The sequence below is a fragment of the Oncorhynchus nerka genome, linkage group LG14 (assembly GCF_034236695.1).
Source record: "Oncorhynchus nerka isolate Pitt River linkage group LG14, Oner_Uvic_2.0, whole genome shotgun sequence".
Lineage (NCBI taxonomy): Eukaryota > Metazoa > Chordata > Actinopteri > Salmoniformes > Salmonidae > Oncorhynchus > Oncorhynchus nerka.
This window is the reverse complement of record NC_088409.1, coordinates 27,411,820-27,482,426: the sequence shown is the minus strand read 5'-3', so window position 1 is coordinate 27,482,426 and position 70,607 is coordinate 27,411,820. Positions and strand designations below refer to the sequence as shown.

The window sequence follows — 70,607 nt, the reverse complement described above, 5'->3', positions numbered from 1 at the left end:
TGGGATTAGAAGGCAGGATCTGGGGGTTGTGACTGTGGGATTAGAAGGCAGGATCTGGGGGTTGTGACTGTGGGATTAGAAGGTAGGATCTGTGGGTTGTGACTGTGGGATTAGAAGGCAGGATCTGGGGGCTGTGACTGTGGGATTAGAAGGCAGGATCTGGGGGTTGTGACTGTGGGATTAGAAGTCAGGATCTGGGGTTGTGACTGTGGGATTAGAAGGTAGGATCTGGGGGTTGTGACTGTGGGATTAGAAGGCAGGATCTGGGGGTTGTGACTGTGGGATTAGAAGGCAGGATCTGGGGTTGTGACTGTGGAATTGGAAGGCAGGATCTGGGGTTGTGACTGTGGGATTGGAAGGTAGGATCTGGGGTTGTGACTGTGGGATTAGAAGGCAGGATCTGGGGGTTGTGACTGTGGGATTGGAAGGTAGGATCTGGGGGTTGTGACTGTGGAATTGGAAGGCAGGATCTGGGGGTTGTGACTGTGGGATTGGAAGGTAGGATCTGGGGGTTGTGACTGTGGGATTAGAAGGCAGGATCTGGGGCTGTGACTGTGGGATTAGAAGGCAGGATCTGGGGGTTGTGACTGTGGGATTAGAAGGTAGGATCTGGGGGTTGTGACTGTGGGATTAGAAGGCAGGATCTGGGGGCTGTGACTGTGGGATTAGAAGGCAGGATCTGGGGGTTGTGACTGTGGGATTAGAAGGCAGGATCTGGGGGTTGTGACTGTGGGATTAGAAGGTAGGATCTGGGGGTTGTGACTGTGGGATTAGAAGGCAGGATCTGGGGGTTGTGACTGTGGGATTAGAAGGCAGGATCTGGGGGTTGTGACTGTGGAATTGGAAGGCAGGATCTGGGGGTTGTGACTGTGGGATTGGAAGGTAGGATCTGGGGGTTGTGACTGTGGGATTAGAAGGCAGGATCTGGGGGCTGTGACTGTGGGATTAGAAGGCAGGATCTGGGGTTGTGACTGTGGGATTAGAAGGTAGGATCTGGGGTTGTGACTGTGGGATTAGAAGGCAGGATCTGGGGGCTGTGACTGTGGGATTAGAAGGCAGGATCTGGGGGTTGTGACTGTGGGATTAGAAGGCAGGATCTGGGGGTTGTGACTGTGGGATTAGAAGGTAGGATCTGGGGTTGTGACTGTGGGATTAGAAGGCAGGATCTGGGGGTTGTGACTGTGGGATTAGAAGGCAGGATCTGGGGGTTGTGACTGTGGAATTGGAAGGCAGGATCTGGGGGTTGTGACTGTGGGATTGGAAGGCAGGATCTTGGTTGTGACTGTGGGATTGGAAGGCAGGATCTGGGGGTTGTGTGTAAAGAGAAGCATCACTCCAATCCACTTCCTCATATATTCACTATACAATTCACTACACTGTGTGCTAGCAAGTGTGTGTGTGTGTGTGTGTGTGTGTGTGTGTGTGTGTGTGTGTGTGTGTGTGTGTGTGTGTGTGTGTGTGTGTGTGTGTGTGTGTGTGTGTGTGTGTCCTGTGTGTGTGTGTGTGTGTGTGTGTGTGTGTGTGTGTGTGTGTGTGTGTGTGTGTGTGTGTGTGTGTGTGTCCAGGCTAGATAACACACATTTGCTGCTGCTGCTGGGGGTAGCTGTGTGTAGCAGTGGGAAGGGGAGCGGGGTCAGAATCCAGGGTCAGGTGTTAATTCACTGCATCTAGCAGCAGCAGCAGGAGGGAGCACATCCAGACCAGACCGCTGCTGGAACATACATGGACAAACCAAGTTATATTCAATGATCATCCCTGTGGGTGGATCTGTCTGTCTCTCTCTCACCTCTCCCCTTCAACTCCCCATCTCGCTTCTTCCTCCCTCTCTCCTCATCTCCTTCACCCTGTCCCTCGGTCTCCTACCCTTTCCTCCTTCTCCTGTCCATCTCTCCTTCTCTGTTGTCCCTTCTCTCCTCCCACACCTCAGTTTAAACGCAGAGGTCACTCTGTCTTCCAGGGTCGTGTCTGTCTGGGATGATCCTGAACTCTGACCCCAGTATAGATCATATTCTAACCACACACAGACCACAGACACACTCACAAAAAGGGCATGTGTGTCCTCACAAGAGTCCGTTTCACTGTGGTCATTGTTGATCAATTTATCACTTCTTTCCTGTCACTTATTTAAAACCTATTGGTAGATAAAGCTCGTTTGGCAAGAAAGTCAACGCTTTTGCCAATGCGAAAATTTCGGATGATTACAAGGATTTATCAAGCCAATCGATCGAGCAATGATCGTGATTTAGTCACGAATTAGATAGGAATCGGATACTATTCAATAGCAACCTACGCTGGAGGGTTCATGACATTTCTATGTGGTGTGGAGTGGAAAAAAACTATCGGTATCTTGAACAACCGCAGCATCAAATTATCACAAAAACAAAAGCACCACGTTCAATAACATTAACATATATTACAATAGGCTAATAGTCTACATTCCCCAAAAATGTGCTTCATATTTCCACTGTTATTCATTCATCCACTTTACCTATTTAATATTTCCCGAAAAATATTTCCAACTAAAAACAACGATAGCCTACTGACTAGGGTATGTAGCAGCTTTTATAAAGGCATTGTCTACAACTTTTAATATATATATATATGCCTCTTTAAATAGGCCTACTGCAGATATTTTATATTGCTAAATTACTTTATTGTAGTATATATATATATATATATAATATATATATAAATATATATATATATGTTAAATTCAATCCAACAAAACTAATTGATTTAACCCATGTTTGAATGCATTTTTAAGTCGAACAAAGAGAAGAAGTATGGTGGGGAAAAAAACGTATAGCAATATGGCACATATCCCGAGGTCTAACGGTCAACACTGGTCCCTTCTTGTCGCAGAAAGGCTACGACGTGCAATTGCAATTTTTCCGCTTTAATTGAGGGACTGACCAAGCGGCCTTTGACCCGCGGGTCATTACTGCATTGTGCTCCGGGCGGCGGAGAGACCCAACACCATTTGCTGGGAGAATCGTGCACAGAAAATTGATTCATTTTAGTACGGCCTGTGGTGCTGATAATGATCGGAACTATACGAAAAATCTATATACAATGTATCCTCGTTTTATACGTTATCTTAGCCTATAACTTGTAAAGTTGAGACACTGAAAATAGTTGGTGCAATAAACCTATGAGGATTTGTGAAGTACACCTGCCAACTGAGCTCTAATCTATAAGGTCCCAAGAAACGATTTCGGACTTGGTTTCAGATATTAGGCTTCATTGCATAGCCCAATCCTTTTAGGCTACTCACCAACCATATCCACCGTTTTAGATCATTTGAGGGTTTCGTTTTTAATCATCAAAAATAGCTTACTATACTATTGAAAGACTGTTGTAAAACATGTGTAACCTCTAACACAACAGGCTACGTTTACCCTATACTTGGATAGGTAGCCGAAGTATTCTCTGACAGACAGTAAGCCTAGAGAACATATTTACAAAAGAACAGGCCAGGAAAATAGATTAACAACAGTTTGTTTCACATCGGTTTGATTGAATATTGCATGTCGTATTGTAAGTATAACGACGTAGACTTGTAGGCTACACAGCTTTTCCTTATTGGAATTATAATATCGTAGTTTATTTAATTCAGATCATTAGTTCAAGTTCAAAGACATTTGGTCCGATAGCATCTATTGTAAACGATGTATCAACACATTTTAGTTAATGTTTGTGGTATATGAGGTTTGTGTTTAAAACTCATAATCTCAGAGATTTTTTTAGTTCTATTGTCTAGAGAATGAAGACTCTGACATTCCTTCCGATTTTATTTTTTTTAATTTGCAAGTTTCATTGCAATGTGGTTAAACTTTGTCCCGTTATGCATGGTGTATATCTTGAAATTCGAGCAACAATAAATTAGTACAACCTGTGTAATTTTCTCCATTAATATTGCACTGGGCAATATAAAATGAAAGCATTTAAAATATATATGTAGATTTGAATATTATGGATAAAAAATTGTCCATTCATCCTCTAAAAATGTTTTATTTTAAATATCTCTCCTGTGTCATTATGCTAAACTAATGCAGATTCCTTCCGACATGTTATAAGCTTTTTCACGTTATAGGCTTTTTGCAGCATCTGAGCTTCATGCAATAATTGACGTCATGCAGGATAAACTTAATAATTATAGGGAAGCCTATGTGAACAAACTGCTTTTTTAAGAGAAGTCCAATGTCTTTGAACGCGTGCGAAAGACCGCGGGGGGTCACATGGTGCAAAACACCTTGCAGATAGTGTCAAAGTTACAAATCGCAAATGAATAAGCAGAATGAAACGTAATGTAGCCCAGTGCACAAGAATAAATACATATAAATTAATAAAACGAATATAGGCCTACATAGCTAATGCTAAGGAATATATATATATATATATATTCATCTAACAGCAATAACATCGTTAAAGCCTTGTTTCATGTTTTTTAAATGTTACAGATATCGGCATAAAAACACTGAAACTCAGAACAGCCCTACTGTGGTTGGAATCAGGGAATTGAATCACATTGCCTAAGCATTTGAAGACATGCTATGTGGAACATTTAGTGTTCCAGCGAAAAGGATGGCTTTTTCAAACGCAATATCGTTCCATATTCACTGATACATGGGCATTTTACATGTCTGCATTAGGAAAGACAGCCTGTTATAAAAGCATGACGAGGAAATCCTAACGGTCTCTGGTTTAGGGTTAGGTCGTCATTTTAGAGAGGCCTACTTTGTTCCTATGACTGTCCTAAAACCACAATAATATGAACATTCTGAAAATTACCTCTGGAATTTCTGGGGGTTCTTGAAACTATATTACATTCAATGACTTTCCTTGTCTTATCTCTCATTTGCGAGCATTACATTCTGCATTCAAATATTATTATTATTATTATTATTATTATTATAGGGTAGTGTAATTGTAAGACTTTCCTTTCGTTTTTTGTATTACCAACTGAATTTTGAATGCAAATATGCATATGTAGTTACATAACCATATTCAGCAAACCGTGTTTATTGTATTCCAGTGCACATATTCAAGTGCTTTAACACACACACGCACACACACACACACACACACACACACACACACACACACACACACACACACACACACCATCGTTTTTCACTTGACGTTTAAACTTTATATATATCATAGTCTTACTAGCTAAAGAGAGATTTATAGCCTAATCAAACAACCAACACTCATATTATCATCGTTAGTCAATTGACTGGATTAAGGACAGAGCTGAGTGGGCTTTCCCTTTACCGAATTTAAAAGAGATTCGGGAATAACGCTAACCAGACTTGCTTTATATGCTTATTGAATACATACCCTATGTATCTGCAGGCTAACTAAATCGTTTTAAAACTCATCACCATCACGACTTTGAGATGTAAAAAATGAGAGAGATATATAGTGTAGGCCTACTTTATGTGGAATGTATTAAATCACATTGGAATATTCTAGGTGCACACAATTCTTTCTCCATTGTTACCAAATAACTAATACGCACGGAACTACACACGAACATTCAATATTTTTTACACCACATTATTATATAATATTGTAGGCCTATGTAGGCAGATAAAGAGATGTCAGCCCATAATATTAAAATAGCCTACACTGGACTGTAGACATGTGTATTGTGTGGACTTTACCGAAATATATCCCATATCAGCAATACCGTTAATAACATTATATTCCAGCTAACAAACTATCACCCAATATCTGATTAAATGTGTGTTTGCGTGGTTGACAATTAGGCCTATCCTAATGCTTCTCTCTGTCTCAGCTCAAACCCTATCTGAAACATCTATATCTGACCACTGACCAGTGTCTGTTGCTCATTAACCAGTGGACTACGGTTTGGGGGGGGGGGGGGGGGGGCTTCCTGGGGCATCTGGGGAATATTTTGTGTATCATGTCTTCCTGTGTCTTTTTCTCTCGTACCTGTCTGTCTGTCCCTCCAAGTTCTTGGTCCCTCTATTTACACCCAACGTTGTCCGTGAATCAACCACTGCACGTGGAGCCACATAATGGCCTCTAAATGGCAATAGGTTCTCCGAATGTTAGCGGCCCAACACCAGTAATATATGGACACTTGCACATGCACGCACACACATAGCAACTGGGCAGCAGAGGTGTAGTGTGTGTTGTAGACACACACTGCTGCCCAGTTGCTGTTATGTGTGAGAAGACTGTGTTTCAAATAGCAACGATTCCCAGGATGATGCCATTCTTAATATGACATTACATAAAAACACAAAACACAACTAGCCTACGTGACAATCACAATTTCAACACAGTGATCAACGCTGTATTTCATGAATAGATTTTGGTTAAAAGAGATAAGATCACACTGCCTTTGTTCAATGACATCACATGGAACGCTCAGTTTGCTAGAGTCAGGAGCGAGATGGAAGAGCAGAGCCGGGCGGACAGAGGATGAACCTCGGCCAGCCCTGCAGGCTGAGTGTGTCTGCCCGTCCCCAGCTCTCCTCCTCTGCGGGTGCTCTGTCTCAGTGCTCGGCCTTATAAAGGCTAAATTCCCTCCTCTTAATTGATTTTCTCATAATTAACTCACTCTGTCCATCGATTTCCCTTCTGCGGCCTATCTGCCCTACAACCGCACTGCCACTCTTACTGGCCGTGTAGGGGCCGTGTTATTGTGGTAGGTAGCCTATTATATGCGGCGATCGGGAAGCTGCCGAACAAATATCGACCACATTGATTAAAAATCCCACCCAATAACACTAAATACACATAGTCTTTATACTGTCACAGTCAAAGGCAAATAATAGCCTATTCGTGTCCATTGAGTGGGTGAACATATAGGCTTTTCTCTCATGGCAGACATTTGAAGACTATACACAATTAAACAACAAAAGGCTCATAGCGGTATCAAGGGATTCCACTGAATTCGGGTTGTAGCCTATTTCTAAAACGACTTTCAATAACCACTCACGGTTATGTAAACGTTCCGGCTGGACATCTGAATCAAATTACTCCTCGCAAACCCGTCATGAAAGCAAAGATAAAAATACTCTTGCTATGTTAATATACATTATAATCCCAACACACAGCATATCATATCAATAAACGATAAGAGGAAACATTCTGTGCGTAACGTTCGCATTCAACGATTGCAAGCGCAGACAGACGCATGATGCACGTGCATATATAATGTAGAGCGAACTCATATTCCAAATCAAATATTCGCGCGATTCACAAGCAGAAATACAGCATGCAGAGCAGGTGAATGACAGCGCGATTCGCCCACCGAGATAAGGAGAGCGGGGGTATGAGAGGGACAGAGGGAAAGGGTTGCCCACATTCATTCATTTATGTTCTAATCAATCAAATAAAAAATCCCTGCCCGCGCAAGAAATCATAAAGGCCGTTATTTCTCTGTCCATCGCCTTCTCTCTCTCTCCCTCTCTATGACACAGGCAAGTTTGCCACAAAATTGGACCAAAGTCTTTCTGGTTGTGAATTGAAACAGAAAAGCAATATACTTGAGAAGGTGGAGGGTTTAGAGAGGATGGGAAGAGGCAGAGGGGAAACATGGGAGGAAGCAGAATGCAAAGATAAGTTATCACTATGCAAAGTTGAGCCCTTATATGAAATCTTTATCTTTTTTGGAGGTGAAAATTTACCAGTGCTTCCATCGGTGAACGTCTCGATCCCCGCCATGCGAGCTGCCTGTCTGAACACGAGAGGGATGGAGTGCAAAGATGGGGAGAGGTGTGTGTATGGGGGGCCAGGGAAAAAGGGAGGAAGGAAGGGCATAAGGGGAACATAATCTGGGGTGGGGGCTGTGAATTAGAAATTGGGGGAAGGTTAAAGGTAAAGGGGGTTTGGCAGTGTTTTGGGGTGCGGGGGTTGGGAGCACGCGCGCCCGCCCCGTATGGTAGGTAACACCCTAACCTCCCATGTCTCCCTTGCTGTCCTCATTGTGTCCCCCTCTTTCTCATCTGCCCTCATCTCTCGCTCTTTCTCAATCTATCCCCACAACTCGCGTTCCCCTTCCCATCTCTCACTCTCGACGTCTCTCAGTGGTTTCCATGGCGACGTGGTGTTTGTGGTGCTGCTGAGGAGAAAGAGGCGCGTGCATGTGAGACCGGGAGAGCAAGAGGGATAGTGTGTGTGTATGTGACAGAGAAAGATGCAGAGATTGTCGTTTAAGAGAGTGTGAGGACAGATTTCCAAATTTCTAAGAAATCTCATTCAAAATGAACATTTCATAATATTGTAATAACACACAGTAAAATCATCAGTGTTGGCTGTATTCTGTACTCTACAGAATAGTATGATTTCATACAGTATAAAGACGGCATATAGAATAATAGGTATATGAAAAAGGTTTCCTGACATGCTTGTGAGAGGTGACACATTTGTTGTCACAGATAATTTTGAAAGGCCAGTGACGCTTAAAAGCTGGTTAATTAATAGACAATAATCTATTAATAGCATATCAATCAATTAATATTAAATTGTCAATATTCATGGACCATCCATTCCTAAAACGCAATGACCTGGAACAGAAGTTATATCCACAGCTCCTATACCGGACATATAGGCCTAACTCTGGATATTCAGTGGGGCTTTTTCTATATGCAGCTCTCCTCAAATGGACTATTCATCTCATGCTGCCATCTGCAGGCAAGAAACAACATTATTTAACAGAAAAAAAAGAATGAATGAGCACCTTGTTTTCGGTGGATTTACTTATTTTTGTGCAACAAATTCCTTGATAATAATGGTAGACATCTGTGTGCATGAACATAGACACAGCAGAATTGACCTCCCAACTGGATGGGAGACAGTCTAGCCTGCTTCAGGTGGACATACAGTAATCCCTTCCCCAGAGAGCTCCAGCTCTATTATCTTTAGACCGTCGAAGACCTATTCCCCAACAATTGTGAGCCCGGTGTGAAAAAGCACATTAGGAACACCTGCTGTTTGCATGACATTACAGACCAAGTGAATCCAGGTGAAAGCTATGATCCTTTACTGATGTCACCTGTTAAATCCAGAAGGATTTTGAAGCTTTGAGACAATTGAGACATGGATTGTGTATGTGTGCCATTCAGAGGGTGAATAGGCAAGACAACAGATTTAAGTGCCATTGAACGGGGTATGGTAGTAGGTGCCAGGCGCACCGGTTTTTGTCAAGAACTGCAACGCTGCTGGGTTTTTGCCACTCAACAGTTTCTCGTGTGTATCAAGAATGGTCCACCACCCAAAGGACATCCAGCCAACTTGACACAAGTTTGGCAAGCATTTGAGTCAACATGGTTCAGCATCCCTGTGGAATGCTTTCAACACCTTGTAGAGTCCATGCCCTGGCAAATGGAGGCTGTTCTGAGGGCAAAAGAGGTGCAACTCAATAATAGGAAGGTGTTCCTAATGTTCTGTACACTCAGTGTAAATCATACAGTATAAAAACACACAACAGATAGAAATGTTATAATGAAAACAAATACTGCTTTTTATTCATTGCTCTGTTTTGCTCGACATGCAAGAGAAGAAACAGCACCCTCCACTCCAACAGCGTCCAGGCTTCTCCTTCTTCTTCTCATCCCCCTCTTCCTCTCTCACTGCATTCTCTCGCTGTTCCATAACCAGCTGGCAGCACGACGACTGGGGCGCCATGGTCATCAGGCTCTGAAGCTCCTCCGCCTCCTCTCCTTCCACCTCTGTCACCATGACAACCACCTCACTGACCCCGGTGACATGGATGTGGATCTGGCTGGCATCCCTGGTGCTCATTGGCAGAGGGCTGCTGGGCTGGGAGAGCAGAGTGGTGGTGTCAGTGGGTTCCATGGGGTCGGAGAGATGCGCGGCGGCGGTGGTGGGAGCATCAAACTTCACCACCTGGGGCCAGGGGTGGGATGGGCTAAACCCTGGCTCAAAGATGGAGTCACTGCAGAGCTGTGGCAGAGCATGCTGGGATAGTAGTGGTGTTGTCGGGGCTGAGTTGGGGTCCAGACTGAGGTTGTTCATAGAGCCCCTGTTGGCTCCATCATCACCCTGGGTGGATCCACAGGCTGGTGAGTAACCAGGAGGGGGTGTGCTGGTAGGCAGCAGCAGGTCAGTGCTACTTATACCACAGCCTGGTCCGAACACTTCAGGGAACATCTGTGGCTGGAAGAGCTCCTGAAGGGAAGGAGCAGTCTCAGAGGCCAGGTCCACAGGGAAGACAGTTGGCGGTTGGCTTGGAGATTCAGGCCCAGGGGTGGTGGTCTCCAGGAGCATGGTGTTGGTCACAGCAGGCTGGGGCTCCTCCATGGTTGAACATGTTTCCCCAGAGTTCTCCAGGCCTAGATCCCCTAACTCTTTGAAAAAATCATTTTTTAGAGAGACGGGGTCTTCATTGAGGAAGTCACTGCTCAGAGCTGGACCATCGAAGCAGCCTTTCAGTTGACCGCCCAGTTCTCTGCAGAAGTCAGAGTTGGTGCGCATGAGCCTGGGTGTCCCTGGTTCCTGGCTTGGTGTTGAGATGGACAGGCCTCCCAACATCTCTCTGCTCATCAAGGGATTCCTCTGGCAGTCTGGCTGGCCATCAAATAATACCACCTCTGAGAAAGGCAGTGAAGGCCCAATCAGATTTTTCTCTGGGGGTTGGTCCCCCTTGCTGTTCTCCATGTCTGCTGATCAAACTATGAAGACATTTGAAAATTCCTAGGCTTTATTAAAGGTGGGCGTGGTCAGAACGCAACATTATTACCCATAACATTGTTACATCATAGTTGTGATCCACAATAAAACAAGGTAGTCATCATAGTTGTGAACCGCGAAACACGAATCAATGTGTTTCACGGTTCTAAGACTTTTACCGTCATGGCGGGAATGGAGAGAACAGGAAAATAATGAATGATGTTTTCACCGCTGCAGAACACACACAACATAGCCTACCTGTTACCCAAATTGCCAGAATATATGTTAATATGGTAGCCTAGGCTATTTTCGTAGCTTCACACTATAATAGCATATAGTTGCACAACTAAATACTACTTTGGAACAGGCCCATAGAAAGGTGGTTTTAGGCCAAATGCGGCGCTTTGGGTCTCTATTTATATGTAACCAAATTTACACCACATATTTTTTGTACAGTAAATTTACACACAAAATGGATGGATCTTCCTACCTTTTCAAATTCACTAGTCACTCGCACAATGACCACAGGCCCACCTGGAAGAGATGGGTAGATTATATTTCAACCTTGGTTGTTTATATTTGAACAGTGCATAATATAGATTTCAGTACCTTGAGTTGAGAATGCTGCAATATTATTTTAGTCTTTCTAACTTTAGATAGTAGCCTATGTTGAACATTAGAAACACCGTGGAACTAATTGACCAACATCAGTGAGACCGCGCGGATTAATTGTATCGTTGTTGGACACCTGATATTATCCCTGCTGGCACCATTCGAAAACCTAGACCCCAACCATTGTGAGCGCGGGCTGAAAAAACCCACGTCCTTTCTGGAGATGAAACGCGAGGACCAGAGTGGACAGACCAAGCATAATATCCAGAATAAGACCAGGAGGTGAGTTATGAAATATACATATACATGTATGTTTAGCTTATCCCTTTTTATACATTGTAAACCTGTTAGCTCCAATTTGCATGCGCCTCGGCTCGGACCAAACATGCCCAGAACTGATTAAACAAAAGAGCAACGCTTCCATTTCAGTTCAAGTTTGGGTATGAAATTAGAATTTATAAAATGGCAAGTTTGTAGGAAATTGCAGCCAACATTCATGTTTTAAGCACATCTGCTTTTTAAGAAGACGTTTGGACACAGGCGCTCTGGATCCTTTGACGATGCCGACGATATCTCATCAAACAGTGGATGCCTTGGCACTAAAGAGTTTCTGTTTTAATTAAATGAGTTATGATTAAAGACCTTTACCTTTAGGTACAGTTGAAGTCGGAAGTTTGCATACACTTAGGTTGGAGTCATTAAAACTCGTTGTTCAACCGTTCCACAAATGTCTTGTTAACAAACTATAGTTTTGGCAAGTCGGTTGGGACATCTACTTTGTGCAAGTAATTTTTCCAACAATTCTTTACGGACAGATTATTTCACTTATAATTCACTGTATTTCAATTCCAGTGGGTCAGAAGTTTACATACACTAAGTTGACTGGGTCAGAAGTTTACATACACTAAGTTGACTGTGCCTTTAAACAGCTTGGAAAAATACAGAAAATGATGTTCTGGCTTTAGAAGCTTCTGATAGGCTAATTGACATCATTTGAGTCAATTGGAGGTGTACCTGTGGATGTATTTCAAGGCCTACCTTCAAACTCAGTGCCTCTTTGCTTGACATCATGGGAAATTCAAAAGAAATCAGTCATGACCTCATAAAAAAAATTGTAGACCTCCACAAGTCTGGTTCATCCTTGGGAGCAATTTCCAAACGCCTGAAAGTACCACATTCATCTGTACAAACAATAGTACACAAGTATAAACACCATGGGACCATGCAGCCGTCATACCGCTCAGGAAGGAGACGCATTCTGTCTCCTAGAGATGTACGTACTTTGGTGCAAAAAGTGCAAATCAATCCCAGAGCAACAGCAGAGGACCTTGTGAAGATGCTGGAGGAAACAGCTACAAAATAGCTATATCTATATCCACAGTAAAACGAGTCCTATATCGACATAACCTGAAAGGCCACTCAGCAAGGAAGAAGTCACTGCTCCATAAAAAAGATAGACAACGGTTTGCAACTGCACATGGGGACAAAGATCGTACTTTTTGGAGAAATGTGCTCTGGTCTGATGAAGCAAAAATATAACTTTTTGGCCATAATGACCATCGTTATGTTTGGAGAATAAATGGGGAGAATTGCAAGCCGAAGAACACCATCCCAACCGTGAAGCATGGGGGTGGCCGCATCATGTGTGGGGGTGCTTTGCTGCAGGAGGGACTGGTGCACTTCACAAAATAGATGGCATCATGAAGAAGGGAAAACTATGTGGATATATTGAAGCAACATCTCAAGACATCAGTCAGGAAGTTAAAGCTTGGTCGCAAATGGGTCTTCCAAATGACCCCAAGCATACTTCCAAAGTTGAGGCAAAATGGCTTAAGGACAACAAAGGTTTTAGAGTGGCCATCACAAAGCCCTGACCTCAATCCTATAAGAAATTTGTGGGCAGAACTGAAAAAGTGTGCGCAAGCAAGGAGGCCTACAAACTTGACTCAGTTACACCAGCTCTGTCAGGCGGAATGGGCCAAAATTCACCCAACATATTGTGGGACACTTGTGGAAGGCTACCCAAAACATTTGACCTCAGTTAAACAATTTAAAGGCAATGCTACCAAATACTAATTGAGTGTATGTAAACTTGTGACCCACTGGGAATGTGATGAAAGAAATAAAAGCTTAAATAAATATTTCTCTCTACTATCATTCTGACATTTCACATTCTTAAAATAAAGTGGTGATCCTATCTGACCTAAGACAGGGAATTTTTACTAGGATTAAATGTCAGGAATTGTGAAAAACAGAGTTTAAATGTATTTGGCTAAGGTGTATGTCAACTTCCGACTTCAACTGTATACTCTACACATGCATCTAAATCTATTTACTTTGTTTTAGTCCAAAAGTCACCAGACGACTGAAAAGGTGTCTTTGGATTTTCCCACCTCTTGACCTGTGAGTAAGTTTGAATAGGCTACACGTGCCTGTACTGTACTGTTTTCTATATAAAAGGTAGACTCGGCGAAATGACCTTGCCACAAGCAGCACCACAGATATTGAGATGAGCCAGATGCAAGACTTTCCTCCCCATAGACATTAAAACCACTAGAGAGCGATAGCACCGATGTCATCCTCGTATCCCTATGGAAAAATCCCAATGGCTCATGAAGCTGGAAATATTTGAATTTGAAACGCCCCATATTGCTGAATGGGTCATGGCTAGATGGTATCTGGCTTTTGTCAAATTAGCATCACAAGTTGAATCTTTTTGGATTTTAGATAACTAACCCGTTTCCTAACCTTACCTTAACCTAATTATCCTAACCTGCTGTTAATTATCCTAACCTGCTGTGTAAGTTCTCCTAACCTGCTATGAAGTCAAATCTGATGTTAATTTGTCAAAAGCTGGATCCCTTCTAGTCATGACCTGTCTAATGGGGCTGAATGGCACCAACATTTCTAAGGATAATCGAGAAAGTGGCCAAAAGTAGCAAAGGATAATGTTCGATGAAGTCGTTCTCATCCTGTCTTAGAGACACATGCAAAGAGCTTGCATGAGGGCGCACACCTCTTCGTAGCCTGCCGGCCTGTGATTGGTCTGTGTCAGTACATTGGTCTGGTCTGTGTTGGGTTCCCGAGTGGTGCAGTGGTCAAGGCACTGCATGTCAGTGCTAGGGGTGTCGCTACAGACACCCTGGTTCGAATCGATGCTGTATCACAACCAGCCGTGCTTGGGGGAGTCCCATAGGGTGGCGCACAGTTGGCCAGTGAAGGCCGTCATTGTAAATAAGAATTTGTTCTTACCTGACTTGCCTAGTTAAATTAAGGGTAAAACATTTTTTTTAGATGTTGTCCTGTGAGGACTAGTAGTCAAAATGGATCAGTATTTCATTTAATATATTGATTTGTAGCAAACTTTAAAATAATTCACTGTGGGATCGAACTTGGTCATAATAAACCAATTTTAGCGGCCAAGCCAGCTGTAAAAAAAATTGTTTGGCCATTCCGGTTATCATACTTTATATAGCCTTTCTAAGGCAGACCAGGGGTTTTGGCACCGCTAGGTTGCTATGCAGTAGCTGACCAGCAGAGCACTTGGCTTCACGCTCTCAAACAGTCACACACAGTATCTGTACAGGTTTGCTTCACACTGTTACAGCATGGTAGCCAGGGGACCAAAACAGCAGAAGAAGTTGAGCCTTGCACTTCAATGCTTAGTTGTTGTGGAAATTGACCTACTATGCTGTTTACTTTCTGCATCTACGTCATATCGCTGAGTCTACCTTTAACTCAGTTTTTGTAATACATTTCCTCTCTCAGGGAGGAGGATGCAGCTCCGGTCCCTGTGTCTGACGCCACCAGAGAACCACCAGAGACCAGGATGTCAAAGAAGAAGAAGACTTTCCCCAGACTACCTGTCACACAGGATGCAGAGAAGTTTCATGATGGCCCAACTAACACCAGTAGGCAAGTCTCAAACATTCTAAATGCTCAGTACTCATTTTTGTTGTAAAAAATCAAATTAACACACCTGACATGCATCTAAACCGATTTCCATTGTTTTAGCCCCAAAACCATCCCAAAGAGAATGCGCCTTTTCCCAACCCTGTGAGTAACAGAGTTACACGATTCAATTAAATGAACAATTCATGATTTGTGAGTGTGACTGCGCATTTGACCACCTCCTTCAGGATGTCTGAGCCAGACCCAGTCCCTCTGTCTGAGCCAGACCCAGTCCCTCTCTCTGAGCCAGACCCAGTACCTCTCTCTGAGCCAGACCCAGTCCATCTCTCTGAGCCAGACCTAGTCCCTCTCTCTGAGCCAGACCCAGTCCCTCTCTCTGAGCCAGACCCAGTCCCTCTCTCTGAGTCAGATCCAGTCCCTTTCTCTGAGCCAGACCCAGTCCCTTTCTCTGAGCCAGACCCAGTCCCTCTCTCTGAGCCAGATCCAGTTCCTTTCTCTGAGCCAGACCCAGCCCCTCTCTCTGAGCCAGACCCAGTCCCTCTTTCTGAACCAGACCCAGTCCCTCTCTCTGAGCCAGACCCAGTCCCTCTCTCTGAGCCAGACCCAGTCCCTCTCTATGAGCCAGACCCAGTCCCTTTCTCTGAGCCAGACCCAGTCTCTCTCTCTGAGCCAGACCCAGTGCTTCTCTCTGAGCCAGATCCAGTCCCTCTCTCTGAGCCAGATCCAGTCCCTCTCTCTGAGCCAGACCAAGTTCTTCTCTCTGAACCAGACCCAGTCCCTTTCTCTGAGCCAGACCCAGTCCCTCTCTCTGAGCCAGATCCAGTCCCTCTCTCTGAGCCAGACACAGTCACTCTCTCTGAGCCAGACCCAGTCCCTCTCTCTGAGCCAGACCCAGTCCCTCTCTCTGAGCCAGACCCAGTTCCTCTCTCTGAGCCAGACCCATTCACTTTCTCTGAGCCAGACCCAGTCCCTCTCTGAGCCAGAAGGCAGGAATCTTCAACCCACCTGCCACAAAGCGACTGAAGAGGACCAGGTCAGGTTACACTTTAGTCATAGTTATTTCATACTATATTCACACCATTAGTTAGTTGTATCCCAATTTCTAATTCCACATTGTCAATATTGTTTTCTATTCTAAGATTTTATTTTGTGTCAATTCTACCTCAGAAAGTTGGAGCCAGCCCCAGGCCTTCTCTCTGAGCCACCAGAGAGCATGAAGTCAAAGGAAATGGAGATCCCAGGTCCACCTGCCCAAAGAGACTTAAGAGGACCAGGTCACTCTCCAGTTCTCATATTATAGTCACACTATTATGTAGTGTTATTATGTGTTATTATGTTATTATGTAGTTGGAACCAGCCCCTTTCTCTGAACTTCCAGACACCAGGAAGTCAAAGAAGAAGAAAATAATCCTTGGCCCACCTGCCACTCAGCAGGTGAAGAGATCCAGATTTCCTCCCGGCCCCTGGACCACTAACCCAGTGAAGACTAGACGTTGGCCACCTTCAGCCACACCCCCTACCTGTGAGATAGGTGTAACTACATCTACCTTGAGATCGAAGGTAGCGACAAGCCCTACCTTGAAGTCAGGTGTAGTCACATCCCCATCTAGCGGTGAAGCCTTATCCACATCTCCTGAGAGGAAGAAGATGAGGAAGAAGAACAGGAAGAGGGCTAGGTGCTGTCATGACGTTGGCCACTTTGGGTATAGCAAGCCCATCCCCCTCTCCCTGCCTCCCCCTTTCCTCCTTCAACTAGGTTGCTGTGGTCAGAGAGACAACGTAAATTCCTGAGAATCTCCTCATGGACACACAGTATAGAGAGAGTAGATTTTCATTGAGAACAAAGGAAATCATTCCACCTCACAGAACTTGAGGTACAAACCAATTTCATGTTCCGGAGAAAGTATAAAAGATTGGTGAAGAATCCAGCTACGAACTGGTCCGTTTGTCACAACTTGGGGTAGCTCATGGGAGACGGTGTGGCCACATTACCATAACGCTGTTTATATAATAGCCTCAGATATGAGGTTTACATCTAATTGTTGTATAAGATGAATGAGTGAGGATGATACTGTTTATATAATAGCCTCAGATATGAGGTTTACATCTAATTGTTGTATAAGATGAATGAGTGAGGATGATACTGTTTATATAATAGCCTCAGATATGAGGTTTACATCTAATTGTTGTATAAGATGAATGAGTGAGGATGATACTGTTTATATAATAGCCTCAGATATGAGGTTTACATCTAATTGTTGTATAAGATGAATGAGTGAGTATGATACTGTTTATATAATAGCCTCAGATATGAGGTTTACATCTAATTGTTGTATAAGATGAATGAGTGAGGATGATACTGTTTATATAATAGCCTCAGATATGAGGTTTACATCTAATTGTTGTATAAGATGAATGAGTGAGGATGATACTGTTTATATAATAGCCTCAGATATGAGGTTTACATCTAATTGTTGTATAAGATGAATGAGTGAGGATGATACTGTTTATATAATAGCCTCAGATATGAGGTTTACATCTAATTGTTGTAAAAGATGAATGAGTGAGGATGATACTGTTTATATAATAGCCTCAGATATGAGGTTTACATCTAATTGTTGTTTAAGATGAATGAGTGAGGATGATACTGTTTGTATAATAGCCTCAGATATGAGGTTTACATCTAATTGTTGTATAAGATGAATGAGTGAGTATGATACTGTTTGTATAATAGCCTCAGATATGAGGTTTACATCTAATTGTTGTTTAAGATGAATGAGTGAGGATGATACTGTTTGTATAATAGCCTCAGATATGAGGTTTACATCTAATTGTTGTATAAGATGAATGAGTGAGGATGATACTGTTTATATAATAGCCTCAGATATGAGGTTTACATCTAATTGTTGTATAAGATGAATGAGTGAGGATGATACTGTTTATATAATAGCCTCAGATATGAGGTTTACATCTAATTGTTGTAAAAGATGAATAAGTGAGGATGATACTGTTTGAATAATGGTGTAATATGATTTGACTGTTTAATGAAGAAAAATACAATTCTCTTTTGATTTGAACTAAATCAGAGGACCGCCCCTGAGCCCAGTTAGGGTCAGGCCTCCTGGGACAGCCCCTTTTCTGCCATTCTGAATAAAACCCAACTTTGAGAAATTATCAGCAGACCGAGCTTACCTCAATTACGAGATGGCTAAAGGTTGCAGACCATGTTTTTCTCCATTAGGAGGACAAAGGTTGTAGACCATTGCTGAATCTTTTAACCATACCACGTGGTTAAACTCTTAGACTATCGATACCAACAGAATAAGAACAAGTCTTTGATATTAATTACTAGTCTGCAGCTAGGAATTCGGTATCATTGAACGCGAAGAACGTCAACCGCCAAAACACCCATTCTATACCGAATGTCACAATCCCCTCTAACCACAACCGAGAGAGCGAGGGAGAGAAACGGACAATTCTACAAAAGAAATGAACTTTTCACCAGCGATCAAGATGACACACTGAGCGTAAATATATATATTGATTGCAATTGTTCCCGAATGAGTGAGCGTTCATGTGCAAAGGATTAGCATTTCAATTGTTATAATTATTACTCTGTAGTGACTTAGTGGACCCCCACTTCCCCTTTTGTCTAACAAGCCGCCATGCTGGTTTAGCCCACTAGGGCACATTATCATTTCATCTAACCACATTTACCTTGTTTGTTTATGCATTTCTGTGAATTACTTAGTTAGTAATAAATAAATGATTTAAGACAATTGATGTATGGATGACTCATAGTGAAGACTGGGTTTGTGCAGATTACGACGTTTGGAATGAGACTAACCGTGAGGTAAAGTAAATCATTAATTAATTCGAAGACTAATTGATCAGATAAAATATCTGAAAAGTTATTTTAGGAAATGATAACTTTGTAATCTGAATAGTTTTCCTTGGTGCCCCGACTTCCTAGTAATTACGGTTACATGATTAATCAGTAATCGCATAATAACTAATTACAGAGAATCTTTGATAAAAACTATGTCTTCAGTTAATGATAGTAAAGACACGACAGTGCAGTGGTGCGGCCCCCCTGAGAGGAAGATGAAGAAGAGGGCGAGGTGCTGCCCTGTCCCGTTGAACAACCCCTTGTCTGTCTGTCGGTTGCAGAGGGCCACCCAGGGCAGGAAGCCCTGTGTGTGGTGTAAACGGGAGAAAGAGTGAATGCACACCATCTGGCAGTGTGAGGCCTGTCCGGTGGCCCTCTGTCTCATACCGGGCAGAAACTGCTTCAGGGCCTGGCACAAGACTCACAAGTGGAACGAGGAAGTCATCTTCAGTCTGTTTTCTTAAATGTTGTCAAATATGTGGGTCTGGAGCCTCAGCATGAGATGTTAGTGGTTTGTGGTCAAAAAGGCCCACTTTCAGTTCCTGGTTCATATTGTGTTAGTAGAATTCAGGCATACATACATTAAATAAGAAATATTTCCTTTGTGTGTGTTTTTGCAAAAAAAGGAAGTTTGAAAAGTTTGCTACATTTTCTTAAAAGCACTCTTCCTCATGTTGTTTAAGTTGACATATTAAATACATTGTTAAAAAACAAATATGCCTCTTTCAAATGTGTGAACTTTGTACATTACTTTACAGTTCTTGTTCTTACAACTAACCGTGGTCCAAACAGTATCTTTCAATGCTACTTACAAAGACAAGGGAACCCAAAAAACAACCATGCACAGTGCCTTCAGAAAGTATTCATACCCCTCGACTTACCCCTCCACATTTTGTTGTTACAGCCTGAATTCAAAATGGATTAAATCATTTTCTCACCCATCTACACACAATACCACATAATGACGAAATGTGTTGTACTCCGTGATGTGTTGGATTTTCCCCAAACATAACACTGTTATAACACTTATAACATAACACTGTTATAACACTTATAACATAACACTGTATTCATGACAAAGTTCATTTCGTTGCCACTTTTACTTTAGTGCCTTATTTCAAACAGGATGCATGTTTTGGAATATTTGTATTCTGTAATTAATGTTAGTATTGTGGAGTAACTACAATGTACATCCTCAGTTCTCCTATCCCAGACATTAAACTCAGTAACTGTTATAAAGTCACCATTGGCCTCATGGTAAAATCTGAGTAGTTTCCTTCCTCTCTGGCACCTGAGTTAGGAAGCATCTTTGTAGTGACTGGGTGTATTGATACACCGTCCAAAGTGTAATTAATAACTTCATCATGCTCAAAGGGATATTCAATGTCTGCATTTATTTTAATTTTTTACCCATCTACCCATTGGAAAACCTCCCTGGTCTTTGTGGTTGAATCTCTGCTCGACTGAGGGACCTTACAGATAAATGTGTGTGTGTGATGTAGAGATGAGGTAGTCATTCAAAAGTCATGTTAAACACTAGTATTGCATTATTCTTTTTTGTTTTACTCCTTAACTTATTTAGGTCTGCCATAATAAAGGGGTTAAATACTTGTGGACAAGACATTTCAGCTTTTCATTTTTAATACATTTGTATAAACCATTATTCCACTTTGACATTATGGGGTATTGTGTGTAGGCCAGTGATGGGGTATTGTGGGGTATTGTGTGTAGGCCAGTGGTGGGGTATTGTGTGTAGGCCATTTAAAATTCAGGCTGTAACAACAAAATATGGAAAAAGTCAAGGGGTGTGAATATGTTCTGAAGGCATGGTTACATCATAGACACAAGAAACCTTTGATAAATCATTTATTTTTATTTGAAATAATTCCAACTTTCCACTGATATATTAAACTAATATACAGCACTTTTGCAGTGCCTAAATAAAAATATCCAGATACTTAAACAAAAGTTCACCCTAAGTTAATGAACTAGAACACACAGTATTTTTGTTATTTTCTCTTATGGACAATACAAAGCTACACTAACAAATCCATATATCAAAACACAGAAAAAGCAAACACTACTAAGGTTTTCCTGAGTGCCTCCCTAGTCCTGCATCCCTGGTCCCATAGGGCTGTGTGAACCAGACACAGTGCTGTAGTAGCAGACCAGGCAGCCTGGTTGTATCAGGGGACACATCCTCCAGAGGATGAGGTGGCTGTCCAGGAGCTGAAAGGCGGGATGGAGGTGGGGATCCTTCTCCCTCTTCCTCTCTTTCCCCTTCTCCTACCTCTCCCCCTTACTCTTTCTCCTCCCTTGGTGGTGGTGGAGAGACAGAGGGGGTTATTGATCCCACTCAGAGGAGTTCAGGCATTAGTTCCACCAGGGTGACTAGACTAGAGACAGACAGCACTCTGTGAGCCACTAGTGGGGCCTACAAGTCAGGGCTGAGTGGAACTAGGATGTATCCTTCTGATATTGATCTCCTCTACATCAGTTTTATTGACTGAAGCACTGTCCTGTGCTTCAGTTCCAATGGGAAAGGCAGTGGCCTTGCCTTGCTGGAAACCGGGGTGAGCACAAGCCTAGTCGTGTGTTTCCCAGCTGCTGTTCAACAACTTGTGGTGATGAGTTCTCCATGGTTGGCTGAGGATGAGAGGTAATCCCTCCTATCATCTACTGGCATCTGAGATGAGATGGCCACTGACCACAGCTATCAGGCCCTGGGTTAGCATGATGGGACTACCAGTGGCTTGTGATCATGGTGTGTGTGTGTGGACTGGAGTTCTCGAAGGACCAGCTATTTGTCCACTACACTGTCCTCAGGTAGTCTTCCCTTCGCTATCTATTTCTAAATCTCTCCCAAAAGTTCAAAACATAATCTTTAGTAATTTCCCCATCATCTCTCCCTCGGTGTCTGAGAGCTGCAGTCTCGCTCATCTTTTCAAAATCATACATTTCAATGGAAACACAAACTAATATTAAGATGGGTGAAGTTCGCCTTGCAGGGCATCTCACACGCTCCTCAAACATAACCAGAGATGCTCAGCATTAGCGCACAGTCTAGTTGGTATCTGGGCTGTCACTGTTAGCAAGAAATGTCTCTTGGCTTCAATGAGTCTTACAGGCAGCGCTGATGGTTCATCGTGTGGATGATTTTAAGAGTGTTTATGTTAGATACAGTGGTAGTGTGTGTGTGTGTGTGTGTAACAAAGGCAGTCTCTTCCTCAGTGCCGTGAGGGCATCTAGGCTCAGTACAACTTGTGTTATCAATTCCAAACAGAACAGTGTGTCAAGTCTTTTAGTCCAGTTTGCCTTTGCTCCAAGTTTGGCTGTTTTCCCTGGGGACTATTCATTCCCCTGACCTAGGAGTGGCTGTATCCTCTATTCTCAGCATGAGAGACTTAAAAAGGAGAGAAAAAAGAAAAATGTTCCTCTTCATATTTTATTCTCCTTTTCATTCCTCTATCCTTGGGCTCATGACCTGCAGAGGGAACATAGTGGAGGACGGTGGTTAGAATTACAACTATTATTCACTGTCTCTGGGGATTCTAGAACTGTTGTGTGAACTGACGTGAGCCGGAAATGATTAACACAACCTCGCACAGCTGCCTGTCTGTCTGTCAGAGCCGAACGTCCATAACCAGCTTTCTCAGGTTGGGTCTAGGGAGTATGACAACGTGAGACCAGGTAGTGTATATGGCTCTGATGCCTGTGGGCAAAGTTTGCCATCTAGTGGTTATTGGTGGCATTACATAGCCATTCCAATTCATGACCACCAGTCAAGTCCACATCTATGACCCCCACCCCCTGTAGCGGTCAGCATGGCCCCAATACATACCACAGAGTAGATAAGTACTTTAATCAAACAGCTTACTAACACAGTATAACAGAACCAGAATGGAGAGAGCAGTGAGGCTCACCTGTCTCGTCCCCAGCAGCCGGCCTGTTGTTCCTGTGCGTCCAGCAGCAGTCTGCGACCCTCCTCGTAGTCATCCTGGTCCACACTGATCAGCAGCCGGACCCCCTCACTCCCCGCCGCCCTCCGCAGAGAGTCTGTGATGAACACCCCCTTCAGGGCCTCTAGCAGCGCTCCACTCAGATAGTCCCCCCAGAAGGCCTCCAGGTTGTCCAGCTCAGAGAACTTGATGTCGCAGATGATGGAGCCCAGGTCGCGGGCGCGCAGCACGGAGGTGGCACGACTGAACAGCTCAAACTGACGCTCCAGGGGCTGCTGCTTGTCCGAGGAGACGCTGCCGCGCAGAGCCGACTCATGCTCCCAGTATTCTGCTCGCACACGCAGACGAATGTCTGCAGGGAGGGGGGAGGGTGAGGAGAGGAGATGAAGGGAGGTAGGGGAAGAGTGAAGGGAGGAAAGGGGACAGAGAGAAAGAGAGAGCGCAGAGGAATGGGTAGAAGAGGGAGGGTGGTGGAGGGGAAGATGTAGGGGAGGAGAGAAGAGTGGTAGATGTAGAGTAGGAAACGGAGGTGGCAAAGGGTGAAACAATCAAAAAGGGACAGAGGAAAATGGTGGAAGCAGGAGATTGAGTGGGTGAGATATGTACACATGAGAGTGAAAATCAAAGAGGAGGGTGGGATCATTTAGTCAGAACAAAGGGAAGAGAGGTGGAGGGACAAAAACACAAAAGAAAATGATAAGAAAACTTTTCAAATAAAGCCGTAATCACAGAATATTATCCCCAAAAACTGTCAAGAACAGGCTATGGGAGGGTTGATAGACAAGTGCCAAAGTAAAGAATATTTAAGGGGAGCCTACTACATTCAACAGGACTGTATCTGACATTAAACTAGTGATTAGAGTAGGATACCACATAGAAATACTTACTGGTGTAGGACACTGCTGTATCATTAACTACAGTTGATAACAAAAGTCTGTCTTTAAGAGTGATACAGGTGAGGCAGAACTGAAGACAGCTGTGGAGCACAGAGGTGAATGTAATACCAACCAGGCCATCTACCATCACTAACCTGACAGTGGGAACAAATATGACCTGTTCGGGTCCAGAAGAGCATCACTGAAGATTTACTGTATGACTAAACAGATCTATTTTTCACAACACCCACTAAAAAAAGCTGTTGTTGTAGTACTAGAGTGAAATCAGAGGATGGATAACAAGCATATTCATCAGGGAAGAACACCACCACACCACTCTGTACAGTTCTAATAGTCCACTCCCCATCATTATTCACCCAGGAGATTTCAGCCAGGCACTGTAATCTACACAAAACCTCTACACACTGAAAGCTAGAGCTAGAACTATGTAATCCATTTCTCTGAGTAATTACAAAGCTTGTTACACTGTACTTACAGGAATAATTAGTTATAGGTGGCACAAAACAGGCATAAATAAAATGCTACTTGTTGTGAGGGTTGTAGGACTTTGTTAGGTCACTCTTTAACACTGTAAACAGCCCTTGGGATGGATAGCAACCTTTCAGTGACATGTTTTTGTTCTGTTTCAGCAACAGGATAATTAGCGGTCATGCAGCAACAGCACAGTGAGAAGGGTCAGGAGATACATACTGTACTGAGCAAAGGCAAGCAGACCTCTGTCTCATCCTCCTCTACTGCCATTATTCACCAAGCGCCCAGCAGAACCAGCGTCCTTCCGACTTTGCTGCAACAAAAAATCCAAACCTTCCCAGTCCCACACTACCCCACCCTACCAGAGATGTGCATAGATTGGCAAACTTTGTTTGAGATACATTAGTTTCACGGCAACATGTTAGCACCAAACTAAAAAATAGATATTCAAATTAGAATATTCTTGTCAAAGAATGTTTGTTGCCAACATGGAGGATAGTTTGTCAAACTGTATATCTGGATTTACCCCACCCACCTTGCCCTCCCCAACTTCATGTAACAGAAAATGGAGGAACGATAAAGAGAAGAACTGGATTTAAAGAGAGAGAGAAGGAATATGGAACGGAAAGGGCAGAAAGGAAAGGGGGGACCAGAGGTCCAAAAACTCACATTGAAAATTAGACCACAGTCTTATCTCTCAAAACACCTGTGGATGTGAATAAGAGGGAAAGCTATGTGTAGTACCATACACAGGGAACCGGGTACCTACACATACCTTGGTCTCTGAAGACACCGAGACAAGTTTGGGTAAAGGAGAAACTGACAAATAGTTGCTTCCTCTAACGAGGACACAAGAAATAGAACCAGACAATTTAAACTGGAATGTTGTACCAAATGAACCAGGGACATGACTGTGCCTTAGAATATGTGATTCATTTGAGTTCTTTGTCTCCATCCACATTATTGTTCAGGCCCATGGGGGACAGCCTCTGGAGGGGGCAGCTTTGGAAAATGCCAACATTAGAAATGCAAATGTTGAATTGATTATGAATTTCTTAACATTTATAAGAGAGAAAACCAAACACTGGATCCTTCTTTCTTTGCTTCATAAGGTTGTAATGAGGAGGCAATACAAACACATACCACTTGGACCATCGGGGAGGTTAGATGGCAGGTAGCCTAGTGGTTAGAGAGTTGGACTAGTAACCCAAAGGTTGCAAGATTGAATCCCCGAGCTGACAAGGTAAAAATCTGTCGTTCTGTCCCTGAACAACAGGCCGTCATTGAAAATAAGAATCTGTTCTTAACTGACTTGCCTAGTTAAATAAAGGTAAAATAAAAAATACATCCTCAGGTTAGACAGATCTCCTACATTTACTGCCAACATTAAAAACATGCTCTGATGTACAACACAGTGTACCAAACATGTATCTTAAGATCAACTGCAAGTAGATTTGTAGATATCTAAAATATGTGTTATATCACATCAGGCCAAATATGATAATCATGATCATATTTCATGAAGGTCAACTGTTAGTTTGCACACAAAGAAATCGGATACAGAAGGTGTTTAGAATTTTTTTTTTTTCTTCCAGAAGGCAAAGTTATGGTACAAGGAACATTTCTGTCTCTATTGATACAGCAGCTCTTAGGACATTTGTCAATGAGGTTGATAGAGAACAGTAGGACGCATACAGTCCCGAAAATAAGACTAAATCCACACAGCCCCATAATCTGACATGTTGTGAAAAATAGTTGAAGGGTTGCCTTCCCTCATCACTACTCCAATGTCTCACCAACATCTCCACATTGTTACTCTGGGGAGATGTTTCTGCATGTCAAATCATGGACCATTTCAGGAAATACAGATACCTCTCGTCTAAATTGTCAATTTGGGGGCATTTCGTATCATAAAATACATGGTTTGTCCCTAAGGCAGTGTTTCCAAACTCGATCCAGGGGACCCTAAGGGGTGCACGTTTCGGTTTTTGACCAAGCACTATACAGCTGACACAAATAATCAAAGCTTGATGATTAGTTGATTATTTGAATCAGCTGTGTAGCACTAGGGCAGAAACCTACATGTGCACCCAGGGGGGGCCCCAGGACCCAGTTTGGGAAACCCTGCTCTAGGGGATACATTTATCTCTCCCTGCCAGCAGGGTGTCAAATCAGCTAAAACAGGATGTGCAGCTGACAAGGCACAGTACTGCTCTGAGAGGAAACTGAAAGTCAGCTTCAAGCTAATAACATCTGAAAGTTACCAGGACTGCATAATACCCCTGTCAATTGTCGATATGGTAAAACATGTCAGATAAATAAACTGAGTAAAACTGTAACAATTGTGCACTTTTGCAATGTACAAGTCTAGCGACATGGGTCATATACTGTGTGGGGACTGTGACATCAACACCTGCTACACAATGTCCCCATACTTCTAAATGACTGCTCCTTCCTACCTACTTGTGAAAAATGGACTTGCTGAGAGCACCAGGAAAGGAAGGCCCTTAAAACAATGGGAACATAGTGATTTTGTTAAGGTTACAGAGTCCTTTACACTTCATCAGAGACAGATAGATCCATTTAGACAGAACATTAGGAGGCACAACTTTCATTTTCTCCCTTTAAAACAAGGAGTTGGTTAGGTTCTCCATTCACCCCACAGAAAAGTACCCATTTACGAGGAGTCACTTGGTGCGAAGAGCTTCAACTCTTTATCGATCCGTTTTTCTGCTGAACGACAGACCAAGAGAGGGAGGGAGAGAGGGAGGGGTAGAGAGAGACAGGTAGAGAGACCTCTCTCTATTCCCCTTTGACCAAAGCTCTTTCTTTTTTTGGTTTGTGTGGTTTGAGCGTTTAGTGTTCGTTCTCTCCCTCTCAGTGTGTGTGAGAGGATGTTTTTTCCTGACACACGAGTCGGTCTGTTTTGAACTGCGAACATAGAGAAAGGAGAGAAAGAGAGAGAAAGAGACAAGCACAGTTGGATTGGATATCTGTCAATTTGGTTGTTTCTCAAGATCAAGCAGGCAAGCTTAACACTGGTTCAAAGGCAATCACTTGGAGTTTGAATTGTTTTTGATGCCTCCAAGTCCACTGTATAACATTACGGCTTACGTGGACTGTTTTACGTCGCTTCTAAATCGTAAGTTACAGTTTGGCATAAGAAATTGTAACCACAAATAACTGAAATACTAACTGAAACGCTTGAACTGAGAAAAGGAACTGATGTGAAAACAAACTGACTGGTAAGATAGAGGTAGTAATGGGTTTGGTCTGAATGCTGTGAGGCAGCATTGGACTGGACTGCCCCATCTATCTCTGCTCCCCACACTGGGAGCTCATTCAGGGGTCAGAGATGAGATACAGCATGCGGTTACACAGCCCTTAACACAACACTGTTGGGTCATTTTCCTCAGAACTGCTCGAGCAAAGGTTCCAGAGAAGCTGTCGGCGGCCATTTTATGTTCATATAAAGATAGAATTCGAGTTCAGACTGACAAGAGGACTGAGATCAATGGATCTCTGAGACCAGTTTGACATTTTTAAATTGAGATTCCAGAATGGTTTTGGTCTCTTTTTGTTTTAGTAAACCAGAATCAGTTGAGTTGTTTGAATTCTGAGAAAGGTATTTGTGATCACTGACCAGAGGTATCTACTGAAGTTGATGCCACAAGAACCACTGGGACATAAAAGGCTCCATTTTGATGGCTGCTTTAGAAGAGTAGTTTACCCCAAAACTAAAGTAAATCAGATGTTTTCAGTATGCATGTAGTGGGATATACACCAGACTAGACAGTGTGGAATATGCACTCAGTTATCACTTTTGAGGAAAACATCTGTCAAACTTTGGCTTTGAAGTGAACTACCCCTTTAAGAAAAATGTTCAGGTCAGTTTGAGCTTTGAGTCATTTGGAGAGTCAGAGCATGGTATTCAGAAGAGGGGTCAGGTTCAAGGTTGCATTACGGTGATTAAGAAACTTCTGGAATATTCTACGCATATTTCCGAGGACACTTTGGTCAGTTCTGTGAAACACTGAGGCCAACACCCCTCTTTAGAGTAATAGACACAAAAAAAAAATCATGGAACATTCCAGAACACTTTGTGGAGAGCACACTTTTTTCTGAATGGGGTAAGGAGGAACAGGATAGCTAGAATAATACACAGGCATTGAACACAGAGCATAGTGGCAGCCCCCCCTCGTTCTGAGGGGGAGGGCCTCTTTACCTTGGGCATCGGGCCAGACTGACGAGAGAGAGAGCGACTGAGGTGAGCACACACTGCAGATCGTACGGACAGAGTGAAAGGCCAGACCAGACTTTTTTTTTTTGTCCAGCCTTTCTCTCCGCTCTCTAGGTCCTCTCTCTAGGTTACTCGATCTGAGTCACAATCCTGAGTCAACCTGGTGGGGATCAAATGCGGAGTCAAGACAGCAACATGTTCAGAGGCAAAGCAACAACACTGTGTATGGTACATGGCTGGGACTGTGAGGGCAAGGCTACTGCAGAGGGCAAGGGGCTGGTATCCCTCGTAGATTGTTTAGGGTTGGATCACAGGGCACTTAGTGCAGTTGATTTAGAGAAGGCTGTTCTGATCGACGGGGACAAAATGGCACATTTGAAAGGGTTGCAGTGTTATGTTTGAGCGCTACGAAGTCAGTGTAAAATCATAAACATATTTGTCTCCCTGAAGAAGAGACTTCAAGGATTGTGAAAAGTTGTTGAAATCAGATCATGTTGATAAATAAGCAGTATCACTCATCAGTATGTGTCAGGCTGTGGGAGTGGCTGTGTCTGGGATAGCCACAGTATGAGGGGTTAGTTGGCTGTCAGGTCGGCTAGGTACAGCAACAGAACTGGAAGGGCTAAGGGCCTATTGACCTGGGCCCGGTTTCCTGATAGCGATTGAACTTAGGCTTACGAGTGTTTTAACGATGCATCTTTCCTATAACGGCCAAAGATGTAACATGTGTTTGCCAAAACACCATGTAGAGAGAACGGTCGCTAAGCGCGTCGTTGTGGCTTGTGTCAATACTGACAGGATCGAAAGAAAAGCAACGCTGCTCTCGGATCAGCTCCTTCTCCATTCAAATCTTACCTTAACATCCAAATTATTCCACAATACTGAAGACGGATCAGCTGCTAGAAGCTTATCACCTATGGCTTCCAATATTTAGGAGGCTGATTCTAATCCTTACCCTGTAATAATGCACTAAATCACGATATGGCACATTATTGCACACATTAGGCTGCACCGCATGAAATAAATACAGACAAATTACAGACTGTAGCCTACAAGTACAGTAGCAAAATAGAACTCAATGATTCAAATAGCCATTTAGCCTACTGTATATATATTTTAATGTACACATCTGTTTTAATTTCAAGCATATTTTTATACGCTGCTTGTTTGTATCAATTGCAAAGACATTGCCAACTTGTATTTGTTGTCTGAAGTGATCAGTGGTCACAGAGGCGGAGTTGCCATGTGATTCTATGTTTAGCGGAGCTCTTCTGTGTGTAAAGTGACGCGGGAGGGCAAAAGAAAAAGCATCTAAAGACCCACTTAGCTGTTCTATGAGTGGTCTGAGACAGGCGTTAGATTACAAGTGTAACGTTAATAACGAAGGTTTTGGGAAACAGCTCTGAGATTTAATAATGCCCCGACGAAGGTTCTAACAAACTTAGCTTTAAGATGCTTTTGGGAAACCGGACCCTGGTCTAGGAAGATGTCAGCAAGTGTGAGGCTATCAATTCAACTTATATGTTCAGTACACATTCAGAAATTCAGCGGGACTTTCTCTAAACTTTATGTTAGGGATCGGAGAAGACAGACAGTACTACCAACATAAGATACAGGAGACCTACCAGGCAGGGTTCTTAAGAACAGGAGCTGAAAAAAACTGGGTAAGAGAGAGAGAGGGAGATACGTGGGGGGAGATGAAAAGTGAGAGAAGGAAAAGAAAAATGGAGAAAGGGATAGGAATCTCTCTTTTTGGAACACCAGCAGTAGTTATGTAGCCTGGATACCAGCCTGTTTGAGGTATCATTCCACTCGTTGTCATGCCAAATGAGTGACAAGGAGTGGCATGATCGCACAAGCAGATCTTGGACCAGGCTAGTAGTTATGCTATATGAAGAAGACAAGCTCGGCTGACAAGCGTATAGCAGGCGTATAAGTGAAAGACAGGTGGTTTACGGTCTTCTACATTCTAACTGTCCTTCCCCTGGGCCTCAGTCTGGACCACAGGCTAGTTATTACGAGGCAGCATTCCAACCATGTGGCAGCTATAGTATGTAGGTCTAAAGCATACATTTTCCCCACAAGTATTGTCACAAAAGAGCAAGGCAGCGTAACATTATTTTTGTCTGCACAGAACAGACTAAATTGCTCTGTTTAATGAGCTTGTGGGTTGACGCAGAAACGTCCCATTAAAACATAACACGCTTGTGAGTTTAAGGTTGAATGCCACATTGAAATGCCATGTCCTACTACTACACGAAGCCTGCTGTGCTGTGTGGAGCTCAGACAGAAACGCTGACTCACACTGCTGTGCATTGGGTGTGTGAATTCCTCTCAGGGTACATCTCAATAGCCTAAAGAGGCTTCCTTCCATTGTTTCCTCCCCTTTATCAGAATGGCCAGGATAGGTAAAAGGCAAGTAAAAAGGCTGGACATAGGCATAGTATATTTGATAGATGGAAGTTGTAGGCGAGCCAACCCAATTCCCCTCTGTGCTAAGGTCATCATGAAACAGAACAGATAGATTTCATTTCATTCCGTTTCAGGTTGTTGTTTTTTGCTTGGCCGTGCAAGCAGACTATCCTTGTGTGGACGTCTACAGAATCCCTCCATTGTGAGGATGTTAGTGTGGCTGGAAGCACACAATCAAAGACCCCGGGAGTGTGTAAAACGCTGTCTGAAACCCTGGTGATAATGTTTGAGTGTGAGACACTTTGACCACCACAGAGAGCATATGATGACCAGGTTGAGGGGTTAAGTCAGGTCAAACACAGCCAGTCAGTATGGGTTGTATTTACTGATGAGCGGTCACTCATTCACACATGCTCTGCTCTGACAGTATTGTTACAGCACAGCCCACTCACTCCAACATGCCTGCAGGGTAGTATTGATCTCCCAGGAGGCCCATGCAAACCATTCTCAAACCAGCAACGGTGGGACGGTCAACTTATGGTCAGGGTATAAGCTGAGCAGAGGGAGCAAACTGAAGTCGTTATCTTATGTGAGGACATGAACACGGCACTGGCTGGATTTAAGGTTGCTTGATATGGGTATTTTAAGTTTAAACTTACTGGTGAGACAAGGTGGTGACTGGGACATTCTGATATGGCAGAGATTTGTAGTATCATCACTGTTAAGGGCTGTTGGGGTGATGGTGCTTACAGCTTCTCATTAGAAGTGAGATAGAAAATGGATGTAACCCAGAGAGAGAGAGACTCAGACACAAGTATAATGGCAAGAGAGGAACCCAGAGAGAGTGTGGTGAATGAGCAAGTGGGTTAAAGAGAGAGATGGAAAGACAATAGAGAAAGAGAGATGGAAGGGAAACTAGAGAGAAAGAGAATGGCATGGAGGCGGGTCTTACCGCAGGTCACTTTCTCAGGTATAGGTGGGGGAGGAGTTTCAGGGATGCCCGTTCTTCTCCTGTGGGAGGTGGGCTTGCTGGTCCAGCGGCGGCCTTTACCCCTCTTCTTCCGTAGGGGGGCGGGCGTTGGCCTGGCAGAGTCAACACCTTTTGAACAGACACAAATCCAGCAATGCTTAACTGGTGCAAATCCAGACAATTTCAGAAACAGTTACTGACATTTCTTAGAGACAAGTTCAGGCATGCACAGATTGTACTGGAGTGTAGCTTACCCCCCCTCCATTGCTGGGTGGCGTGTTCGTCATGTGATTCTGTCTGTGCACAGGGGTCAGTCAGTCCAGATGTGCACACCTGTCTTTTGTCCTCTGTCCCGTAGTTCACTCTGAAACGTTCTGGTGATACTGAGAGGTAGATTAAGGTCAGACACTGACACAGCAGAGTGTAGACGGACAGGCAGATAACACACAGCTGGGAGGAGTAGGCCTACAGGTGATTATGACAACATTGTCTCTATTACTGCATGTTGGCTTCCAGTTATGAACAGCACTCTGTTACAGTCCCTTACCTGTCCTCCTTTTCTTGCGGGACACCAAAGGCAGGAGGTCGTGTCGCGTCAGGACTCGCAGCAGCTGCAACAGGGGCTCCAGGTTACCCTCACTGAGGTACCCACGTCTCTCCAGCTCCAGCAGCAGTTCTAGCCCACTCTTGGGCTTGTGGCGGGCAGCGGTAGGGCAGGCCAAAGCAGGAACCTTGGGCTGTAACCGCCGCCAGGCCTCCAGGAGCACTGGGCTGGGGGAGACTCCTTTACTGGCCTCAGGGTCTTCCTCACCGGGCTCGCTGGTCCAGCCAGCTGGGTCCAAGGGGTGCCCTCCAGCCGGATAGGTCTCATCCAAGAGGAACGACAGCACCTCAACGTCTGTCTCTGTCAGTTGAGAACCGACAACTTCAAACATCTCGTGTAGAGAGAGCATCCCATAGTATGTCAGGCACTCAGTCTCGTCCCAGTACAGAGAGTCTCGGAGAGAGTACCTTGGACGACGCATGGTTGCCATTGTTAACAAGCTAGCTGGCTATCCTTTCCCAATGCACCTAGGCCATTGTGATAAGAATAAAGTTAATTAGACAATGTGGGTAGCAATGAAGTAACGACTCAAAATGTCAAACTAAACAACAGGACTGGCTAGGTTTATCAGGTTATCAAATAACAAGTCAGACAGCAGCCACAACGAGAATGGACCACGAGATATTGACATGCACTGTTACAGGCTTTAAAAATGCAACCAACTGTCTAATAATAACCGATTTGGCGGTGAACACAAAGCTACTTCGTTTTCGTTGTGGCTACGTTGGAGAGCTCGAGATCTCGCCGAGCCACCATACCTTGCAAGTACAAACTGTGTTGACAGTGCAACAAATTACGTTACGTAACAGACGTTCCACTGCCGGAAGAAAAAAAAACTGCACTTTACATTTAGATTGACAGCCCTTGAAAACGGTCAAAAATAGAGATGGTCCCTCATACATTGCTACATTTGTCTCGATTTGATAGTAAGCTAGATGGAAACATCAAAATAATTAGTTGCAGCTGGATGAACCATTTGGGTAGCTAGCTAGCTAACGTTAGCTACGAAATTATCGCTAGCTAGCAACAACAACAGCTGACTATACCATGAAGATGAATCAAGACGTTCAAATACATGTAAAGACTAAAAATGCGGTTATTCATTGTCAATATAATATTGTTAATCGTTGCAACAAGCTAAATAATATGTTATTTTGTGAAACTCGCCTTCGTTGTTCGACGATGGTCAGTGTTGTCAACACAGCTGGGGTGTATTCATTAGTCAGGTTCGGTTCTAAAACGTTTTGTCTGTTGCAAAACGGAAACCGTTTACTCTCGGAAGCAAACGGAAGCAAACAGAAAAAATGGAACAGAAACGGGACGAAACGGGGAGGGGCCTGCCTAAATGTGTCCAATATAAACTCTAGTTTTCGTTGCAAAACGTTTATCAACAGACAAAACGTTTTGCAACTGAATCAACTAATGAATACGCCTCGTCTCGCACGCAGAGCTGGCAGTAGAACAACAACAAGCAGTAACCAATCACTGCACTTGTTTTTTAGGACGTGTTGGCGAGGAGACGAAGATGATGCTGTAGTCAGAGGCCTACTCATTTTATACATGAAGAACGCGAATGAGATCACACCCTATCGTGTATTAATGCTATTTTAATGGAGGATTTTAAGGTTACATATAAATGTGCTCTGTGCATGCGTGTGTCTATATGGCAATGCTGACTATATGAGCGCTGAGCTCCCACAGATCCATCCGGACATGATGCTGCAGGTCTCTTCTCCAGCTCCGAGAAGGGTTGGTCTCTCTGATGGTGGAGGCACACACTGTCTCCCCTCACATTCACAGCACTGGGCTCTTTCTACCTGGAAGAGTCCACAGAGATACATTGATTTTCTATACATCCAATGGCCATAATCTATGCGTATTATATCCTGTATTATTACAAGAGTAAAGATTGTCTTGGGGCCCAACCACCTTGCACCATAGATCTAACCCACCTCTGCGCATCTCCAATACAATGTCTCTCACCTGTTCCTCTGGACTAATGACCACCAGGTCTCCGCCCTGTTGAACACAGTCGACCCGACCGCTGCTTCAGCACCTCCTCAGTGGAGAAGAAGTAACACCTGGAGGAGAGAATCTTCCAGCCCTTAAGACAACGTGTGTGAGGCGATGATGTACACAAACACTTACACACGCACACACATAAGAACACATCTCCAATCCAAAGTTAAATCTAGAATTGGCTTCCTATTTTGCAACAAAGCATCCTTCACTCATGCTGCCAAACATACCCTCGTAAAACTGACCATCCTACCGATCCTCGACTTCGGCGATGTCATTTACAAAATAGCCTCCAATACCCTACTCAATAAATTGGATGCAGTCTATCACAGTGCCAACCATATTGTCACCAAAGCCCCATATACTACCTAACACAGCGACCTGTACGCTCTCGTTGGCTGGCCCTCGCTTCATACTCGTCGCCAAACCCACTGGCTCCAGGTCATCTACAAGACCCTGCTAGGTAAAGTCCCCCCTTATCTCAGCTCGCTGGTCACCATAGCAGCACCCACCTGTAGCACGCGTTCCAGCAGGTACAGTATATCTCTCTGGTCACCCCCAAAACCAATTCTTCCTTTGGCCGCCTCTCCTTCCAGTTCTCTGTTGCCAATGACTGGAACGAACTACAAAAATCTCTGAAACTGGAAACACTTATCTCCCTCACTAGCTTTAAGCACCAGCTGTCAGAGCAGCTCACAGATTACTGCACCTGTACATAGCCCATCTATAATTTAGCCCAAACAACTACCTCTTCCCCTACTGTATTTATTTATTTTGCTCCTTCGCACCCCATTATTTTTATTTCTACTTTGCACATTCTTCCACTGCAAATCTAATATTCCAGTGTTTTACTTGCTATATTGTATTTACTTCGCCACCATGGCCTTTTTTTGCCTTTACCTCCCTTATCTCACCTCATTTGCTCACATCATATTTAGACTTATTTTTCTACTGTATTATTGACTGTATGTTTGTTTTACTCCATGTGTAACTCTGTGTTGTTGTATGTGTCGAACTGCTTTACTTTATCTTGACCAGGTCGCAGTTGTAAATGAGAACTTGTTCTCAACTTGCCTACCTGGTTAAATATAAAAAAATAAAAAATGGAGACTCATTGTTTAAGCCTTCCTCTAAAACACGCCCTTCACGGAAAAATAATGCCAAAACTCGCAATCGAAAAGACTGGCAGTGAAAGCAAAGAAACAGACATCGAAAGCAAATATACGAGTAGCGTAACCAAAACGTAGTCCATGCAGGCAAGAGCGTAGGCAAAATGTTTAATGTTCACGATTTATTTTATTTTTAATTCAATACATATGGCGTGAAATTGACCCCATACAACTGACTTACTATGTTTCCTGTTCCAAAAGGACAACAATTTGAAGCACCGAAGTCGCATTCCGTTCCAGCAGGTGGCGATAGTGCAAAATGTGTTTGACGCCGTGCTCAAAGGAACGCCCTCCTTTGTTAACCCCATACAGTGTCTACGCTATGTTGTTGTAAATGTTCCTGTCATTATCCGTTAGCAAGCTGAAACAACTTGTTTCCTAAAAAAATGTCTAATATACAGTTATTGAGAGTGTTTCTCAGCCAGAGATTGACAATGGCAGCTGAGGAGATATTTGGCGTCATTGAAGAAACGATAGCAGAGTACCAGGAAGAGAACAGCCGTCTGCGTAGCATGCTCGATGTAGTTATTAAACCAGATATACTATTACACAGAATAGGTGTGTGACTGAGGCTGCTAGCTGTTATATTTTAAACGTTCTTTGCATGTGTCAAGTGATAAATGTCAGGATTTATCGACAAATGACAATGTAGCTAGCTAGCTATGTTAGTATCTATCTACATTCCTAGCTAGCTGTCTAACTAGAATACTATTCATGTCAACGTTTTAGATGTTTTATTTAATTCTCTATCCTTCCCTCCAGACATCCAACAGTCCACCCACCACCCTGTATCTGAAAAGGAGGTTCTCCCTGAGCAGCAACACTGTGAGCAGGAGTGGAGCCCCAGTCTGGGGCAGGAAGACCCACATTACATACAGATAAAAGAGGAACCGGAGGAACTAGAGTCATCTTTGAAAAATGACTCCAACCACCAGGACCTGACTCAGTCCTCACTTCTTTATGAAACCCAAAGTGAAGACTATGAAGAGACGTACTGTCTTCCCAGCACCTCAACTGCACAGAGGAACTACTCTCTACCCAGCACCTTAATTGAACAGAACATGATACAGATCAAATCAGAACTTGATGCAGAAGACAATGGAGTATCAGAACCATCCCGTGAGCCTCAGCCCCTATTTGCAGAAAATCTAGAGTCTTCTGCAGCTCAGAGTAAAAACATGAAATGTGTCAAAGGGGTAGAGAGTAGACCTCTGTCAGGTTCAAAGCCACTTAAATCCAAGAGATCACCATCAAAGAGATTACAGACAGTAAGAAAACAAAGTGCCTATATCCACTGTAAATTTTGTGGAATGTATTTCTCCTACTTAGCTTCTTTAGTGAATCATGCAAGAAAGCATGCACAGGACAAAGAATGTCTATGTGGTGTGTGTGGAATACACTTAGAGTCCACAGAAAGCATGTTAGATCATCTAGAAACCCACGTTGGAGCTAGAGTTTGTCATGTTTGTGGTACATTTTTCCCTGGGAGTGCTGAGCTGAATGATCATATGAAGGTTCACCCAGGGGAGAAATCGTTTCGCTGTCCTGATTGTGGCAAGTGTTTCAGAAAAAATCCAGATCTCACAGCGCACAAGAGGATTCATACAGGGGAGAGACCGTACCGCTGCCAGTTTTGTGGCAAAGGATTCAGTCAGAGTGGAAACCTGGCTGTGCATATGAAGAGCCACTCTGGGGAGAAACCGCATTGCTGCCCTGTTTGTGGGAAATGTTTCAGCAGTAAATCTTATATGAACACACACATGAAGATTCACACAGGGGAGAGGCCATTTTGCTGTCGTTTATGCGGAAAATGTTTCATAAGAAACCCTGATCTGACAGTCCACATGAGGACTCATACAGGGGTGAAACCATATAAGTGCCAGTATTGTGGCCAAGGATTCAAGCAGAATTATCACCGGAAGCTACACATGAAGATCCACATGGGAAAACCCACATCATTGCCATCTTTGTGACATGTATTTCAGCACTAGCACCCAGTCAACCTGGCATGAGATTTCACATGGAAGAGAAGACTTCACTGCAGTGACTGGCAGAGGCTTTGCATAGACTGGACGTTTGGGAGGACATATAATGACAATGCACAGAATACTTTAGTGTAGAAAATACTGACTGTAGACCTTGTTTGTGATACATGTTTCACTCAGACACTTTATTGAGGAAATATGTTACTCGCAGTGACTGTTAATGTGGTTGTTTTACCTGTTTTGAAATCACTAATTGTAAGTTGCTCTGGGTAAGAGTGTCAACTAAATGACCAAAATGTAAATGCAAGAAGTCCAATTGACACAGGAGAGAATCCATATCATTGTTTTATGAAAAACATACATAATGCAATGATTGCTGCTAAATGCTTCAAATGGATGAACTCCCCTAGAAGATATGAGAAGAACATTCACAAGAGGGAGAAAACATAATGACAACCCGACAAAAAACCTCATGACAACGTGACAGTCGTCCCGTGTAGGGAGAGTCTTTCAGACAACACAAGGAAGTGCATTAAAACATCTAATTCCCTAAATCTGCTGTCATTCTTTATTTCTATGAAATATATCCCTCTTCTTTCTTTAGTTAATTGCAGACATGAGAATGTTGGATTCGTGATAGCATTATGGTGTATTCTATTTTTTGTGTACTTTTGTGATCAAGGGAGGCAATGATTAATCTAAACTTCAGATTTGCACCAGTATTGCTGGAGCGGTGCCACCAGCTCTGCAGTCTTTCACATTTAGGTCTATTTGCAGGATTAGAATAGAAATGTACAGACACCTGGAGGAACTCCAACAATAGATTGGGATATACTTATTCAATCTGATTAATGACGAGAGATTAAATAATTTTGCTCAGTAATCAGTGTCCTCTTCTCAAAGGCAGAATATGCAAACTGCAGGCGCTTCACGACCTGCACCTTCCGCTCCAGCAGGGGACGACAGTGCAAAATGTATTATGTCGTGCACGCACAAAGACTATATAATGACGAGATGCTCATGTCTCCGCCCTAACAATGGGAAGGTAGGCGACGACCTTGGGTAAAAAAAAATAAGCCCATGTAAACGCATTGGGCTTGTTTTGGACAGAGTTAGGGGAGAGTGAAACCTCTCGCTTCGCCTCAGCGCTCTTTATATTTTCGACTTGGTAGCTATCTAGCCAACTTTCCTTCTCTACAAATGTCTAAAATAGAGTTTTTGAGAATGTTTCTAAACCAGAGATTGATAGCGGCAGCTGAGGAGATATTTGGTGTCGTTGAAGAAACCCTAGCAAGGTACAAGGAAGAGGTTTCTCGCACAAGGGAGGAGAACAGTCGTCTACGGCTCACGCTCGATATCCGTACTAAGCCAGATATCAAGTTACATAGACAAGGTGTGTTTGTATTTTCAACATTCATTTAATATGAGACACGATAAGATATCAATGTAATAAAATGTTGAGTGTAGATGGTTACAATATCTGTAAGAAGAATACTCAATCTTAAACCCATCTAACTACCCGGCTAACAATTATAGGGAGATTTTTTTTTATGTTACCCGTAATCGTCCCAAGTTTGATTGTCTAGTTTTCCTTTAGTTATGGAAACATTCTATCTTTGTTAGCAAAGACATTCTGAGAACCCGTTAGCATGTTTTGGTGTTAAAGTTAGAACATTCTCTTTTTAATGTCACACAGATCTTATCAAGAACGTCGTTACAATGTTATCAGAATATATAACAATGTTCTAGACGTACGTTGCAAAAAAATATTTCTGTCCGGTTTTCGGATGGTTAGGAAACTATTGCAGCAACGTCCCACAAATTCTACACAGGACATGGTGCCAAGTTCTCAGAATGTACGATGTTCATGTTCTAGACACATTTCATGGGAACATTGCAATAACATTTCTGTGTATCAGTTGTCAGTATGTCGCCTGATTTGTCCCGAAAGAAACGTTCTCCCCCCAAAAACCATTACACCTTGTTACTGTTGCCAAGCCCATTAAGACCCTGATTGGTAATCCATTCACAGCTCTTTGTCTGTTGGCAAAGTTAAGGTTACTCACACACCCACAGTGCTTTTAACACACTGTTTTCAACTACCACATTTGACCTCATGATTACATTGTGCATGTTGATTTGTAGTAATTATTATGCAACATGTGGGATTTGAACTCGCAACCGATTTGTTCATGGCAATCAGATCTTCCTGCTACGCCACCATGTCTGTGTCAGTTATCAGTTAATTGGACTATTCTCTCATTGATTTGATTGACTTATTTCAACAATTGAAGGGCTTTCTATATTATCTAATGTTTGTGCAGCATATTAACCTGTTTTAATGATACTCCTCAATCACTAGGATCAATACGTTTGTATTGAGTGTACTTCAAAGTTAATTCACCCTATTGCTTACACATATCAAGTTGTTTCAGGTCTACTCAAGTGTCTAGGAAGGAGGGTTAGGGTTTCTTCTTGACAGGGCCTAACTATTGATGAGTGTTGAGTCAGTAACTAAAAGGTTGCTGGATCGAATCCCCGAGCTGACAAAGTAAAAATCTGTCTTTCTGCCCCTGAGCAAGGCAGATAACCCACTGTTCCCTGGGTACCAAAGACCTGGATGTCGATTATGGCAGCCCCCCGCACCTCTCTGATTCAGAGGTGTTGGGTTAAATGCGGAAGACACATTTCAGTTGAAGGCATTCAATTGTACAACAGACTAGGAATCCCCCTTTCCCAATGAGTTCATGCCCTAGAGCATGGCTATCCAGCTCTGTTCCTAGAGAGCTACCATCCTGTAGGTTTTCACTCCAACAATAATATAGCACACCTGATTATCCTAATTAGCTGGTGGATACACTGAATCAGGCTGGTGACAACTGGGGTTGGAGTGAAAAGCTAGACATGTTGAATAATACTTCCTGATTAATTGAACATGCACAATGTAATTATGTATGTCAAATATGGAAGTTTAATACACAGTGTTTTAAAAGTACTCTGTGTATGAGTTTCCCTAACCTTGCCAACAGACAAAGATTTGAATGAATCAGTTGTTCACCAATCAGGGCCTTAATTGGCTTGGCAACAGTAACAAGACGTGATGTGTAAAACATTTTATATTGTGGACAGAAATGTTTTTGCAAGGTTCCTATTAAACATGTCTGGAACATTAATATCTCATGTTCTGAGAACATGACAACCATGTTCTGTGTATGTTTGGTGGGACATTGATGAAATATTCTCCTAACCAGCAGAAAACTGGAGACATGAATGTTCTTGCAAAATTCCCATGAAACATGCCTAGAACATTAATATATTACATTCTGAGAACATGGTAACCATGTTCTGGGTATGTTCTATTTGACATTAAGGGAATGGTCTCTTGGAAACATGCCTTGCACATCCCAGGAACATTCCTAAGAAAACGTTAGTTAATGACCGAATGAGACGCTTAAGGAAATATTCAAATAAAGTTGTGGGAACATTTTGTTGTTAGCTGGGTACGTCAATTCAGCTCTTGGAATGTTCTATTTCATCCCTCTCTCCTCTCCAGATCTCCAGCAGCTCACTGTCACCGTGTCTGATGAGGTGGTTTCCCCTGAGCAGCAGGAGTGGATCCCCAGTCTGGGGCAGAAGGACCCAGAACCCACACGGATGAAAGATGAACAGGATGAACCAAGGACCAGTCAGGAGGATGAGAATCATTTCAATGAGTTTATAAATTCTTACGGCTGTGTATCAAGTGACTATTATCAGGACCCAACTCAGTCCTCACTTGAAGAGAGATACTCTCTACCCAGCACCTCAACTGAACAGATCAAAACAGAACCTTATGTAGAAGACTATGGTGTATCAGAACCAACCAGAGAGTCTCAGCCCTTCTCTGCAGTAGATACAGAGTGTTCTGCAGCTCAGAGTGAAAACAGAGGACATATTGACAGGATGGAGAGTGGAGGACCTCTGTCAGGTCCAATGTTAAAGCCACTCAAATCAAAGAGAACAAAGACAGTAAAAGGACAAAGTTTTCATAGTGTTAAGGACAGGAAATTGAACCATCTAAAATCACACTCGAGACCCAGTGTAAGCTGGGATGCTGCTCCTAGTTGTAAGGTATGTGGAAAGCAATTTGACTCCATGGCTTCTTTATTAAATCATGTGCAAATGCACACACAGGATAAAGAACATCTTTGTGGTGTGTGTGGAAAATTCTGTCAGTCTACAGAAAGTATGATAGATCACCTACAAACTCACATCGGAGCAAAGTGTTGTCATATTTGTGGTAAATATTTTGCTTGGGATGCTTTCCTGAAAAGGCATTTGAGGAGTCATACAGGGGAGAAGCCGTTTCGCTGTCATCATTGTGGCAAAGGATTCAGTCAGAGTGGAAACCTGTCGGTGCATATGAAGAGCCACTCTGGGGAGAAACCACATCGCTGCCCTGTCTGTGGCAAATGTTTCAGCAGAAACCCTGATCTGACAGTCCACATCAGGACTCATACAGGGGTGAAACCATATAAGGGCAGTATTGTGGCCAAGGATTCAAGCAGAATTATCACCGGAAGCTACACATGAAGATCCACATGGGAAAACCCACATCATTGCCATCTTTGTGACATGTATTTCAGCACTAGCACCCAGTCAACCTGGCATGAGATTTCACATGGAAGAGAAGACTTCACTGCAGTGACTGGCAGAGGCTTTGCATAGACTGGACGTTTGGCAAGGTGTAATGACAATGCACAGAATACTTTAGTGTAGAAAATACTGACTGTAGACCTTGTTTGTGATACATGTTTCACTCAGACACTTTATTGAGGAAATATGTTACTCGCAGTGACTGTTAATGTGGTTGTTTTACCTGTTTTGAAATCACTGACTGTAAGTTTCTCTGGGTAAGACAGTGCAATTATGTTTCACTGTTAGTCTACACCTGCTGCTTACAAAGTGTGTCACGAAGAAAATGTTTTGATTCGATTGCTGCTAAATGCTTCAAATGGATGAAGTCCCCTAGAAGGTCTGAGAACATTCACAAGAGGGATAAACCATAATAACAACCTGATAAATCCTCCTGACAACACGGCAGTAGTTTCCTGTGTGGGGAGAGTGTTTCAGACCGTACAAGAGGTGCATTAAAACATGTCGTTCTCTGAATCGACTGGCTTTATTTCTATGAAATACAGTGCCTTCAGAAAGTATTCATACCCCTTGACTTATTCCACATTTTGTTCTGTTACAGCCTGTATTCAAAGTTGATTCATATTTTTCCTCACCCATCTACACACAATACCCCATAATAACAAAGTGAAAACATGTTTTAAGAAATGTATTGAAAATGAATTACAGAAATTTCTCATTGACGTATGCACACCCCTTAGCTCAGGTGCATCCAATTTCCTTTGATCATCCTTGAACTGTCGCTACAACTTGATTGGAGTCCAGCTGTGGCCAATTCAATTGTTCAGACATGATTTAGAAAGAAACACACCTGTCTATATAAGGCAACACAGTTGACAGTGTATGTCAGAGAGGGCAGATAGGCAATCTAGGGCACTCAGGCTGTGCGATGGTGCATTTAAAACTACACCGGTTGAGGCTTTACAAGTAGATAATGGGGAAATGCCACTAACCCTTAGAGTTAAGTGTACCCTGGCGTACTGGGCAAGACTGAAGGGTAGTATGGGAGATCATCCTACACTGACAGTATTGGAAGACTGCTGGTAATATGAAAGATATCAAAAGAGGAGTTTTGACCCAGAGATTTGGAAAATGGGTTTATAAAGATGGACACCAGGGAACTTGTTATAGAGCCATCTGTGGCAATAGGAAATGTGTTACTGTGGTTTTATACAAGACCACATGTCGATTTTAGCCTGATCGAAGAAAAGAAACGGTGGTGTGAAGAAGATCATGTAGCAGCAATAGTGGATCAATATATTACTGATCAGTTTTATTCTTGTCTTGCAGTGCATACAGATGGTTCAAAGGATCCCATGAATGGGAAGACAGGAGCAGGTGCATTTATTACTGAGTTCGATGTTAATCTCTGCAAGAGGCTAGCAAATTATTTATCTGTAGATTCAACAGAAATAGTTGTTATAATTGTTGGATTGCAATGGATAGAGGTCCAACCAGGAAGAATAGCAATATGTCTGTTTTGTGTAGTTTAAGATCTGGAAAGCATTTCGCTACATCCACAATACCATGCTAAATGTGTGTTTGTGAAAAATCAAATGTGATTTTGATTTGAAAGTCAGAACATGAGGATTTATGGGTAGAAATAATGCTGCTGTTGTTGGGCTTAAAGAAATGGTATTGACATTCAGTTCTGTTGGATTCCAGCTCATAAAGGAGTTAATGGAAATTATATAGTAGATATAATAGCCAAAAAAGCAGTGAAAATAATATTGTGGATATACAGGTGCAGTTGGGTAGAGAGGAAATTAAAACATTGATTCGGAAAAATGGGTTAGATTGCTGGCAGAGACAATGAGATGAAGTAGTAAGGGCAGACATGTTTATAGTACACGGACATCTGTACGGGAGATAGTGTTATAATGGGAACAGAAGGGAGGAAGTCATGTTGTGTGGGATCAGATTAGGGCATACAGTTATGTTGTGTAGGATCAGATTAGGGCATACATTTATGTTGTGTAGGATCAGATTAGGGCATACAGTTATGTTGTGTGGGATCAGATTAGGGCATACAGTTATGTTGTGTGGGATCAGATTAGGGCATACAGTTATGTTGTGTAGGATCAGATTAGGGCATACAGTTATGTTGTGTAGGATCAGATTAGGGCATACAGTTATGTTGTGTAGGATCAGATTAGGGCATACAGTTATGTTGTGTAGGATCAGATTAGGGCATACAGTTATGTTGTGTGGGATCAGATTAGGGCATACAGTTATGTTGTGTAGGATCAGATTAGGGCATACAGTTATGTTGTGTAGGATCAGATTAGGGCATACAGTTATGTTGTGTAGGATCAGATCAGGGCATACAGTTATGTTGTGTGGGATCAGATTAGGGCATACAGTTATGTTGTGTAGGATCAGATTAGGGCATACAGTTATGTTGTGTGGGATCAGATTAGGGCATACAGTTATGTTGTGTGGGATCAGATTAGGGCATAGAGGATTGAATTCCTCTTGGAAATTGATAGGGAAGCATGGTACTGGAATGTGTAATGGCTGTATGGTAGAGGAAATGGAACATATTATTTTGTGAAATGTGTGATGTAGAAAGGGAGAGGTTGTTTGACAGGGTCAGAGAGGTTGGACGGGAATGGGGAGAAGGTGGTATTTTATGTGGGGATAACTGGAGTAGTGAGGTTTGTAGGGAATTATTTTTATTTTATTAGAAGTTCAGGGTTAGTTGAGAGAATATAGTGGTATATATAGGTCGTGACCGGCCTCACACTCCAGAACAGTAGGTGGTGGTGTATTGCACCTGCCAGTTGGTTGCGATTCGCCAATAAAAACTTAAAGAAGAAGTGCGTGTCAAAGCAGAATCTATACCATGAAGTCCAAGGAACTCTAGTTCTCTGAGATACAATTGTGATGAGGCATATAGCTGGGGAAGGGTATAAAACAATGTCTAGAGTGTTGAAAGTTTCTGAGAGCTCAGTGGTGTCCATCGTTGGGAAATTGAAAAGAATGTGGAACTACCCAGACTCTGCCTAGAGCTTGCCTTCCGACCAAACGGAGAAACCGGGCAAGTAGGACCTTGGTCAGGGAGGTGACCAAGAACGCAATGAACACTCAGAGTTCCTTGGCTGTGATGGGAGAACCTGCCAGAAGGACAACAGTCTCTACAGCACTTCGCCAATCTGGGCTTTATGGGAGAGTGGCCAGATGGAAGCCACTCCTGAGAAAAAGGCACATGACGGCATGCCTGGAGTTTGCAAAAAAAGGAATGTGAAAGACAGATCATAAGGCAAAAGGTTATGTGGTCTGGTGAGACAACATGAACACTTTGGCCTGAATGCAAAGCTCGATGTCTGGAGAAAACCAGAAACAGCTCATCACCCGTCTAACACCATACCTACTGTGAAGCATGGTGGGGGCAGCATCATGGTATGGGGATGCTTTTCAGCAGCAGGGACTGGAAGACTGGCAAGGATAGATGAAACAATGAATGGAGCCAAATACAGGCAAATACTTAATGAGAACATGATCAGAGTGCAAATGACCTTGGACTGGGGTGAGATTTGCATTCCAACAGGACAGTGAACCTAAGCATACAGCCAAAACAACATTGGAATGGCTTCAGAACAATAAAAGTTATTGAGTCACCCAGCCGAAGCCCAAACTTGAATCCCATTGAAAATCTGTGGAAAGACTTGAAGATTGCTGTTCATCGCCGCTCCCCATGTAACTAAACAGAGCTTGAGAAAATCCCCAAATCCAGATGTGCAAAGCTGATACAGACATACCCAAGACAACTCAAAGTTGTAATCACCTCCAAAGGTGCTTCTACAAAGTATTGACTCAGTGGTGTGAATACTTATTTAAATGAGATATTTATGTATTTCTAAAAACATATTTTCACTTTGTCATTATGAGGTACTGTGTGTAGATGGGTGAGATTTTATTTTTTTTAGATACATTTTGAATTCAGACTAACAACACAATGTGGAATAAGTCAAGGGTTATGAATACTTTCTGAAGGCACTGTACATTACTCCTCTTCTCTTCCTTGAATTAATTGCAGACATGAGAATTTTGAATTAGTGATAACATTACGGTGTATTTTATTTTTTGTGTACTTTTGTGATCTAGGGAGGCAATGATTGATCTAAACTTCAGATTTGCACCAGTAGTGCTGGAGCAGCACCACCAGCTCTGCAGTCTATTACATGTAGGTCTATGTGCTGGGCTTTAATAGAAATGCACACACTGGAGGACCTCCAAGAATAGATTGGGAAATACTTATTCAATCTGATCAATGATTAGTATGAAAAGGGATTAGAGATTCATTCATTTTGCCTATTAATAATCAGCCCTCTTCTCAAAAGCAGCACAGCCGGCGTCACCTGCAGGATCGCGACGACCTGTGCCTGCCGCTCCAGTAGGGGGCGACAATGCAAAATGTATTATACCGTGCACGCACAAAGACTGACAGCGCTCTTTGTCTTGTTTACTTTGTTTACGTTGGTAGCTCGCTGGCTAACTTGGCTAGCGAGACAGCTTTTCTGCTCAAAAAATGTCTAAAATTGAGTACTTGAGAGTGTTTCTCAACCAGAAATTAATAGCGGCAGCTGAAGAGATATTTGGTGTCGTAGAAGAAACGATAGCAGAGTACCAGGAAGAGGTTTCTCACACAAAGGAGGAGAACAGGCGTCTACGGAGCATGCTGGATATTCGTTCTAAGCCACAGATCAAGTTACACAGACGAGCAGGTGTTTGTTTTAATAACGTTAATTTCATATGAATTACGATTAGCTTTCAATTTAATTAATGTTGTAGAGTATTTACAAAATCAAGTTCTGTAAAAATATAATGATTGTAAGCCTAGCTACGTCTCAAGTCAGCTTTTGAGTTTTCCCCCATTATCTCCAGACCCCCAGCAGCTCACTGTCACCGTGTCTGATGAGCAGCAGGAGTGGAGCCCCAGTCTGGGGCAGAAGGACCCAGAACCCACACGGATGAAAGATGAACAGAATGAACCAAGGACCAGTCAGGAGGATGAGAATCATTTCAACGAGTTTATAAATTCTTACGGCTGTGTATCAAGTGACTATTATCAGGACCCAACTCAGTCCTCACTTGAAGAGAGATACTCTCTACCCAGCACCTCAACTGAACAGATCAAAACAGAACCTTATGTAGAAGACTATGGTGTATCAGAACCAACCAGAGAGTCTCAGCCCTTCTCTGCAGTAGATACAGAGTGTTCTGCAGCTCAGAGTGAAAACAGAGGACATATTGACAGGATGGAGAGTGGAGGACCTCTGTCAGGTCCAATGTTAAAGCCACTCAAATCAAAGAGAACAAAGACAGTAAAAGGACAAAGTTTTCATAGTGTTAAGGACAGGAAATTGAACCATCTAAAATCACACTCGAGACCCAGTGTAAGCTGGGATGCTGCTCCTAGTTGTAAGGTATGTGGAAAGCAATTTGACTCCATGGCTTCTTTATTAAATCATGTGCAAATGCACACACAGGATAAAGAACATCTTTGTGGTGTGTGTGGAAAATTCTGTCAGTCCACAGAAAGTATGATAGATCACCTACAAACTCACATCGGAGCAAAGTGTTGTCATATTTGTGGTAAATATTTTGCTTGGGATACTTTCCTGAAAAGGCATTTGAGGAGTCATACAGGGGAGAAGCCGTTTCACTGTCAAGATTGTGGCAAAGGATTTACTCAGCGTGGACACCTAAACTTACATATGAGGAGCCACACAGGGGAGAAACCACATCAATGCCAGGATTGTGGCAAATGTTTCAGCCAGAATACATCTCTGATAGTGCACATGAGGACTCACACAGGGGAGAAGCCATACATGTGTCCTGTGTGTAGAAAATGCTTTACCACATCAAGTATGTTAAAGAAGCATCACACAGCTCACAAACATATAGGTGTCTTGAACGTGGCCAATGCCACAATGGTTTCAGACCATACAGAGCCACGTGAAGAGGGTTTACAAAGAGGTGAACACATGACTGTTCCCTGTGTGGGGGGAGAGAATCAGACAGCAGACTGAGAGACACGTGAGAGGAGAATCAGGACATAGCCCTCCTCAGGACACTGCTCTCTGATTAATATCATGTTCTAACAGAGCAGTTAGTGGGTTTCTGAGCAACAGGAGTCCCTGCTCATTAGTTATAGGATGACACAGAGGACATGGTGTGATCCACTGTTCTGTCTGTATATAAACCTTGCATTGGTCTTTAGAGTAATATGTATTGTTCATATATGGTAATATGTCACAATACATCTGCCCTGATGTTGCAAACAGCCTAGTATTCATAATGTTTGTTCCCTTGTGTTTAGTGTGGCAAGATCTTCCATACACCAAATGGCATACTTACCTCTGAGCCTAATGCCAAAATGCACCAAGGGAAAAAATATATATTTCATTTCATGTGTATTTACATGTATTGAGAATTGGTATGATACAGTTACGCTATGTTCAGTGGGAACTAAATATACCACCTGAAATGAGAGCTTCTTTCAACCAACATTCCCAGACATCCATAAAGTATAACAGAATAAATGGCTGATAATGTGTTTCATTGAAGTGTCTTTTCTTTAGCTTCTCTCTTCTCTGGCAGCATTGCGGGATCATGTTGGGAACCAACCATGCAACCATTATCTGATGAAATCAATACAAGTGTTAGGAAAAGGACACAGGCTCCAATCTTTAAATAAAATCCATTTGAATTCTCTGTAAAGACAGTGGAAATATCTCTGAGCTGTCTATCAAATGGCTGCATCTACACACTAATCATTTAGTGAGTTATACTGGTGTGGACACAGACCCTGTTGCACGAAGAGAAGCTCCATGGGGTAGGGACGTCCCAAGAGGAGTTCGGTCATCTGGAGGAGGAAGCGCTCGCTTGGAGGTTGTGTTGTGATGCACAAGATTTGAGGTTTGTTTGAATGACTTCGTGCCTGGAGAACTGTGTGGAGTCAGAACTGGGTGAATGAGTTGCTGATGCGTGAGAAGTTTGGAAGTCTGACAGCCGAAAAGGAGGCAAGTAGTGAGGACGAAATGGAGAAAAGGTTGGAGAAGGAACAGCTGGAATGCGAACAGAATGGGTGTCAGTTCTGATGGTCTGGAGTGGGAGGATGCGGGTCAAGGAATAGTCAGTAGTGGAAAGACAGGGAGAATAGAGCTGACACTGAAAGCAGTGGTTGGTCTAGTAAAGAAAGCATAAAGAGGGCCAAGGTAAGGAACAAGAGTAATAATGTGTGAGTGGAAAGTGGTGATTGTGTTTGATGAGACCACAGGGCCTCATTTACACCCTATCCAACTAACCAATGCAGTACAGAAAGAGATGGGTGAAGTCAGATTAGCCAGATTAGCCCAGTTCGTTGGAAATAGTAGATTGTTCATATTTTGTTGTAGCCTGATGGAAAGCTTAATGGGATGAATATTAAAAGTAATGTCCCTGGTGCCAATACTAGGTTGAGGGGAGACATCACTGCGGTCCCAATATCTATGTCCATAGATGATATTACAGAAATGTGACAGGAAGCAGAGTGATTGAGGGCAAAAGGTTGATCGGTAGGAAAGAGGGTCAAAGAAGTGAAAGCTTATCAGTGCTGCTGACTTTTGAGAAGTTTTTACCCAGACAAGTACAGAAAGGATTTATCAGTTTCAATGTCAGAGAATTTGTCCCATATGAATTGCTGTGTTTTAAATGCAGAAGAATGGGACATGTAGGTGCTCAGGGTAAAGGACAGAAAATATGTGGGGAACATGGTTACAGTGAATGTGAGAGCTATGTGAAGGTAATTGTGGGGGGTGGGGGGGCATAGTGCAGCATTTGGTAGATCCCAGGTGCAGAGAGAGGCTCAGAGGTATAGAATCAGTCATGATGTATCATATGCAGAGGCTGTAAAACAGATTTGTGGAACTACAGTGTGGAATGATGGAGCTTCCATGGTGGAGCTTCCGTGACGGAGCTTACTGCACTAAGTGGACCTAATGTCCTGGTGCTTCTACTGGACCTGGCATGGTTTCGAGACCTGTTCAGAAATCTTGTGCTTATGAATGTGCTGGGTCAAAGGACACTTTGATAGTGAATTAATTTAACTTCATAGCTTTCATTGGTAAGATTATCAACACGACTCAGGTTGTGGAAAGCAGAAATGCCAAGTTGAAGGTTATTGTGGATGCGGCAAAAGTTGTTATTGGGAGTAACAGATGTTACTGTTGAAATGGTTGTAGACATAGACATAGCTGAATAATCTTAGGGGTGGATTGTTTCAGTGTAGCCGATGTGAAATGGCTAGCTAGTTAGCGGTGGTGCGCGCTAGTGGCGTTTCAATCGGTGACGTCACTTGCTTTGAGACCTTGAAGTAGTGGTTGCCCTTGCTCTGCAAGGGCCGCAGCTTTTGTGGAGCGATGGGTAACGATGCTTCGAGGGTGACTGTTGACGTGTGCAGAGCGTCCCTGGTTCGCGCCCAGGTCGGGGCGAGGGGACAGACGTAAAGTCTATACTGTTACTACATCAGCATGATATAGATCAAGTTTAATGGGTTGTGATGGCGTAGCAGTTTTTTGAGGGGGTAGAAGTTAGTAGGGATTTATTGTTTTATTGAATTTAATTTGCTTGGTAGTACAGAATTAGGCAGACCATGATTGATCGCATTCTCCAGCACAGTAGGTGGCGACATGCACTTTAAACGGTTGTTTTCGCGGACCGCCATGATATCATAGATATCATTCCACTCCAGCAGAGGTGATGCCCTACACAGAGGGGCATGCGCTTCTGTGTTTATATTCTGCAGAAGTGTATACTAATTTTGCATGGAAGAAAATAAACAATAAAAACTGTCAAAAAGAGAGTTGAAGAGAGAATTTCTCAACCAGAAATTAACAGCGGCTGCTGAGGAGATATTTGGGGTCGTTGAAAAAACGATAGCAGAGTACCAGCTAGACGTTTTCCATACGAAAGAGGAGAACGAACGTCTTCGTGGGCTGTTGATGTTGCACAAAGGAGGTATGTAGCTTTATTCAGTCAATTGTTTGTAGCGTCTGACCACATACAAAATGGGAGGGGTAGCTACACGGGTGTCTATCTAATAACGTTAGCAAGCTTTCTACCCAGATCAAAAATGTTTGTCAATGGTGAGTCTTCATTGAAAGTGCTGGTTACAAAACCTAATTGTACAGTGAAGTCCGGGGAACTGGCCTTAGAGCTGAGATCCTCAACGTGTGAAACAGCGCCACTGCATTTGTTCACAGTTTTGTTTTTGAAAAGGAGGAGATGAGCATCCAGCAACGCAACCTGGTATCAACGTTTCATATTATTCTGTACTTAATTCCGAAGCTTTCCATTTAGTATTTGTTACATTTCATATGGTATGTATTAATTTGTTACTAATTACAATTTGTGTTATGTTATAAATTTGCTAAATGTACAATATGTTATGAATTTTAAAAACGTTGTTACGAATTCCAATTTGTTTTGGCTAAAGTAGCTAGGTGGCTAACGCTAATTTTATCTAGCTGGCTAACGTTAGCTAGGATAGGTGTTCGGGTTAAAGAGTTAAGGTTAGGGGAGGGGTTAGCTAAGTAGTTGCAAAGTAGTAAGTAGTTGAAAAGTTGCTACATGCTACCTTTGGGTTACTAGACGTTTCCATTATACACCCATCCATCCACCCTGACCAACCACCCTCCTTTCATTTTGGCCTTAAAGTAACCTTCTGTCTTATGTAACCATACCAAACGTAACATATACTTATTTGAACATCCAGGATGTACTTTTACTATGTTACGTCTAGTCTGAGACCAGGCTGAGCATTGTTTGTTGTTTGAAGTGACATCTTTGTTGTTGTAATATTCCAAACAGATGTGGCAGGTTTACCAAAACGTATTCCAACTTTAACAGATCTACATGTGCAACTGTTTCTCATTCCCTCCAGAGTCCGACTGCCAGCAGCAGGCTGAAGCTACTATCACTTTGGTGCAGGTTGCCCCTGAGCAGCAGCAGTCATGTACTCAAGAGTGGGGCCTCCGTCTAAGACAGGAGGGCCCAGAGCCCACAGTGTAAAGAGGAAGAGGATACCCACTGGATCAGTGAGGTTGAAGAACACATTCAAAAGCTGGAGTCTGATTCCAAAGAATATCCAGACCAAGTATCCACTTCTGAAGGTGGGTTCACTGACAAGCTCTCAACACATATCACCAAGCCATAACATTGGTCAGTGGGCATATAGCTATCCCTTTCAGCAAACAATTTATTTTAACACAGTCGTGCGGTTGTTGTTAGTTGTATTTTAGGTAATACTCTTTGAAATCAAGGGGCATTTTATTCGTGGAAATTATAGGGAAATCGTACAGTCTGTGGCTTTAAGTTCTGTTGACGCTCTGTCCTTTCTTTTCTTCAGATTTCACATTCCAAATGGAAACAGAAGGGTCAGTAAATGAAGCCATCAAACTGAAAGTCATCCTCAACGACAACAGAATAGAGAAAGTGATTCTGCCCTCTCAACCTGACTCACTGAATGAGCTGATATCAACGCTCAAGGAGAAACTGCATCTGAAGTTTGATTTCAGTCTTCTTTATGAAGACCCTGATTTCAACAATGAGCTCTTCAACTTAGAGACCATTGAAGACTTGCCTTCTCCTAGGGCTACGGGGAAAGTTTTGCGAATACGACGTGATACAGACCTCGGTTTAACCGGATTCTCAGCCACCGAGTTGGGGGATGCCCCACCAGAGCGGTTAGGAAGATGGCCTGAGGTATTTGTCATACCCACTTTCTCGATGGAAGTTGAGTTTGCTCTGAGGGCAATTGTGCATATCTGAGACATGAAACGGTGCTGAAAATAACAAGAGATCAAAAACAACATTCTTCATAGATTGACTTGGACAATCTTCAATTTAATAGCGTCCCCAAGTGACAGAGAAATAGGGGCTGGAGATGGTCCACGAGATGATGAAAGAAAACAGAGACCTGCCACTCATCAATCAACACATGCAGAAGACATTTGCTCTCCGACGCCAAGAAATAGTTCAATCCAGTCCCACGGTAGAGCATCTCAGAACACGCTGGCCAGCACTCTTCCTCGAAGCCCAGGTTAAGCAGAACACGCTGGCCAGCACTCTTCCTCGAAGCCCAGGTTAAGCAGAACACGCTGGCCAGCACTCTTCCTCGAAGCTCAGGTTAAGCAGAACACGCTGGCCAGCACTCTTCCTCGAAGCTCAGGTTAAGCAGACTAAGAAAAGTTGTCTTTGTCCATTCATGTGCTCATAACAATCTACATTTCCATTGCAGTTCAGACCTTTTTGATGCATGTCACATGTTCTTCTGATTGTACTCACAAGTCATGGTTATCAGTAACAAAATTCTCAGGGCAGGCTAAACTTGCCTGACTGCCATAAATTGGGATGTTCTGTGTGCTTTGTCTTTTACTTTAGGTACATGCTGAGTTTCAGAGAATCACCAACCAGAGCCTGCAGCAGACGTTCTACTCTGCCTTGGACCACCACACGCCGCCTGCTGACCCTGTTCAGGGAGAAGGAGGGGAAGTCCACCACCCATGGAGGAAATTCTCAAGCATCCTGAGAGTGTACAACGAGCAGGTCAGTGGGATTCACTTGATCAGGGATGGACAATCTTGGTGTGGCTGCAGACTCTTGTTTCAACCAAGCAGTGACACACCTGGTTCACTTGATCAACTAATCTTCAACCAATACTTTGTTTACTGCTTGGTTGGAACAAAAGCCTGTAGCCACACCTGCTTTTTGTGCACAAGATTGGCCACCCATGTACTACATGGACATGTGCTTCAGCTATTGGCTGTGACTGGAACCAGATTAGATTACTCCTATGTTGGGGTTGACGAGCGCAACTTGCTGGATTATTTAAATGCTAACTGACATTGTGAAATGTGCTCTCTTTAGTTCACTTCACAGGGAGAAAATAACATCACCGTGGCCCGTTCTGCAGTCCTGGCTGGTCTCCCTTTGTTGTTACGAGAGGACAGTTCTGATGTCTTCAAAATCTGCGAGGTACTCACCTGGTTTTACAGCCTGTACCATTATCAACGCATTCTTTTGTATTGTGTTTTTTAAATGTAGTTTTTTTCCTCTGTCATTAAAGTGGGAGAACTCAGCAACCCTGGTATTCTGGAGGGAGTTTCTATTCTCTCAGTGGTGGGCCAGCACAATGAGGTGGTGGGTGGTATACCCATCAGACCGGCCCATGTATCCATTGTCCTTGAGGATAAGATCGTCATGACTAACTCCCGCTCCTGGCCAGACGCTCTCGTGGTTGTTTTTGGGCTACTCTACTCCCTCCATCTGAACTTCCCCAAAGCCCTGGGCAGCACCTCTGAGTTCATGCAGAAAGTCTTCCTGAACCTCGACGATGGAGAACTGAAGCCCAAGCTGCTAGCGCTGACATATGAACTGTTGGCATAATTCTGTAGTGATGAGATGGAATTTTACTTTGAGTGACCTCCTATATGCCGAGCGAGTGGTTTGAAAACAATGGTTATTTTTGTTTGGTTTGCTTTTATATTTTTGTATGTTTTTTGTGCAGGTAATGGATTTGATATTGTATTTCAATTCACTTATAACCCTTTTATGTGAAAAGAAGTCACAGGTCAATCAACACATTAACTTGCCACATACAGTCGATCTGCGACCCAGTTCTCTACCTTTGTTATACAGCTGCAGAAAACCCCCAAATGTTTTCTAGAAGATTTCACCTTTGCAGACATTCCGACTGGCACAAAATACATGTTGATAAAATGTTTATTAAAGTGTCTTTACCTGCTATTGTCTATCTTCTCTGGCAGTGTTGCGTGATCCTGGCCTTCTCTCTGAATTCTAAATGCTCACCAAGACACAGGACTATGTCTTAACTGTTGTAACACACTGAATGTACATTATCGTGTTGCACCCCCTTTTTCACTCAGAACAGCCTCAATTCGTCAGGCATGGACTCTACAAGATGTCAAAGCGTTTCACAGGGATGATGGCCCATGTTGACTCCAATGTGTCCAACAGTTGTGTCAAGTTGGCTCGATGTCCTTTAGGTAGTGGACTGTTCAGAGATGACGTCTGACTCCTGTCCAGCTGAGGTTTCTCCACACTGCCGGCACAGCTCCATGTCAACTTGATGCAAACACTGCTATCTGTGAGACGGTTTCTCTGTCAACACAACTCACTGGTCTGTCTGTCTGTCTCGTTGGTCTGCCTGTCGCTGGTATGTGTCTGTTGCTAGTCTGGGAGGTAGTGTTGGTCGCCTTCACGGTTCTCTCAGACACAAAGGTCTCTGTGTGTGTGTTTTTGTGTATGCGCACGTGCAAGTGAATCTGTTCTTAATTACATGGAGCACCATGTCAGCATATTTCTCAGCTTGTGAATGGATGAGTGAGTTAATGAGGGAGGGTTATATGTGTGTTTTCCAATGACTAAGGGAGTAGTTATTAGATTTCATTGTCATGCAGCCTGAGCCCTCCCCTTTGACTGACACTGAGAATACTTCACCAGATTGGCAAAAACAAGAAACATTGAAACGCCTGTGACTCCAATTAGTATATAATCAGGGCAGCCTGTCAGTCAGTCCATGGCTCTGTGATCACATAAGTAGTTCACTTACCGGTAGAACAGACAGCACCATTGACAGAAAGTCTTGCCTGATTGAACGCCGAGGGAAGCCTGGTACAGAAATGTCCATTTACTAAGAAATGACATGATAAAATGGTAATTACACTGTAATAATTTGATTGGCGAAACTTCTGTGTGTTAGCCAAGCTGCAATGATGGACAGGCCATGTAAATGACATCTGTTTATTCTATGCAACCTATTTCTATGTCTTTGACATTGTCCTTCTCACTCACCCTGGTGAAGGATGGCTCTAAGAATATCTCCCTGATGTGATGTCAGAATGGAATTTCAGGATCGTCCTGTAGATGCTGCAATACAGAATGCTGCCGACATACTTATCTAAGGTGACTTTAAACGCCACACAACCAACTTACCATGGAATATCTCAGCTCAACATGAGGGCAGGAGAAGGCTGATAGCACTCGTGACACTAATATACCTCTGTTTACTTCTTTACTACTAATGAACTCTTGTTGAATGCATGTTATTCCTATGGTTAATGCAGAGTACAGTAGCTTTTCTGAATGGTAACATGGCTGACTATACAGCACTATAAACAGACTATAAGGCAAAGACCCACCCTGTCAGTTCCTATCTGTAAATAGAGATCAAAGTAAAATAGTTTTGTGAATAGTCAGACCGTAGCATGTTAACATAGTACGGTCCAGCTGCATATGCAGTTACCATGTAAATACTGGATGGTTTTAACTTCACTTGGTATAAAGAGGGAATCGTAAGTCACACCATCACATGTACAGTATGAAGAGGATGAAGTTGCCTCTGTGTGGTTGAAATATTATTAATACAAACTATAGGAGCATTTATTCTAAACAGCACAGAGGCGTTTGTCACATTTAGCCTAGAACACATTCAGCCCTGAGCTTCTAACTGCATCGGTAAATCATAAGATTCCAGCTCCTCCTATTAGTTTCCTTCTTTCTTTTACAGTGTGGTCTGGAATGTTGGCTGTACAGGGATGGTGCTCACTGGTGCTACACAACTTTCATGTCTCACACTCATCCCATACATATGTCTCCTATTAGCTACACTCGCCCAGAGAGAGGGAGGAAAGGGAAGGAGAGAGGGGGGAAAAGGGGAAGGAGGGGAGGGAGAGGGGAAGAGGGAAGAAGAGAGGGAGGGAGAGAGGAGAGGGAAGGAGAGAGGAGAGGGGGCGAGGGAAGGTCAAAAGTTTGGACACCTACTCATTCAAGGGTTTTTCTTTATTTTTTAAATATTTTCTACATTGTAGAATAATAGTGAAGACATCAAAACTATTAAATAACACATGGAATCACGTAGTAACAAAAAAACTGTTAAAAAAATCAAAATATATTTTAGATTTCTACAAAGCAGCCACCCTTTGCCTTCATGATAGCTTGGCACACTCTTGGCATTCTCTCAACCAGCTTCATCTGGAATGCTTTGCCAACAGTCTTGAAGGAGTTAACCACATATGCTGAGCAATTGTTGGCTGCTTTTCCTTCACTCTGCGGTCCAACTCATCCCTAACCATCTCAATTGGGTTGAGGTCGGGTGATTGTGGAGGCCAGGGCATCTGATGCAGCACTCCGTTACTCTCCTTCTTGGTCAAATAGCTCTTACACAGCCTGGAGGTGTGTTTGGGGTCATTGTCCTGTTGAAAAACTAATTATAGTCCCACTAAGCGCAAACCAGATGGGATGGTGTATCGCTGCAGAATGCTGTGGTAGCCATGCTGGTTAAGTGTGCCTTGAATTCTAAATAAATCACAGTGTCACCAGAAAAGCACCATCACACCTCCTCCTCCATGCTTCACGGTGGAAACCACACATGTGGAGATCATCCATTCACCTACTCTGCGTCTCAGAAGACACATCGGTTGGAACCAAAAATCTCAAATATGGACTCATCAGACCAAAGGACAGATTTCCATTGGTCTAGTGTTGCTTGTGTTTCTTGGCCCAAGTAAGTCTTTTCTTCTTATTGGTGTCCTTTAGTCGTGGTTTCTTTGCAGCATTTCAACCATGAAGGCCTGATTCACGCAGTCTCCTCTGAACAGTTGATGTTGAGATGTGTCTTTTATTTGAACTCTGTGAAGCATTTATTTGGGCTGCAATCTGAGATGCAGTTAACTCTAATGAACTTATCCTCTGCAGCAGAGATATCTCTGGATCTTCCTTCCCTGTGACGGTCCTCAGGAGAGACAGTTTCATCATAGCACTTGATGGTTTTTACGACTGAACTTGAAGAAACTTTCAAAGGTCTTGACATTTTTCGGATTGACTGACATTCATGTCTTAAAGTAATGATAGACTGTTTCTCTTTGCGTATTTGAGCTGTTTTGGCCATAATATGGACTTGGTCTTTTACCAAATAGGGCTATCTGCTGTATATCACCCGTACCTTGTCACAACACAACTGATTGGCTCAAACGCATTAAGGAAAGAAATTCCACAAATTTACTTTTAACAAGGCACACCTGTTAATTGAAATGCATTCCAGTTGACTACCTTATGAAGCTGGTTGAGAGAATGCCATGAGTGTGCAAAGCTGTCATCAAGGCAAAGAGTAGCTACTTTGAAGAATCTCAAATATAAAATATAAATGTGATTTGTTGAACACTTTTTTCGTTACTACATGATTTCATGTGTTATTTCATAGTTTTGATGTGTTCACTATTATTCTACAATGTAGAAACTAGTACAAATAAAGAAAAACCCTTGAATGAGTAGGTGTGTCCAAACTTTTGACTGTTACTGTAGGCTTTATGTGTGTTTTATATAAAAACCAAGACAGAAATGCTAGTGTCTGTGTGTAGAGAGAGAGAGAGAGAGAAAGAGAGAGAGAGAGGGGGGAGAGAGAGAGAGAGAGAGAGAGAGAGAGAGAGAGAGGGGGAGAGAGAGAGAGAGAGAGAGAGAGAGAGAGAGAGGGGAGAGTGAGAGAGAAAGAGAGAGAGAGGGGGGAGAGAGAGAGAGAGAGGGGAGAGAGAGAGAGGGGAGAGTGAGAGAGAGAGGAGAGAGAGAAAGAGAGAGAGAGGGGAGAGAACATACTGTACACAACCACATCAGAGACCCATATATTTTCCCCAAAAAATGATGTAGTTTATCTTTTTCCTTCATTTGCATCTCGTTTCACAATAAAAAACTAAAGAAACCGCCATACCATGAAAATGTAATAAAATAACAATACAAATAATATGTATATAGAATTATAGAATTATCAACAAACAGACATGAATAATAATAACAATACAACTAATGGTTAACATAATATGACACTCATTAATCGCTGGTCTCATGCATACTCATACACCACCTGTCCGTTAGGAAAGAGAGGGCGATTACTAAAAATAGAACCAGGAGTTCAACCAGTTCAGAATAAGCGCCTAGCTACATGCAATGACATAAAAGAGAGCCTCATGTACACATTCTTCCTGGCATAAGGTCATTTACACCAGACTGTACTGCATTATATTGCTGCTCCCACCTAGTATACTGTACAGGGCACAATACAAAACTGGAGTTGAACAACATACGCTGTGATGCGCCCAGAGTCTGGGGCTATGGTATAGTACAGACAACACAGACTGTGAGCAACGTTTTCACTCCTCTCATACCTCCCTTTTTTCATCTGGTTTCGCAATCAGTTCATTTCTCCTCAGGCTCCTATGGTTTGATGCTTCCTTCATTGTTCTTAGTGCTTCTGTTTTGTTGTTTTCGTCTTCCTTTGCAGATATTTCTCTCCTTTCTTCCTCCTTTGGGTTTGTCTTCCGTGGGCTTGTTCCCCCTCTCTGTTTCCTCCCTTACAGGGTCTTGTCGCTTTCCTTCTTTAAGTGGCTGAGGAAGAGAGAAGAGACTGTATGAGACAGGGTCAGGGATGATACACACACACACACACACACACACACACACACACACACACACACACACACACACACACACACACACACACACACACACACACACACACACACACACCAGACACAGTCTCCCCACACCCCACCCAGCTCCCCTGGTCCCATTAGTAGGCTACCTGTAGTACTCGTCCTGGGTGAGGGAGTGGTGGTGGTGGTGGTGGATCCACTGCTGTTCCAGGGCCAGTCTCTGGATCTGCAGCTCTGCGCTCTGGGCCTGCTGCATGGCCTGGAGCTGGTGGGCCGCTGACATGGAACCTGTCAGAGAGGAGGGCTGGGGCAGCTCACGGAACGGAGCGCCTAGAGGGGGAAGGAAAAGGGAAGAGGAAAGGGAGAAGAGGAGAGACAGGTGAGAGGAGGAGTGGAGAAGAGGAGAGACAGGTGAGAGGAGGAGTGGAGAAGAGGAGAGACAGGTGAGAGGAGGAGTGGAGAAGAGGAGAGACAGGTGAGAGGAGGAGTGGAGAAGAGGAGAGACAGGTGAGAGGAGGAGTGGAGAAGGGAGAGACAGGTGAGAGGAGGAGTGGAGAAGAGACAGGTGAGAGGAGGAGTGGAGAAGAGGAGAGACAGGTGAGAGGAGGAGTGGAGAAGAGGAGAGACAGGTGAGAGGAGGAGTTGAGAAGGGAGAGACAGGTGAGAGGAGGAGTGGAGAAGAGACAGGTGAGAGGAGGAGTGGAGAAGAGACAGGTGAGAGGATGAGTGGAGAAGAGGAGAGACAGGTGAGAGGAGGAGTGGAGAAGAGGAGAGACAGGTGAGAGGAGGAGTGGAGAAGAGACAGGTGAGAGGCGGAGTGGAGAAGAGGAGAGACAGGTGAGAGGAGGAGTGGAGAAGAGGAGAGACAGGTGAGAGGAGGAGTTGAGAAGGGAGAGACAGGTGAGAGGAGGAGTGGAGAAGAGACAGGTGAGAGGAGGAGTGGAGAAGAGACAGGTGAGAGGATGAGTGGAGAAGAGGAGAGACAGGTGAGAGGAGGAGTGGAGAAGAGACAGGTGAGAGGAGGAGTGGAGAAGAGACAGGTGAGAGGAGGAGTGGAGAAGAGGAGAGACAGGTGAGAGGAGGAGTGGAGAAGGGAGAGACAGGTGAGAGGAGGAGTGGAGAGGAGACAGGTGAGAGGAGGAGTGGAGAAGAGGAGAGACAGGTGAGAGGAGGAGTGGAGAAGGGAGAGACAGGTGAGAGGAGGAGTGGAGAAGAGGAGAGACAGGCGAGAGGAGGAGTGGAGAAGAGGAGAGACAGGTGAGAGGAGGAGTGGAGAAGTGGAGAGACAGTTGAGAGGAGGAGTGGAGAAGAGGAGAGACAGGTGAGAGGAGGAGTTGAGAAGGGAGAGACATGTGAGAGGAGTGGAGAAGAGGAGAGTCAGGTGAGAGGAGTGGAGAAGAGACAGGTGAGAGGAGGAGTGGAGAAGAGACAGGTGAGAGGAGGAGTGGAGAAGGGAGAGACAGGTGAGAGGAGTGGAGAAGAGGAGAGTCAGGTGAGAGGAGTGGAGAAGAGACAGGTGAGAGGAGGAGTGGAGAAGAGACAGGTGAGAGGAGGAGTGGAGAGACAGGTGAGAGGAGTGGAGAAGAGGAGAGACAGTTGAGAGGAGGAGTGGAGAAGAGGAGAGACAGTTGAGAGGAGGAGTAGAGAAGAGGAGAGACAGTTGAGAGGAGGAGTAGAGAAGAGGAGAGACAGGTGAGAGGAGGAGTTGAGAAGAGGAGAGACAGGTGAGAGGAGGAGTGGAGAAGGGAGAGACAGGTGAGAGGAGGAGTGGAGAAGAGACAGGTGAGAGGAGGAGTGGAGAAGAGGAGAGACAGGTGAGAGGAGGAGTGGAGAAGAGGAGAGACAGGTGAGAGGAGGAGTGGAGAAGAGGAGAGACAGTTGAGAGGAGGAGTGGAGAAGAGGAGAGACAGTTGAGAGGAGGAGTGGAGAAGAGGAGAGACAGGTGAGAGGAGGAGTGGAGAAGAGACAGGTGAGAGGAGTGGAGAAGAGGAGAGACAGTTGAGAGGAGGAGTGGAGAAGAGGAGAGACAGTTGAGAGGAGGAGTAGAGAAGAGGAGAGACAGTTAAGAGGAGGAGTAGAGAAGAGGAGAGACAGGTGAGAGGAGGAGTTGAGAAGAGGAGAGACAGGTGAGAGGAGGAGTGGAGAAGGGAGAGACAGGTGAGAGGAGGAGTGGAGAAGAGACAGGTGAGAGGAGGAGTGGAGAAGAGGAGAGACAGGTGAGAGGAGGAGTGGAGAAGAGGAGAGACAGGTGAGAGGAGGAGTGGAGAAGAGGAGAGACAGTTGAGAGGAGGAGTGGAGAAGAGGAGAGACAGTTGAGAGGAGGAGTGGAGAAGAGGAGAGACAGGTGAGAGGAGGAGTGGAGAAGAGGAGAGACAGGTGAGAGGAGGAGGAGAAGGGAGAAGGGAGAGACAGGTGAGAGGAGGAGTGGAGAAGAGACAGGTGAGAGGAGGAGTGGAGAAGAGAGGAGGTGAGAGGAGGAGTGGAGAAGAGGAGAGACAGGTGAGAGGAGGAGTTGAGAAGGGAGAGACAGGTGAGAGGAGGAGTGGAGAAGAGACAGGTGAGAGGAGTGGAGAAGAGACAGGTGAGAGGAGGAGTGGAGAAGAGACAGGTGAGAGGAGGAGTGGAGAAGAGGAGAGACAGGTGAGAGGAGGAGTGGAGAAGGGAGAGACAGGTGAGAGGAGGAGTGGAGAAGAGACAGGTGAGAGGAGGAGTGGAGAAGAGGAGAGACAGGTGAGAGGAGTGGAGAAGAGGAGAGTCAGGTGAGAGGAGTGGAGAAGAGACAGGTGAGAGGAGGAGTGGAGAAGAGACAGGTGAGAGGAGGAGTGGAGAAAGGAGAGACAGGTGAGAGGAGGAGTGGAGAAGAGACAGGTGAGAGGAGTGGAGAAGAGGAGAGACAGTTGAGAGGAGGAGTGGAGAAGAGGAGAGACAGTTGAGAGGAGGAGTAGAGAAGAGGAGAGACAGTTGAGAGGAGGAGTAGAGAAGAGGAGAGACAGGTGAGAGGAGGAGTTGAGAAGAGGAGAGACAGGTGAGAGGAGGAGTGGAGAAGAGGAGAGACAGTTGAGAGGAGGAGTGGAGAAGAGAGAGACAGGTGAGAGGAGGAGTGCAGAAGAGGAGAGACAGGTGAGAGGAGGAGTGGAGAAGAGGAGAGACAGGTTGAGAGGAGGAGTGGAGAAGAGGAGAGACAGTTGAGAGGAGGAGTGGAGAAGAGGAGAGACAGTTGAGAGGGAGTGGAGAAGAGGAGAGACAGTTGAGAGGAGGAGTGGAGAAGAGGAGAGACAGTTGAGAGGAGGAGTGGAGAAGAGGAGAGACAGTTGAGAGGAGGAGTGGAGAAGAGGAGAGACAGGTGAGAGGAGGAGTGGAGAAGAGGGGAGACAGTTGAGAGGAGGAGTGGAGAAGAGGAGAGACAGGTGAGAGGAGGAGTGGAGAAGAGGAGAGACAGGTGAGAGGAGGAGTGGAGAAGAGGAGAGACAGGTGAGAGGAGGAGTGGAGAAGAGGAGAGACAGGTGAGAGGAGGAGTGGAGAAGAGGAGAGACAGTTGAGAGGAGGAGTGGAGAAGAGGAGAGACAGGTGAGAGGAGGAGTGGAGAAGAGGAGAGACAGGTGAGAGGAGGAGTGGAGAAGAGGAGAGACAGTTGAGAGGAGGAGTGGAGAAGAGGAGAGACAGTTGAGAGGAGGAGTGGAGAAGAGGAGAGACAGTTGAGAGGAGGAGTAGAGAAGAGAGAGACAGGTGAGAGGAGGAGTGGAGAAGAGGAGAGACAGGTGAGAGGAGGAGTGGAGAAGAGGAGAGACAGGTGAGAGGAGGAGTGGAGAAGAGGAGAGACAGGTGAGAGGAGGAGTGGAGAAGAGGAGAGACAGTTGAGAGGAGGAGTGGAGAAGAGGAGAGACAGGTGAGAGGAGGAGGAGAAGAGGAGAGACAGTTGAGAGGAGGAGTGGAGAAGAGGAGAGACAGAGTGAGAGGAGGAGTGAGAGGAGGAGTGGAGAGAGAGGAGAGACAGTGGAGAAGAGGAGGAGGAGTGGAGAAGAGGAGAGACAGAGGAAGAGAGAGAGACAGGTGAGAGGAGGAGTGGAGAAGAGGAGAGACAGGTGAGAGGAGGAGTGGAGAAGAGGAGAGACAGGTGAGAGGAGGAGGAGAAGAGGAGAGACAGGTGAGAGGAGGAGTGGAGAAGAGGAGAGACAGTTGAGAGGAGGAGTGGAGAAGAGGAGAGACAGTTGAGAGGAGGAGTGGAGAAGAGGAGAGACAGGTGAGAGGAGTGGAGAAGTGGAGAGACAGGTGAGAGGAGGAGTGGAGAAGAGGAGAGACAGGTGAGAGGAGGAGTGGAGAAGAGGAGAGACAGGTGAGAGGAGGAGTGGAGAAGAGGAGAGACATGAGAGGAGGAGTGGAGAAGAGGAGAGACATGTGAGAGGAGGAGTGGAGAAGAGGAGAGACAGGTAAGGTAGATAGTGACAGAAAGATAGGTACAGTAGGTATCATATTCATGATACAACACAGACAGACAGACAGACAGACAGACAGACAGACAGAAAAATAAACAAACAGACTGAAAAAAACAGCCTTTCCTCACCGAAGAGCTGTTGTCGTAGCACCTCGCTTTCAGTGAGGGGGTGTGCCAGGATGGGGGTGCCCAGCGCTGCCCCTGGGTAGGGCAGGCGGGCCAGGGGAGACCCCGACGCCAACGGGTCCATCAGGGGGTGCACCCCGCCCGCCGCTAGGGGCCAATGATGTAACAGGAAACACAAGGAGATATTTAATAAGAGTCACAGTATCAACAAACACGTTAACATCAACATCTGTATCAGACAGGAAGAGCTTTCTCAGGTCCAGCTCAAAAGAGCACTAAATAGTAGTGTGTAGATCATAGTACAAGATCACAACTGTGGTTAGCAGCAGTGGGTACCTGTGTCTTGCTGGTGCAGGTGCAGGTGGGAGTGGATGTGTGAGTGCTGGTGATGATGAGGCGTGACATTCAACATCTGAAGACGCCCCGGAATCTCTCCTCCTCCTGTTCCTCCTCCTCCACTTCCACCACTTCCTCCACTTCCATTGCTTCCCCCTCTTTCTCTTTCTCTCTCTCGCTCCCTCTCCCTCTCCCGTCCCCTCTCTCCACCGGCTGGCAGCCCCGCTCTGTCTCGCTCTCTTTCTCTCTCCCTCTCTCCACTCCTCTCTCTCTCAGAGGTGGTGGGGGAGCGAGTGGGAGGGGGGTAGGTCTCAGGAGGGGCGGTCACCGGGGCAGGGGCAGGTGGGGGGTGAGATGGGGGGAGGGAGCCGGGAAAGGAGTGCGGTTCGGGATGATGGAGGGATGAAACAGGGTTGGAGGAGGGTGGAGGAGGAGCAGGCAGAGGTGCAGCTGCAGGGGCCGGGGGTGGAGGGGCTGGTGCAGGTGCAGGGTGAGAGGGGAGCGAGGGAGGAAGCAGGGAGAAGGGGGAGGGTTGGAGAGGGACTGAGGGGCGGGAGGAGGGTTAGGGAGGCGACTCACTGGGGCTAACGCTGGGTTCTGGAGGGGCGGTGGTGGGGGTGGAGGAGCCTGGGGAGGGGGGGTGCCGTAAATGGACACCTCACCTCCACCCCCTCCCCCCAGCAGTAGGGAGTGAGCATGTGCATGAGCGTGTGCGTGGGCATGCGAGTGGGAGTGGGCGAGGGCGAGAGCCGTAGGATCTCCCAAGGAGCCCGGCTGGTACACCCTGTCCTCACTCTTAAACTCAAACCCCGGCTTCATGCGCTCACGGTGGGCTGCCACTGCATGGGGAAACCCCATCCCCCCTAACCCTGCACCCCCCATCCCCCCATGTCCTCCTCCATGCCCCCCTGGCCCTCCCTCCATACTGCCCCCATAGAGGAAACCCAAGATGGCTGCCGCTGTGGCTGCATCAGCAGGCATGTGATGTGGGTGGGCCAGAGCATGGTTCTGGAACTGGGGGAGGAAGAAGGAGGGGTGGACATGGGGGTGGCCATGAGGGTGGCCATGATGGTGGACATGCGGGTGTTGGTGTTGGCGACTAGCCCCGAGGGGGGACATGGCGTGGGGCCGGGCGTACTCGCTCAGGGTCCGCAGTGCCGGGGTGTCAGGGCCCAGGTACGGCCCTCCTAACCCGATCCCCAGAGCCCCCTGTGGGCCAATCACCGTTGAACCCCCCATTGACTGCATGAGGAGGGAGTGTGGGATGTGTTGAGAGAGGGAGGGGTGGAGGTGGGAGGGGTGGAGGTGAGCGTGGGGGTGAGGGTGGGAGTGGTGCTGCTGGGGGTGAGGTTGAGGGTGAGACCCAGGGTTTGAAGAAGAGTTAGGGTCGAGGAGGATGGAGGAGGAGGGGAAGAAGAGAGAGGATCCCTGGCGTTGTATATTTGCATTGTTATTGTCCTTCTGTTGCTGCAGGGAAAGAGGGAGCATTTAAAGAGACAAAAAGGAGAAGGAAATTGAGCATTGTGTCCCTCTCCCTCGCTCATCGCCTCCCCTCCCTGCCTCATTATACTCACTTGTAGATGCCTCTCCAGGTCCCGCTCCCTCTCTCTCTCCCTCTCTCGTTCCCGCTCTTTCTCCCTCAGGTCTCTGGCCCTCTGCTCCACCTCTCTCCGGGCTCTCTCGATCACCTCGTTCCTCTTCTTCCACAGTTTGGAGCCGTCCAGAGGGACAAAGAGAACGTCGCTGCGGGCGCAGGAGTTTCCACTGCCCCGATCTAGAACCCTGTGGAACCTAGAACCACATCAGCAAAATATAACCAATTTGTGCACCAGATTCTGTTCCCATATGATGATACTATCTTTATTATCTGGCAATGTCTTCTGTGACAGGTGTTGTTGTTGATATACTGGTGGCAGGTAGCCTAGTGGTTAGAGTGTTGGGCTAGTAACTAAAAGGTTGCTGGGTCGAATCCCTAGGCTGACAAGGTAAAAATCTGTCTTTCTGCCTCTGAGCAACGCAGTTAACCCACTGTTCCCCGGACGCTCAAGACGTAGATGTTGATTAAGGCAGCCCCCCGCACCTCTCTGATTCAGAGGGGTTGGGTTAAATGCAGAAGACACATTTCAGTTGAAGGCATTCAATTGTACTAGGAATCCCCCTTTACTGATCTACAAAACCTCTTCTGTGATGGGTGTTGTTGTCTTTGATATACTGTAGGCCTGTCTACAAAACCTCTTCTGTGATGGGTGTTGTTGTCTTTGATATACTGTAGGCCTGTCTACAAAACCTCTTCTGTGATGGGTGTTGTTGTTTTTTATATACTGTAGGCCTGTCTACAAAACCTCTTCTGTGATGGGTGTTGTTGTCTTTGATATACTGTAGGCCTGTCTACAAAACCTCTTCTGTGATGGGTGTTGTTGTCTTTGATATACTGTAGGCCTGTCTACAAAACCTCTTCTGTGATGGGTGTTGTTGTCTTTGATATACTGTAGGCCTGTCTACAAAACATATTCTGTGATGGGTGGTGTTGTCTTTGATATACTGTAGGCCTGTCTACAAAACCTCTTCTGTGACAGGAATACATTTCTCAGCCCCTTTATCTATAAATAATAGCTGACATATTATGATAAGTGCCAGTGACAAAAACAGAGATAATACCACATAAATCAGTTGTTAGAACTTGTTAGAGTGACATATGATGGAGCCCTTCTGTTGCTATGACGCCTATCCCATCTCACCGTGCTGATTGGCTGGCGTGGATCGGAATGTCCACCGGCTTGGGCTCAGGGGAGGGGCTTCTCAAAACAGGAGGTGGGCTTTCACTCTCCTCCCTCTCTTCTATTGGTTCCTCCTTGATGACAGGTGGGGGAGGTGGACCTGTGGACGAATCAGAATGCCCATCTCTAGGAAGTGAGGAGCTACAGCCAGGGGCCGAAGTGCCATTGTTGTTGCCGGGGTTACTAAGAGGTGGGGGTCCTTTTGAGGCATTTTGAGGTGAGAGGGACTGAGAGAGAGAGTTGGTATGGCTGCTGCCACTGCTACTGTTACTATTGCTGTTAGTCGGGACCAGGTTGTTCCCACTGTTCCCATTGGATTGGTAGGGGCCGCTGAAGGGGGCGTGGCTGTTCAAAGTGCTGTGGAAGGGTGAGGGCCGACAGCCAGGTGACACACCTGAACCAGGAAGTGACATGTTGGCCCCGGAGGAGGAGCCTGAAGGGTAGGAAGGAAACCCTCCCATCTGATTGGTCGAGGGGTTTAGTAAAGGAGAGAGGGGTGTTGCAGGAGTCTGATTGGAGGAAGGGTAATTTGCCGGACGAACGTGATTGGGTCCCAGGCCGGAGGGGGGTTGGGGCTGAGCGAGGGAAGTTTGGAGAGTGGGGAGAGGGGGAGGAGGTGGCGGAGGAGGGTAAGAAGCATTCGGAGGGTGTCCATGAGGAGTTGAGGAGGCACAGGAGGGAGAAAGGGACGGGGGTTGGGGGGGACCGCCACGGTTTTGGTAGAGAGACGACTCTCGCTGGTTAGTGTCCCTCTCTCGGTCCCTGTCTCTGGGCTGCTGGGCTGGAAAGTGGGGGTGGGGCAGGTGGGGGATCTGAGGTCCACCTGGGTAGTCTCGGCCCAGGTTTGGAGTCATTCCGGGAGGACTGGGGTACTCACGGGCCGGGCCGGTGGAGGGTGGGCCACCAGGGGATAGTCCTTGGCCCCAGGAGGGTACTCTCTGTGGAAGTGTTCTGGTCCAGAGGGGGAACTGTGCCTTGTCTGTCCCTGGTCCATCGATGGGGGTAGTCTCGTTTGGAGCGCTTTGAGGATGTGGGTGGGGGGTAGGGTAGGGTGGCTGGGGTTGTTTTGGGGTGAGGAAGGGGATCGCGGTTTAGCATGGGGGCTGCAGGTAACCCACTGGTTGAGCTTGGGGGTTTCCTAGTGGGGGGTTATTATTGGGGTTACCATTGCCCCCACCTCTCTCATCTGGCCCCCAAACTCGCCCCACCGCCCCCTCTTTGTCTCTGGGGTGCCCCCTTCCTCCCCCAGCACAGGTGGGTCCAAACTCTCTGTTCTGATTCTCATTACGATTCAGTAAAGGAAACTCCCTTCCTCCTACATCCCTCTCTCCCTCCCTCTCCCTCTCTCTATCCCTCTCTCTTTCTCTGAACCCCCGGTCCAAATTCTCTTCCCCAGGACCCATTGGGGGTCTCTCCCAGAGCCCTGAGGTCCCAGGCCTGGGTACTCCCGGTTCTGACCCCCAAACTCCCTCCCTTGGACCCCATTAGGACCCCCATCCCACTAGAAGTGCTGCTGTTACTACCACTACCAGCCGAAAAATCCCTACCTATCTCCCTCCCCCCATACTCCACCCTCACTCCCCCCCTCTCCCTCTCGCCGGCCACCCCCCTCTCCCTTTCCCCTCCCCGGAAGCGTACCTGGGGAGGTACTCTTTGTGGGGGTGGGGAGGTAAGGGGGTGGGAGGAGGACGAATGACGGGAGGAAGGGGGTTGTAGACGGATGGCAGTTGCTGCTGCTGCACTGGGGTTGGTGCTGCGGCTGGTGAGCGTGGTGGTTACCAGAGTAACGGGTGTAGCCCCAGCTCCCTGGCAACCGGTTGCAGTGCCTCCCTGCCATCCGGTGGGGCTGTAGTGGTGGGGGTGGGGCGGGGGCTGGGAGGGGGGTAATGGGCTGGTTTGGGGTAACAAAGAGGGAGGAGCCGTCTTGTTGTCCATCAGTTTCTCACCTTTCTCCATTTTCTCTCTCTCTACCTTGACTTCTGAGGGCAGGTTCTGCCCCCCTAGTTCTAAGGGTTTCAGCGCTGGTGGAGGAGGAAGGGGTGGTGGAGGGGGTGTGGAATGTTGGGGTTGCCGTGGGGATAGTCTCCCCCGGCGACAGTTGCCTTGGTCACGCACTGAGCTTTAGCTTTGGAGTTCATTCGATTGCCACTGTGCACAGTGTCAGCGCTGGCCGGTCCATACTCCATCTTGCTTACCAGCTTGGAGTCCTGTGAGAAATAGGACTTCCTGCCACTATTGCTGTCATTGGCTGAATCCCCTGCTCCGCGGAGAGAGGGAACAGGAGCAGAGGAAGAGATGGAGGAGGATGGCAGCTTCAGAGAAGGGCTGTCCTCTATTCCTCCATCCTTCCTTTCTCCATCCCCGCAAGACTCATCCCCTCTCCCCTCTCTGGCTGCCCTCCTTTCCTCTCCTCCTGTCTTCCCCACTCCTCCCTCTTTCCTTTTCTCCCGTTCCCCCTCTCCTTGCTTTGGTGAGTCTGGACCATCAGAGTCAGAGTCTAAACTGGCTGGAGGGGAGGCAGAAAGACTCGGGGAGGAAGATCTATTGTCCTGGTCGATGTCCCGCCCACTGCTCAGACTATTGGCCAAGCTCCCTACAACTGAGCTCCTGCTGCCCTGGGATTGACCATCCTCGTTGTCACTGTCACGTGACTGTCTGGGAGCCGAGGGTGGGGGCGGTATAGTGGGGGGAGTACTGTCAGTTGAATGAGTTGAAGTCGGTGGGTTGGTGACAGAGGAAGAATCCTGATGACATAAGGTGAATATGAGGAAAGTATATATTAATTAAATGTTGACATTAAAACATCCTAATTCAACCTAGTGCTGCAGTTCAACATCACATTACACTAACCTGGACTTTCTGCCTCTTTGGTGGAGGCACAAGTTCCTCCGCTTCACTCTCTGACGAATCATGGCCTTGCGATCTGTGATTGAAGCGACTGACTGCCAATTCCTCGCCAGCAGC

The 70,607-nt window shown here is 44.9% G+C and overlaps 4 protein-coding genes, 1 long non-coding RNA gene and 1 pseudogene across 11 annotated transcripts; 4 read left to right on the top strand and 2 right to left on the bottom strand.

Moving 5' to 3' along the window:
• Positions 1-20,937: 20,937 nt before the first annotated feature.
• Positions 20,938-34,906, bottom strand: LOC115140781 (DNA-binding death effector domain-containing protein 2-like). Of its 5 annotated transcripts, none has more exons than XM_065027893.1 (7): positions 34,620-34,905; positions 32,580-34,453; positions 32,287-32,415; positions 32,015-32,161; positions 23,008-23,395; positions 22,684-22,747; positions 20,938-22,568 (listed from the first exon to the last, which is right to left on the bottom strand). In XM_065027893.1, the coding sequence occupies exons 2-6, from the start codon at positions 33,064-33,066 to the stop codon at positions 22,708-22,710; spliced, it is 1,191 nt and encodes a 396-aa protein (XP_064883965.1). In that variant the 5' UTR covers positions 33,067-34,453; positions 34,620-34,905; the 3' UTR covers positions 20,938-22,568; positions 22,684-22,707. The 5 variants fall into 5 exon arrangements, with proteins under 5 accessions (XP_064883965.1, XP_064883966.1, XP_064883964.1 ...); XM_065027892.1 differs by lacking the exon at positions 20,938-22,568 and having other exon boundaries at positions 22,711-22,796; positions 32,580-33,103; positions 34,314-34,453; positions 34,620-34,906; XM_065027891.1 differs by lacking the exon at positions 20,938-22,568 and having other exon boundaries at positions 22,711-22,796; positions 32,580-33,103; positions 33,804-34,453.
• A 1,150-nt stretch (positions 34,907-36,056) lies between these two features.
• LOC135575201 (zinc finger protein OZF-like) lies at positions 36,057-38,363 on the top strand. The gene is made up of 2 exons (XM_065027890.1): positions 36,057-36,382; positions 36,587-38,363. The coding sequence occupies exons 1-2, from the start codon at positions 36,211-36,213 to the stop codon at positions 37,795-37,797; spliced, it is 1,383 nt and encodes a 460-aa protein (XP_064883962.1). The 5' UTR covers positions 36,057-36,210; the 3' UTR covers positions 37,798-38,363.
• A 510-nt stretch (positions 38,364-38,873) lies between these two features.
• LOC135575200 (zinc finger protein 23-like) lies at positions 38,874-42,960 on the top strand. The gene is made up of 2 exons (XM_065027889.1): positions 38,874-39,202; positions 41,363-42,960. The coding sequence occupies exons 1-2, from the start codon at positions 39,010-39,012 to the stop codon at positions 42,379-42,381; spliced, it is 1,212 nt and encodes a 403-aa protein (XP_064883961.1). The 5' UTR covers positions 38,874-39,009; the 3' UTR covers positions 42,382-42,960.
• A 3,482-nt stretch (positions 42,961-46,442) lies between these two features.
• On the top strand, positions 46,443-49,045 carry LOC115142013 (zinc finger protein 37-like). Its single transcript, XM_029681481.2, has 2 exons — positions 46,443-47,210; positions 47,371-49,045. The coding sequence occupies exons 1-2, from the start codon at positions 47,015-47,017 to the stop codon at positions 48,516-48,518; spliced, it is 1,344 nt and encodes a 447-aa protein (XP_029537341.1). The 5' UTR covers positions 46,443-47,014; the 3' UTR covers positions 48,519-49,045.
• Positions 49,046-50,365: 1,320 nt separating this feature from the next.
• On the top strand, positions 50,366-55,273 carry LOC115142012 (uncharacterized). Of its 3 annotated transcripts, none has more exons than XR_003865437.2 (5): positions 50,366-51,486; positions 52,412-52,640; positions 52,877-54,075; positions 54,397-54,504; positions 54,596-55,273. It is a non-coding gene; the product is annotated as an uncharacterized LOC115142012 (long non-coding RNA). The 3 variants fall into 3 exon arrangements; XR_010465749.1 differs by having other exon boundaries at positions 50,366-52,640; positions 52,877-53,698; positions 53,911-54,075; XR_010465748.1 differs by having other exon boundaries at positions 50,366-52,640.
• Positions 55,274-59,166: 3,893 nt separating this feature from the next.
• The window catches only part of LOC115142095 (atrophin-1-like), an 18,126-nt pseudogene continuing 6,685 nt past the window's right edge, over positions 59,167-70,607 (bottom strand).

Bases quoted from the DNA above. Each gene is read 5' to 3' on its own strand.
- LOC115140781 (XM_065027892.1), bottom strand. From the start codon at position 33,066: ATGGCAACCATGCGTCGTCCAAGGTACTCTCTCCGAGACTCTCTGTAC. The intron at 32,162-32,286 runs GTAAGCTACACT...TCTGTTCAAAAG, and splicing joins CACCCAGCAATGGAGGGGGG to GTGTTGACTCTGCCAGGCCA. The intron at 23,396-32,014 runs GTAAGACCCGCC...CCCTCCCTGCAG, and splicing joins ACCTGAGAAAGTGACCTGCG to ACATTCGTCTGCGTGTGCGA.
- LOC135575201 (XM_065027890.1), top strand. From the start codon at position 36,211: ATGTCTAATATACAGTTATTGAGAGTGTTTCTCAGCCAGAGATTGACA. The intron at 36,383-36,586 runs GTGTGTGACTGA...CCTTCCCTCCAG, and splicing joins TATACTATTACACAGAATAG to ACATCCAACAGTCCACCCAC.
- LOC135575200 (XM_065027889.1), top strand. From the start codon at position 39,010: ATGTCTAAAATAGAGTTTTTGAGAATGTTTCTAAACCAGAGATTGATA. The intron at 39,203-41,362 runs GTGTGTTTGTAT...TCTCCTCTCCAG, and splicing joins TATCAAGTTACATAGACAAG to ATCTCCAGCAGCTCACTGTC.
- LOC115142013 (XM_029681481.2), top strand. From the start codon at position 47,015: ATGTCTAAAATTGAGTACTTGAGAGTGTTTCTCAACCAGAAATTAATA. The intron at 47,211-47,370 runs GTGTTTGTTTTA...CATTATCTCCAG, and splicing joins CAAGTTACACAGACGAGCAG to ACCCCCAGCAGCTCACTGTC.